This window comes from Dipodomys merriami, unplaced genomic scaffold (genome assembly GCF_024711535.1).
Source record: "Dipodomys merriami isolate MVZ:Mamm:240054 unplaced genomic scaffold, mDipMer1.0.p SCAF_14, whole genome shotgun sequence".
NCBI lineage: Eukaryota > Metazoa > Chordata > Mammalia > Rodentia > Heteromyidae > Dipodomys > Dipodomys merriami.
The window spans coordinates 40,377,850-40,438,797 of NW_027202715.1; the positions used below are offsets into that span (position 1 = coordinate 40,377,850).

At 50.2% G+C, this 60,948-nt stretch overlaps 2 protein-coding genes across 5 annotated transcripts; both read right to left on the bottom strand.

Moving 5' to 3' along the window:
• Nucleotides 1-11,418: 11,418 nt before the first annotated feature.
• LOC138826202 (pyridine nucleotide-disulfide oxidoreductase domain-containing protein 2-like) lies at nucleotides 11,419-34,239 on the bottom strand. 2 transcript variants are annotated; one of them, XM_070021373.1, is made up of 16 exons: nucleotides 34,075-34,239; nucleotides 31,233-31,252; nucleotides 28,362-28,455; nucleotides 28,191-28,264; nucleotides 24,177-24,332; nucleotides 22,242-22,395; nucleotides 21,008-21,069; nucleotides 20,807-20,904; nucleotides 18,346-18,487; nucleotides 17,897-18,031; nucleotides 16,591-16,663; nucleotides 16,189-16,345; nucleotides 15,066-15,220; nucleotides 14,275-14,381; nucleotides 12,209-12,329; nucleotides 11,419-11,584 (listed from the first exon to the last, which is right to left on the bottom strand). In XM_070021373.1, the coding sequence occupies exons 1-16, from the start codon at nucleotides 34,205-34,207 to the stop codon at nucleotides 11,514-11,516; spliced, it is 1,752 nt and encodes a 583-aa protein (XP_069877474.1). In that variant the 5' UTR covers nucleotides 34,208-34,239; the 3' UTR covers nucleotides 11,419-11,513. The 2 variants fall into 2 exon arrangements, with proteins under 2 accessions (XP_069877474.1, XP_069877473.1); XM_070021372.1 differs by lacking the exon at nucleotides 34,075-34,239 and adding an exon at nucleotides 32,197-33,091 and having other exon boundaries at nucleotides 16,591-16,678.
• Nucleotides 34,240-36,648: 2,409 nt separating this feature from the next.
• Nucleotides 36,649-60,202, bottom strand: LOC138826203 (BLOC-3 complex member HPS1-like). Of its 3 annotated transcripts, none has more exons than XM_070021376.1 (20): nucleotides 60,159-60,202; nucleotides 58,786-58,875; nucleotides 57,774-57,890; nucleotides 53,525-53,662; nucleotides 53,198-53,340; nucleotides 52,369-52,477; nucleotides 51,140-51,300; nucleotides 50,746-50,854; nucleotides 50,074-50,193; nucleotides 49,915-49,975; nucleotides 47,671-47,720; nucleotides 45,760-45,927; nucleotides 45,478-45,657; nucleotides 44,289-44,350; nucleotides 43,741-43,875; nucleotides 43,581-43,646; nucleotides 42,661-42,805; nucleotides 40,452-40,565; nucleotides 38,012-38,094; nucleotides 36,649-37,578 (listed from the first exon to the last, which is right to left on the bottom strand). In XM_070021376.1, exons 3-20 carry the CDS (start codon nucleotides 57,888-57,890, stop codon nucleotides 37,416-37,418), a joined length of 2,124 nt encoding a protein of 707 aa, XP_069877477.1. In that variant the 5' UTR covers nucleotides 58,786-58,875; nucleotides 60,159-60,202; the 3' UTR covers nucleotides 36,649-37,415. The 3 variants fall into 3 exon arrangements, with proteins under 3 accessions (XP_069877477.1, XP_069877475.1, XP_069877476.1); XM_070021374.1 differs by having other exon boundaries at nucleotides 50,728-50,854; XM_070021375.1 differs by lacking the exon at nucleotides 58,786-58,875 and having other exon boundaries at nucleotides 50,728-50,854; nucleotides 60,159-60,178.
• Between the last annotated feature and the right edge of the window lie 746 nt (nucleotides 60,203-60,948).

Below are 60,948 nucleotides of genomic sequence, written 5' to 3' on the forward strand. Positions count from 1 at the left end.
GGTAGAGCACTAACCTTGAGCAAAAAGAGTTCAGGGACAGTGCCCAGGCCCTGAGTTCAAGCTCCACAAAAATCAGCTTCCTGAAACATTTCTAGAGGGTCTGTTAAAGAAAGAATGAAGTAACAGATGGGTGGGAAACTTCCCCTAGATCCTACCTTTGTGTCATGTCCACGAAGGACATGCTTCACCTGGCTCCATTGTCTTAGAGTGAGGGAAAGAAAGAGAGCTGCTATTTATTTACATGTATTTTCAGTATGTCACAACTCAAATTAGGAGCTTTTTGCTTTTGAACTAATTTAATGTTGTCTTCACAAAACTGTGTGAAGTATTGCTGACCCTAATTTATAGGTTGGGTGGCTTGCCTGAAGTCCTAGGTTAGCTGTCCTAATCTGGCATATCTCACTGTGCTTGGCACCTCTATGATCTAGACGAACTCAGAACTCCACTCACCTGAGCAGAAAGATTGCATCCAAGCTGATAAAGAGACTGAGCCTTAAAAAGCAGCAACAGCTGGGTGCCAGTGACTCATGCCTGCTATCCTAGCAACTCAGGAGGCTGAGATTGGATCATCGTGGTTTGAAGCCTGTCTGTGCAGGAAAGTCCCTACACTCTTATCTCCAATTAACCACCAAAAAGCCAGAAGCGGAGCTGTGACTCAAATGATAGAACTCCAGTCTTGAACAAAAATGCTTAGGGAGGCACCAGGCCCTGAGTTCAAGCCCCAGGACTGGCACAGGTGCACAGGTGCGCACACACACGCATACACACATACACAGGCAGAAACAAACAAACAAGAGGTTGACAATTTAAAAATACAGTCAACACGCACTGATCCAAGAATGGAAGCTCCTCACAAATGTGTCCTTAGTATTATTGCCCCCTACTTACCCGAAATCCTGGGTGACCCAGTACCCGCTGTTGAAGCATAAAAGAGGGCACTGTCATAGGGAGCAGCTCCGCCTGTGTGCCATTTCCTCTTCCTAACTTGCAATGCCTGTTCCAACCCAAGGACCTTCCTATTTTTTCAGAAGAGTTGTCCTTAACAGCGGGTAGGTGACCACACTGCGGCATGACTCCGTTCAGCAGAGAGCTTTTTCTGTCTCTTGGCAGGGGACAGACAAAGCATTCCAGAAAGGGTTAGTGTGGGGACTGCCATGTATTTAACTGCTAATCCCACTTATGTGAAATTAATTTACTCCACTATTAGAACTCACCAGGCTTCCTGTCCTGCTCAGCTCCTATAATTCACACCTGACTGCTCCATTATGCTCCCGCTTCCTGGGCTAAAGGGGCAGCGGCTGGAAGCCGAGTCTTGGGGTGACTCACATTAGGAGGCTGATCTGTACGGAAGGCAGGTTTTCTCATTACAGACCGAGGAGGGTTATTATTAAAACAGTACTGGGTTTCTTTCCTCTTAATAATCCATTCCCGGGTATCCCTCCCTTTCCAAGCAGCTCTGTGTCCTATGAATAAACTTCTTCCCAACTCCAAATATGGGATGTCCTCATTTCCACAGTGTACAGATGAGCCTCCAGCTTCTGAAGTAGAAATGCAGCCCCTGAGTTCCATCTGTCCTAGCCCTGCATGAAGTGTATGTCACCTATACAGCCCCAGTGTGGCACTCGGGTTAGAGCAGTGTCAGGTGCTTTAGGGAACATTGCTAACAAGATCCTACAAACCTAACAAAAAGCAGGGGTTGCCAACTCCAGTTTCCCTAAGCTGGCCCCGGGCCAGGCTTTCTTACCTGCCTAGGCCAGAGGTGACCCAGACCCACTGTGTGGAGGCTGCTGGTGACAGGGCTCATTTATAATGATGAGCATTAGCCTGGCTGGCCTCTTGATGACAAACCTGCATTGAGCTCTTGGCTAGGGCACACAGTGGGCTGTGGTAACCTGAAGGTTGATTCAAGTCTCCTGGTGACATACTCCCATTCTTAGCCCAATCCTGCCTCTACACAGTGCATTGAGGGTTTCAGGAAAGAGCCTGCCTCCCAGCTTCTGTCAATACTTAAGAATAAAATTGTTTAGGGCCGGGAAGGTGGCTTAGTGGTAGAATGCTTGCCTTGCATGCATGAAGCTCTGGGTTTGATTCCTCAGTACTACATAAACAGAAAAAGCCAGAAGTGGTGCTGTGGCTCAAGTGGTAGAGTACTAGCCTTGAGCAAAAGAAGCTCAGGGACAGTGCCCAGGCCCTGAGTTCAAGCCCTAAAACTAGCCAAAAAAAATGAGATTGGTTAGACTCACTAAGAGCCAGACATCCTATACCATGTACCAAGTCCCCAACAAGTGGTGCGTTCAGCAGGCTGCACATTGGCTTCTTCAGCCAAGCTGGAGTCTCAGGAGTTGGGTCCTCTTGCTGCTTGCATCTCTTCACAAACCTTCATCCATCTACTGTGGATTTTCCATGGTCCCAGTTTCCTTCCTTTGTCACCCAATCCTGAAGGAGCTTGACTCCCTTCGTTGGCCTTTACATTCACCCAGTCTCATCTACCTCTTCACCCAGTCCTAAAGGAGCTTGAATCCCTTCCTGGGCCTTTACATTCATCCAGTGTCATCCACCTCTGAGTTGCCTCCAGCTCCATCCCTTCCACTGAAGAAGTACTTCCTGGTCCTGCCAGCTGATGGGCAGCTCCATCTAGTCCCAAGAATGTGCCCTGCAGAGTCACATGGCACTGAGGTGGTTCAAAATCCATATATATGTGTCCTTTGTCTTCCCCTCTAGACTGTGAATGTTCTGAGCCCGAGCCACCGCCTCACATGTATGGGCAGCCCTGCCTAAAAGGCAGTCAACAGTCATAGGATTTGGTGGCCACAAAACCAGTCATCTTCTATTTGGATCTGAAAGTAGCTTCTTGTTTAGAACATGAGTTTGGGTGCTATTAAAGTTTTCAGTTCAAATCTTGGCTTTGTCCATGCCCAGCTCTGTGAACAGGTGAATGGTTTAACTTCACTATTCTGCATTGCTAAAGGACCCCAGGTTATTGCAGATATAAGCAAGGGACACGCTTGATGGGTGCAGTTCCTGGTATAGAATCAGAGCTCTTGAAACAGCAGCCACTACCTGTTTCTGGTTCTATGGGGGCTGGTGCCTCTGATGCAGAGAGGGGACCAGTAGCCAGTGAATGGAGATACTGGTTCCGGGGAGGCAGTCCAGGGAGGGTGCTGAAATGAGTTTTTGTAAATCTAACATTGCGCCATCAGGTTAACTGCATCCTATACCTTCAAGCCTCCAGACACATTTGTCTTTCGCTGTTTGCCAGGTATTACAGGGCTTTGCCTGAGGGTAGTTGAAGAGTATCTGTGCTCCACTTGCAAAACCAGTGCTTGTCTCCTGACCTTGAGCGTAATGAACTTCCCCCAAGGAAGGTAGTTCCGATTACAGTTACAGAGCCGGGAGAGGCCTTCAAAGGCAGATTGATTTATTGGGCCAGAAAAACAGCACAACAGCTCACACGGATGTCTGCCTTTGGCACACTGCCCTGTCTGCCTCCTTCTCTCCTGCCCTGGTGTATTGATATGTGTGTGTGTGTGTGTGTGTGTGTAAGTTGTGTCACGGTCCTAGAACAGAAGCTCCTGGCTTGAGAAAGCCTCACATGGAAGGATGTTGGATGCCTTCGAAGGAAGAGGAATCTGTTCCTTTTTTTTGCTTGTGATGGTGTGGATTTCTTTCTCCAGCTCTCAGAAAGTTCAGAAGTTTCCAAGATGCCTACCAGCTCTGTCTGATCTCTTTGTTTCTGAGTGTAGTAACATGCCATTTTGCAAGGAAAGATGAGTTCGTTTTCGCTGTGTGCCTTGTATCAGGGAAAATGTTTTTATTAAAAAAAATTTTTTTTTTATTCGGAACCTGCCCAGGATACAATGTGGGGAGACTATGACTCAACCCAGGTGATCTGCCTGAGACCCTCAGCGGTGGTCAACCTGGTTTAACCCTCTGAAGGGACAGATGGCCAACCACTATGGAAGCAAGGTCCCCATCAAAGGATGATTATATATGGAATACATTGGAATTTGAAACATAATTTTCAGTTCATATCATCAGACATATCTTGTACCCATTGTGTACATAGCTGAATGGTCTTCTCCCTTGCTGTTTTGTTGTTTTTGTTTTTATCATCTGTCATTCAACACTTTATCTCCGGATTCCATGGTTCAAGATCCAAGCAGAGGTTAGCTGAACTCTGTTTAGAATCACACAAGCCTTGTCACCCAGGAGCTGGCCAGGCTGCATTCCCATCTGGAGGCTCTGCTGAGCAAGCAAGCACCCGTGCCCTGGGCTTACAAAGTCACTGGCAGCACCGATTATCTGAGCTGTAGGATTGAAAGGTACAATCGTCTGGGGGCTGAAATAGTTGTTTTCCACATGGGATTTCCTGTTGCAGACGCTTGCTTCTTCACAGAGAGCTAAGAAGAGCGGGGAAAAGAGGAGAGGAAAGGAGAGGAGAGGGGAAGAGAGGAGAGTGGAGGAGAGGAGAGGAGAAGAGAGGAGAGGAGAGGAGAGGAGAGGAGAGGAGAGGAGAGGAGAGGAGAGGAGAGGAGAGGGGAGGAGAGGGGAGGGGAGGGGAGGGGAGGGGAGGGGAGGGGAGGGGAGGGGAGGGGAGGGGAGGGGAGGGGAGGGGAGGGGAGGGGAGGGGAGGAGAGGAGAGGAGAGGAGAGGAGAGGAGAGGAGAGGAGAGGAGAGGAGAGGAGAGGAGAGGAGAAAAATAGGGGCAAAGACACAAAGAGAAATGAGAAAACTACACAAGAGGGCCGTGTGTGTGTGTGTGTGTGTGTGTGTGTGTGTGTGTGTGTGTGTGTGTGTGTGTGTGTGGAGAGAGAGAGAGAGAGAGAGAGAGAGAGAGAGAGAGAGAGAGAGAGAGAGAGAGAGAGAGAGAGAGAGAGAGATCACTGTAAGGTGAATGCTATCATCTTCTGTGCCATAGGCTTCACCTCTGTCATATTCTGTTGGTTAGAAGTAAATCACAGATCTCATTTATACCCAATACTTCTCTTCAATAATACCCATACTTCTTTCTCCTTCTTTTACTATTTCTGTTTTCCCTTCAGTGTCTTTGCTCAGATGTAAGGATTTGCTAGAAACTAAGATGTGGATAGTCAGGATGTACTGTGATCCAGATACTAAATTGTTCTTTTCAAAACCTTCTATTGAAGAATAATAAACATGTAGAAAGTGGCAACGTACCATACAGAAAGTTCAAGCAATTCCCGATCAAACGGGGGCTATCACTAGTCCCCAAGCTCTCTCCAGGCTCCATCCTAAGCCCCCTAAAACTGGTGAAGGGGAACTTCTCATAGATTAGATTTCCTTAGTCTATGTGTGTACATTTTATGAGGAATCTTACAATATATATTATTTTGTGCCTGGCTGCTTTGATTTAGTGTAATACTGTTGCACGTGGTTTTTAAGAGTTTGTCCACGAGTCACAGTTTACGTATCCATTCTACTGTAGATATGCATTGGGTAGCTTCCGGTTTGGAGGTATCACAAATAGTGTTATTATCTGCACCTTAGTACAGGATACCAAATTTAAAATGCTCGAAAACCTGACTTTTATTTGAGACAGGGTGTCATTGTCTCTCAGGCTATCTTAGAACTCAGGGTGGCCTATCTTACCCCAGGGTGGCCTGAAACCTGAGATCTTCCTACCTCAGGCTTCCGGGGATTGTATTTACAGAAGTGTACCATCGCACCTGCCTTGAGTGTTGATGCTCAAAAGTTTCAGATTTGGGGAGACTTGGGGGGGTTTCAGATTAGGAATACCCAACCAGTAAGATCTATGCAAACACTGAAAGTCTAAGAAACACTGAAATCTGAAATACTTTAGCTCCATGAATTGTCCCTATGGGATACTCAACCTGCGTGTGTCCTCTGATGGACACATAGACATTCTGTTGGTGACTTTCCTGTGAGCGGAATTGCTGGACTGTGTGGTCACATGGAATGCATCTGTTGGTGAGCTATGTGGACACATCAGCCTCACTTCCCGTCTGTAAGGAAGGCGCCATCATCCCCCTTATTCACAACAGTACTGGAACCACCTGCAATTCTCTGGAGGTTTGGAGGATCATTCAGAAAGAAAGGCCTGGGAAGGTGGCTCAGTGGTAGAGTGCTTGCCTTGCATGCCTGAGGCCCTGGGTTCGATTCCTCAGCACCACATTAGCAAAAAGAAAAAAGCCGGAAGCAGTGCTGTGGCTCAAGTGGTAGAGCGCTAGCCTTGAGCTGAAGAGCTGAGGGACAGCGCCCAGGCCCAGAGTTCAGGCCCCACGACTGGACCCCCCCCCCCCAAAAAAGAAAGAAAGGCCAATGTGTACCGAATATGGAGAAGAAATCTGGCTCAAATACCTTCTCCCATTGCAGCTTCCTTTGTTACTTTTGCTTTAGAAGGTATTGTGCATACTAAGCAAATATCCTTTGCTCAGTATCATTTAATTCATCTTCCAATTCTTTTATCAGTCAGAGGCCTATGTAATCAGCAACCAAGCTGCTGATCTGATAACTTGATTTTCAGAGCTGACAGAACTCAGATAAAGCCAGAGGAAGTCTGGGTGAGTCTACCTCTGTAGCCTCTTTCCAAGACCACAGGATTCCTGCTGGGCTGCAGCAGCACCAGCAGCCTGCCAGCTTCCCTTCCGAGCTGTGAGGAGAACCCCACATCTCCACCAAGGACCTCCAAGGCTGGCACTGTGTCTGAAATCTTCTGAAAAAATATATGCCAAGGAAGAGAGAAGTCACAAATCACTTGGAATAGGCCCGGGTAACCATTGTGAACAAAGTTTCCAAGCCCCATCTATTTTCTTTGGGGTTGCTTTTTAGATTCCATGAGGATAGTAAGGACTATTCCCCACACTGTCACCAAGTGGCCGGAAAACTTCAGGCTATTGCTAATACTGGGGTGTGCACTGTCTCTCCCCGTTTCTTCTCCATCTTTGTCTTTCTCACTGTCTCTCCTTGTTTCTGTTTCCATACATATATATATATATCTTAAGTATATATGAACATATGTCATTTATCTCTACCATCTCTCAATCACCAGCATTGTAATCATACTACATCTTGCTCTTTATTAACTTTTTTCCACGTGATCAAAAAAGGATTGTTGGTCTGGGAATGTGGCTTAGTGGTAGAGTGCTTGCCTTGCATGCATGAAGCCCTAGGTTTGATTCCTCAGTACCACATGAACAGAAAAAGGCAGAAGTGGCGCTATGGCTCAAGTGGTAGCATGCTAGCCTTGAGCTAAAGAAGCTCAGGGACAGTGCCCAGGACCTGAGTTCAAGCTCCAGGACTGGCAAAAAAAAAAAAAAAAGGATTGTCAAAAATGTAATTAAAAAATTGCCATTTGACATTCCATCACAGATAGCATATCATGATTAAGCAATTCTCTTTTTGGCAGATATTTAGGCTGCCTCCAATATTTTGGCATTGCAAATAACACTGCGTGACTATCTTTGCACTTAAATCCTTGGTGATATCATAATCCTTTTTGGGATCAGATGTGAAATAAACATCAAAACACAATGGATGTGCTGGCTGGTGATGCCAGCACAGAGTGTCTTTTTCAATCCTACTGGCGATTTTCTGTTATAAATAATTGTCTCCATTTTATAGGTAAAACATGATTATTTGGCCTCTAGTTGCATTCCTTATGCAGTTAATTTTTCCCACGCAGGTTTATTGTCCATGTGCATTTCTCCCTTAAAAAAAAAGTGTGTGTTCCTTTAAATTTTTTCCATGTTTCTTCTCCACCCCACCCCCGCTGCCCCACCAATGTGTCCCTGTGCTCAGCTGGTCTCCCCCCTGCATCCCACAGGGGTGATACAATGTCCCACAGAAGAACTCAAGAGTTGTCAGCTGCTTCACAAAGTCACAAGGCCCACAGCTGCTTAGCCACATCTGCTGTTCCTCCCACCAAGACAGCCAAATCCCTCCCCCAGCTGAAAAGCCTCACAGGTCTCTGGAGCCTCTGGTCACGATCCCCCAGGGCCTTCATGGCAGGAGGCTGCCGGGTGATGGCCAGCATAATGACTTACCCACGTGAGCTTCCGGCACGCTTGAGGCTCCCTCAGGACTGCTGCACGGAGACAGGTAACTATAAATCAGGTAACGACAGGGCCCTGACTTATCCTGGTAAAGAGTTTTATGCACTGGAGGCAGGCAGGGACCTGTTTTTATTCATAGCCAATGTGTGGAGTCATCACTTTAGTTAAGACTAACCACACGGCTCAGCGGGTTGGCATGAGCTGAGGCCTTCTAGGAGCCCTGCCCCCCCATAGTGCCGGGCCTCATCTTGTCTCCCCATCTGGACCAAATGCTATCTTTCACCGATGAGAAATCTCCGAACAGTGGGAAATTCTTCCTTGCAGTGCTCACTCCACTCCCTCTCCCTCACTTCCTCCAACTCCTGCCTGTTAGAAAACAGCTGCACCTTGTCATCCAAGATGGAGAAGACAGGCTTTGTGGAAGAAGGGGTAACCATCACAGAAGAGCTGTTAGGCCTTTGGCTGGTCCTAATTAGTAATCAAGGCCAAAGTCAAGCTCAAGGTTCCATAATAAATTCTGGCTCATCTTTATAGGAGAATATGAGGCAGCAATTAAAGATAATGTTTTCCAAAAAAGTTTATGACACTGAGGCGTTTATGACATGAAATAAAATGAAAGACAGATGTAAAGCCCCCATATAGAATATATCTCAACTGTTTGAAAGGCTAATTGGAAATATTATAAAATAGTAACCAGGGTTTATCTCGGCAGGTGAGATTAGGTATGTGTTTTATGTTTCTGGTTACATTAAAAAAGGTTCCTTGTTCATGATTTTTGTTCATTAGAAAAAAGAATCACTGATTTTGATTTTGATTTTGTTAGTAGTTGGGCTTGAGCTCACAGCCTGGGCACTATCCCTGAGCCAGTTTGTGCTCAAGGTTAGACTCTTATCACTTGAGTCACAGCGCCACTTCCAGTTTTTGAATGGTTAATTGGAGGTAAGAGTCTCATGAGGACTTTAATGCCTGCACTGGCTTTGAACTGGGATCCTCAGATCTCAGCCTCCTGAGTAGCTAAGATTACAGGAGTGAGCCACCAGGACCCAGCTCACTGATATTTTTAAAGGAGCAGGTCTGATGTGATTCTTCCTTGGCTCCTGGGGATTTCCAAAGTTCCAATTTGGTTAATTCACTCCTGCTCTCTTTTGTGTTAGAGGTGGTCTAGGGTGTGTGCTGGAATGTGAAGATGCTAGATATTAGTCAGATATAGACCCTAGCCAGCCTGCCTCCTTTCCTTTCTTTCCTCCTTTTCTCCTTCCTTCCTTCCTTCCTTCCTTCCTTCCTTCCTTCCTTCCTTCCTTCCTTCCTTCCTTCCTTACTTTTCCTCCCTTCTCCCCCCCTTCAACCTCCCCATGGCCTTTTTGCCTTCCCTCTCATTCTCTCCTTTGTTTTCCTTCTCTTCCTTTCTTTCCTTCCAATCATTTGTTCCCTTTGGCCCCTAGTAAGTCTTTAGAGAAAAGTAAATCCAAGCAAACCAGCAGTTGGGGCCCAAATTCAGTTTTCAACAAGCTTGAGACGCTGGTCGCACCTGTGCTGAAGGGGAAGGGTCACTGGAGAAGCTGGAGGGACCTGAAGCTCTCTGTGCCCTGTGCTGCCCCGCTGCTCCGGGGGTGCCGGACGCAGCACTGGGTGAGAAGCCTGTCTCTGCACAATGCCAGTGACAGGAGCATCTTTGCCATGAAATGAGCAGCGCTGAGATCTGGGTGCTTATTACCTTCCAGATGTGAGGCTAAAGCATGACCCAGAAGGTGATGCTACACTGAAGCTAGACTAATGCAGCTCTTTACCCAGGAGACTTCCAGGCTTCTCAACAGGAACCAGGAAGGTAGATACAGTGCCTCCCCATCCATGTGCCTGAGGAAAGAAAGGAGGAGATGCCCAGAGCAGCTTCTAGCTTGTCTGCCAGAGGAGTTGCTGCTGCTGACAGGGACCTTGGTCCTGACACTGGAGAAGGTGGCTGGGAAGAGGAAGGTGCGCTAGCAAGAGGACATTTCTCTTGACTCTTTTCAACTTAACTGGTTCTATAATGTCCCAGATTTATACTGAGAGGTTTTAGTGACATGGCAGGTTTAGCCCATGGGAAATAAGAGTCACAATGTTCTGGAACCTACTTTGTAGTTGAGGGACAAGGGCAGCATGTAACTATGGTCACAACTCTTGGGTTGACCCAATTGCTAATTTACTTTACCTGACTAGCCTGCTTTAGTTAGGCATGTTTGAAGTCACTTAAAGACATTTTCCCCTTTCTTTCTCTTTGACCACCTCCCTACCCTTAAATCATGTGAGGAAACTCAAGAAGGGCTTTACTGCCCCAAGTCAAGTCATGGTGCTCCAGTCCTCGTGTCACTGACCACGGGAGTGAAGGGACATTCAGGACAGCAAGGAATACAACTCAGAAGACTGACATCAGGACTAACACGAGAGAACAAGTGGCACCAAGGGATTAAAAATAATAATAAAACCTCATCCTCCCCCTGAGAAAGAACAGTGTGTTATCTTCACTTAAACCTATATTTCATTTTCTACCAAAATTTTGCTCTCACTATTTCTGAGTTGGCATTGAATTCAAGGGACTGAATTTCTGGTACACGCTTTCCTTGATTGCTGTTTCTTGGAGGTTTTCTATTGGCTGTTTGTTTGTTTTCTTTTTGAGCCTTCCTATGTAGCCCAGACTGGCCTTGTGAATGATCTTCCTGCCTCAGTCTCTCAACTATTGGGATTACAGGTGCGATCCCACAGTGCCTTTCGGAGCCAGAGGTTTTGATGTCTCAGGGTACCAAGCCTCATTCAGATCCATGCTTCTGTGGATGATGTGGTCCATTCTTACATGGATGAGAACGTTATTTGGACCTGGGCAGGATAGTCCTCCAATCAGCTGAAGTAGGGCCCAAGAGGAAGAGAGGAGGATGCATGGACCTTTCATTGGTCAAATGGCCTGTTTCAAACTGATAGAACACTGAGAAGCTTGATGAGTTCATCTGGCCACCTGTTTTGACACAGTTGTGTTTAAAAAAAAATGCAAGCCAATGATCTGTATGAAGCAATGCCTTTTCTTTCTCTTGCCCGTCCTGGGGCTTGAACTCAGGACTTTGCATTCCTATTTGGCTTTTGTGCTCAATGCTGATTCTCTACCACTTGAGCCACACCTCCATTCCAGCTTTTTGCTGGAGATGAGTCTCTTCTTAGATCTGTCTGCCTAGGCTGGCTCTGAACCTCGACTCTCAAATCTCAGCCTCCCGAGTATCTGAGATGATAGGCACGAGCCACGCAAGTGTCCGACAAAACATTGCTTTTAATAAAACAAACCCAGTTTGTTCGGGAGGCCTGGGGCACAGGGTAACTGGCACGCTGCTTTGACACGGGCTCAGCTTATAGATGGCTTCCTCATACAGCATTCTTGGGAGCAGAGGTTTCTGGGTCGTGGCCCAGTTCGGGGTCTTTGAAGTTCTGGGATGAGTTCTTCTCCTTGTTGGCCCAGCATCACATGTTCTTGAGGTCCTCAAAGACCACATGGGCTGCATTGCGTCCGGCGGCGCCCATAACACCGCCTCCTAGAACCAAAGCTCTGCTCAGAACACCAGTCAGGGAGAGGCAGAGGTGGGGCTGGGGCAAATGCCCAGCAGACTGGGGCTCCCTGAAGGCTTCTGTCCATGGAGGGTAGGAGGGGGAGGGAGAAGGAAGGAGGGCAGGCTATGGTCCATAGTCGGCTGTAGGCCCAGTCTGTGAGCCCACCTACCAGATAAGGAAGCCCTCTGCAGGCAAAGCAGAAATGCAAGAATAGGGCTGTAAGGAAGACAGGAGGCCCACAGCTCAGACAGGGCACCTCCGGCACAAGGTGGCCTTGGTGAGGTCAGTTCGATCTGAAGTTGACTTAGGGAGGAATTTTAAAGTTGAAAACTTTATTGGTCCTTTCTGTCTCCAGAAGGTGGAACACCGAGGGACATAATTCTCACACACACACAACCCCAAATTAGAATTGGGAGAGAGGGCTGCAGGGCAGGGCAGGGTGGTGCCTTAGGCTGAGGCTGTGCAGCCTGGCAGGGGCACACTGAGGATTCTGATCCTGGGGATGCCACACCCTGCCTCTCTGCCCCTCCTCCTTGTCTGTCCACAGATCTCTGATCTCCCAAGAGCCCTCACTGCCCACAGAAAAGGTGGAATCAGATGCCACTCACCAGGATGGGCCCCACTTCCGCAGAGGTACAGGCCTGGGAGAGGGCAGCGGTAGCCAGAGTGCAGGGGTACAGGGCGGGCAAAGTAGAGCTGGTCTAGAGACATGGCACAGTGGAATATGTTCTGTAGAGGCAGGGCCGCAGTAGTTAGCACAGGAGTACTGATTGCCATCCTTACTGCCCTGCCTGGATTTCTCACCTATCTGGCTCTCTATGGAAGGCCTTTCTTCCCAGGTATTTCCCTGGATTCTCCAAACTCAGAAAGGGAAGGGGAAGAGCAAGAACAGAGTCATGTCCTCGTGTGTGTGTGTGGGGGGGGGGGGGGTGGTCTGAATTTTCCCAAGGCATTTTTTCTGGAAGAAACAAGGGTGGGAGCCTCTTTGGAGAGCAGGGGACTGAGTGGGGGAGCAAAGGGGGCACTGTGTGGGTTTGATGAAGACCCCGAATCCCGCACAGTCTGTCTGATGACCCGGAGAGCTTGTCTCGCTCTGGCTGCTGGCACATGCTTCTGCCAGAACATATCTTTTGTTAGGTTTCCCACCTGAGCCTTCCTCTGGGGCCCAAGCACCAGGGGAGTCCCGCTCCGTGGCAGGAGGCCACGGCATGGCAAGGGCCGAGTGCAGTTCTGCTCTGTTGGCCTGGGCGAGACCAGCTCTGGGCTGAGGAGGGAGGCAGAGGGGGGCGGAAAGCCCAGGCTGTGGGGGAGCCCTGGACAAGGAGAGCAGCGTCTGTGGGGTATCGTCCTGCAGCCCCTCACTGACCCCAAACAGAGCCAGCCCTTCCTCAAATCTGTTTTTCTCCCACCTTCCTGCCTCTGTGACAAGGCCACCTTCCTGTCCCCGGCCCTAGAGATGGAGCCTTCACAGCCTCTGTACCCAGCGAGCGCATGCATGCGGTCACCAAAACTTCTCGCCCCACCAGCCCCATGTGCCATCAATACCGCCGATTCCTTTCTAGCTGGTCTTCCTCCACTCTGTATTCAGATCAGCCCTGCCCAGTAAAACAAGATGACCTCCACCGCTTGTGTGATTTTAGATTTACTAGTAAAAGCAGGCTAGGTGTGGTGGTTCATGCCTGTCAAACCAGCAACTTGCCAGCAAGAGGCTCAGAGCTCAAGGTCAGCCTTGAGCTGGTGGGGAGGAAGTTTACAAAATCCCATCTCAACTCATAAAGAGCTGCATGAGGTGGTGTGCGCCTGTTATCCCAGGGAGGTGGGAAGCATGAATACAAGGATTGAGGTCCTGGCAAAACAAAAAGGTAAAAGTTCTGAGAGGGAGAAGGGGGAGGGAAGGCACCAGAGGCTCACCCCTATAATCCTAGCTACTCAGGAATCTGAGAGTTGAGGATTGTGGTTTGAAGCCAGCATGGGCAGGAAACTCCATAAGGCTCTTATCTCTAACAACAACAACAACAACAACAAGCTGGAAATGGAGCTGTGGCTCAAGTACTAGAGCACCAGCTTTGAGTGAAGAGACAAAGGGACAATACCCAGGTCCTGCGTGTAAGCTCTAATACCAGCACCAACAAAAGGGCTAGGGGCAAAGTTCAAATAGTAGAGTAACTGCCTAGCAAACTCAAGGCTCTGAGTTCAAATTCTAGTATCACACAAAAAGTAAACATGAACTGGTGAAATTAATGTTCATATTATTTAGCCTACTGGATCTAAGAATACGATCCTTGTGGCAAGAAATCAACCTAAAATCATCAGTTCCAGCTTGCTTCTTGCTGTCTCCCAGTTGGAGTGCACTGTGCACCTGCGGCGGTCTCATTCTGGCCCAGCTGCCATGCTGGGCTCAGCAGCAGTCACAGCTGCTGGTTGCCAGACTGGACTTCAGTGTGCTGTGTTTGATAAAATGAGAACCTGGGAACGGGCTTCCTTCAAGATCGAGCCCCCACTCTGGGAGAGGCCGATGGGGATATAGAGGCCGAAGGACCCCAGGCCTACTTACTTTCTCTGGAGTTGTCTGTGTCTCTGTCCCTTGTCAACTATCACCACCATTAGCCACCAGAGAAAGTGTGTGTGGGGGGGGGCAGGGATGGGGTGAGGAGGACCCCAGGCCTGTACTCACCCCTCCAGGAAGCCCAAAGATCCTCTCCAGGTCGGGTGGTGTGAGGATGTCTCTGCCCACCACAGAGGCCTTGAAGCCTGGGGCGTAGTCCTCAATGCAGTCAAACACTGGAGAGTTCCAAGCCGGGGAAGGAGATGCCGTTAGGAAGGGGAAGGCGCATGATGGCGGTATGACTTGCAAATTTACTAAAACTCCTTTAAAACTCACTAAATTGTATCCTATGCAAATTATGCCTCAATAAGTAAAACATCAAAACAAACAAACAATCCATAGGCAAATAAACAACTCAGCAGAAAAGTACTGTGGGTGTTTGGCCAGCCCAGTCTTAAGCATTTGTTCTTGCTTCCTTATGAATGTGTGTGTGTGTGTGTGTGTGTGTGTGTGTGTGTGTGTGTGTGTGTGTGTGTGTGTCTATTGCTTCCATCCCCTCCCCCACTATTTTGCTCAAGCAGAGCCCTCTGTTCTCCAGTCAACTCCTATTCATCCTTTAAAACCCAACTCAAACGCCCCATCTTCTGAAAGCCTTCCTGTCTCTCTGACTTAAGGCTCCCTCCTTTAGCTCTATAATACATGTGCTTCTCTGATGATTGGTTTCTTAAATCTCCCTCACTAGACCATAAGCAGCAAGAGGGCAGGAGCTGTGACATTTTTTTGGCTTTTTTTTTTAGCCCAGTGTCTGACCCTAGAACAGAATTTCACTATGATGATGTGAGATTCTCCTGGGGACTTCTCTTCCCTCAGGTCCCAAGGCCAGGAGCAGTCCTGGGGACTGGATAGGGTGGCGTTTTTACCTCTGTCTGCATAGGCATTTCTCTCCTGCTCATCCCAGACTCTGCCTCCTGCCAATGTGTAGGGTGTGAACTGGGTGAAGAGGGAGATGACATGGCAGCCGGGTGGAGCCAGGGTGGGGTCCAGCGAGGACGGGATGCAGAGCTCGATCATAGGCCTGTGGTATGAGGAAGAGCCAAGGTCAGGCTGGGGGCTGCTCTGGAGTGACTGGAGACCAATGAAGACCCTGGGATGATGCCATTGCTGGGCCACTGAGGCCAAGGGGGCCTTCACCTGAGGGGCTTAGTGCCTGCAGGACCATCTGCCTCCTTTCCCCCCACCCCAGCAGCTGCGCCTGCACCCGCTCCAGGACTCTGCTCTGATCCAGCCTGTCCTTGCCTTCCTGTCTCCCCCATTCTCTACCCAGGGTCTGGCCAGCCGATGGGCCTCTGTGAAGAGGCTAGCCGCAGGGGCTCAGGGTTCATCCAAGTGTGTCCCTCTGGGCCCTGGTGCTGTCTTGTGAGTGGGCCAAACAACACCAAGCTGAGGGCCTGTCTCTGAGGACCTTTGTTCACTGTGGGTCCGGGTGCCTCACTTATCATTAGCTTTGTGTCTGTGTCACACTGCAGGCCCTTCAGCCCATGCCTAGTGTGCAGTCTTGCCAGACAGGTTTTGGCGAAAGTCTGGTGGCTGATGGAGGGATGGAAAGGCGTGGGCCCCACCGTGCCCCACCTGCTCTGGGAAGATGGAGTCACAGTGGTGCAGGGGGAGGCTTTGCACGAAGAGGCTCATGAACATGGGGCAGGGGCTCAGGGAGCATGCACCCTCTGTCAGGTGGCTGACTCAAAGAACGATCTCCCCCTCTCCAGAATGTCCTCTGTGCAGCGCTGTTCCTCTACTGACCCGTGACACTCCCTGCCATGTCTCCCTCTTCCTCCCTGCCAGCCCTGGGCCATGGATCTCTTGCCTGGGATACACTTCCTGTCCTTGGAAAGTAAGTGTGGTTTTAGGGAGATCCACCCTTGGCGTTGTGAGGGTTTAACACTAGGCAGAAGAGGCCAGTCCTCTCACGTGTCTGGACAGCCACCACAGGTCTCTGCATCGAGACACACAGGCCAGGGCCCATCTCCCTTCCGGCTCACCCACCTGCGGGAGGGCAGGCCACCCACAGCCTCTTCGAAGGCCTGATGGAGGAGCAGCGTGTTTTCACAGTTCAGGTGGATGGAACACTGGTGATGGGGCAGCGGCTGGTTCTTGGGAGCACTGGGGGCTGCCAGGAAGTTGGGCAGCCTGTCTACAGCCACTGAGGGACCCAAGGGGAGGGTCAGGCCCCTGTTCTCCAGGGTCTTCCCTCAACAATCATCACCCTGCTCCTTTAGATGGTGGTTTGGGAGTCTGCAGGCATGAAAATGTGTTTCTCCTTTCAATCGGGGAGGGTCGGGGTAAGTAGGGCAGAGCTGGAAGTCAGAGGATGAAGGATTGAAGTGGGTAGGTTAAGAGAGACTGGGAAATTTCCTGCTCAGATAACGTCAATCACAGACTACATACCATTGATCTTGGTGACAGGAGACTGTGTATCCAGCTGGGAGATTCTCTCCCGGAAAGACTCTGGAAGCCAGTCCTGAGGGAGAAGGTGCTGTGAAAGGCCTAGAGTCATCAGGACCTGAATTACTTGCTCAGGCTGGTGGTCTTTCAGCCTCTGCCTCTGGAAATGCTCTTCAGAGCTCAGTCTGATCTGCCTTCCTGGCTACTCCCATTCTAAGCTAGCCATTCCATCCTCTGAGTTTTGCAGAGATCCTACCTATAGGAGCTCATAGTCCAAGGCCAGGGCGAGGGCCAGAGCCAGAAGTTCACATACCTCTCTCTTTTCTCTTCTGGTCTATAAACTCCCGAGAGTCTTGCGATCCCAGAATTGCCTTAATAGGACACGTTGAACAGATGTTTGTTGAGGAATTTTTGGAAGTGGAAATATTCAGAAAAAAACTAGTGCTCTGTCCCCAAAGAATAAATCCCCAAGTGGCTGGAGCTTCATTACCTTAGTGTTGGAGGACAGGAAGTTGGGGGCAATTGCAGCAATTGCTCTATATCTCAGCCTTTCCGGGGTGCATACCCCTTTCCATGCACCTGTAAAGTGCCCTCACCTCTGACCCCTGGGCTCCATGTGGGATTTGCTTTGACAAAAGTTAGCAAATAAGATGCAAACGGATCAAACTATATGATGATTGAGCTTTCTGGCTTTTTCCCTTTGCCAGAAGCACAGGCCTGGACCACTGTGCTGGAAAAAGGTCTGGCTACCCTGGTCTTTCTAGCAGAAACTGTCCTGCACCAACCATAGACGGCCAACTTTCACACATACAAATGAGTCCAGCCAAGACAAGCGGAGCCCACAGGCTGCACCATGGTGATGGTAGGTGAAATGAAAGCCCAGAGCAATCAAATTCAGACAAGATGAGCAGTTCTCCTGGTCTGCTAGCTGATTTCTTATCTGCCTGAAAGTACTGTGGTTCTTTTGTAGCACAAATACAGCAGTAGGCTATTGACACAGGCAGTAGAATTAAGAGTTGATGGAAAGGGAGAATTCTGGATAATGGGAAATTTTCTAGTAATGACTCTAGGCAGACAGAAACCAGACTCAGTTCTAGCAAGGGTTCAGCCAAGTTTGGACAGCAATGATCTAGATGGCCTTACTTCTCTGGACCTCCATGATTCTCTTCTATTTGCATCCTACCTCCTTCTCCAAACAAGGAGATGCAGTATTTGCATCTCCAACGCTCATGTAGCCTGAGTTCCCCTGATTCCCCCATTAACCAAGCCCTGTCTGAGAAGACATCTTACCTCCGCACTCCCTGCTTACCTGTGGTGTCAGCTTCAGGAAGGTGACCTGTGGTGACGCACAGGACAGCACCACTCTGCTCTTGATCTCCAGACCATCCTCCAGCAGGACTCCTTCAACACGGCCCTCGTGGTTCACCTGCACCTTAGCCACCGGCTGGAGCCACCAGCGAGATCCACCCAAGGGGAAAGTTGGGGTTAGATCTTTTCCACAACTCTGGGCACGCAGGTTTCCTCATCCAAAATCTACCATCCAAACTCAGCCGCTTCTCAGGAAAGCTTTGTCCCAGCCCCTACATGGGCAGCCTCAGCCCAAACATGGCTCGGTGCCTGACAACTGCTCGGCCTCCAGCAGGTAGCACAAGGGTCATCTTTGGATTCTGAGCCTGGCCTTGTCCATCAATAGAATGAGGACCCTTCCAAATGTAAGACCCCATTCTAGCCTGGGCTAGAGGTGGAAAGGGCTCTCACCTTGTCAGTGAAGATACTTGCTCCATGCGCAGTGGCCGAGCTGGCAATAGCATCAGAGACAGCACCCATGCCTCCTTGGACATAGCCCCAGGCGCCCCGCGTCCCTTCCAGACCCCCCATCACATGATGCAACAGCACATACCTGAGGACAGAGCACAGCATCGCAGGCTGCAGGTGAGAGTCTGTTCCCTGAGTCTTAGTTACAAATACCCCTTTCTGTCTTGCACCCTTGGCCTCTCCATGAGGTCTTTAAATGAGCTTCTACGAAGAGCTTAATTATCAGCATGGAGGAGGTGCCCACTCCTGGGGTTCCACCTTCTCCTGAGCTCCAGCAGGTTTCTAGCTATGAGCACACATCTCTGCTTGGATGCTTTTTTGGGGGGTGCGGGGACAGGCAGGCATCTGAAACCTTTCCCCATCATTCAAGCTGTTTCTCCTTCAGTCTTCTCCATCCTCATGAACGATGCCTTCAGTTTCCTGTCAACACTGAAGTGTTACCCTTGACCCGGACTGGTCTCTTAGCTATCTACATCCAGTCCAGTGCTGCCTTGTATGGAGCACTCAGAGCACTGCCTCAGCCCCTCCCCCTCTCCTCTCTTCCTCACACTGCAGCAGGAGCCCCCTCTGTACTTGCTCCCCTGCCCATGAACTCGGAGCCTGAATCTCAGAACCCAATGAGCTCCTGAGACGTCACTGGCTCATTGCTGCTCTTAGGGTAGTGGCCAGTCTCCTTGAGTGGCCTCTGACCCTGCCTGAGGTCAGCCTTGTCCCCTGCCCCCCTCATACTTTCCCCTGGAAAAACCAGGCGTTTTTCCACTCACTAAATGGAACACTCGCCTGTTCAAGTCCAGCTTTTGTGCCTAGCTGCCAGCCTGGAGTCCCTTCTTCCCACGTCTTTCATTCATCAAGTTCTTCCTCTTACCTCAGATCAAGCATCTCTTCTTCTGAGGAATTCTTGCTTTTTTTTTTTTAACCTCAGCATAAGTTTCCCAGTTGGACCTGACGTCATGACATTTAGGCCCTTCTTTAGCACTGCTTGCTTGAGTCTCTCCTGTTCTGGTTAGGATTTCTAGTCCATTCACTACCACATCCCAACATCCAGGATAGGCAAGTGCTCCATTCATCATTATTAGAAGAATGTAAAAGAGGCTGTGGTAGAATGCTTGCCTTGCATGCATGAGGCCCTGGGTTCGATTCCTCAGTACCACGTAAGCAGTAAAAGCTGGAAATGGCACTGTCGCTCAAGTGGTAGAGCACTATAGCCTTGAACTGAAGAGCTGAGGGACAGAGCCAAGGCCCAGAGTTCAGGCCCCACAAATGACCCCCCAAAAAGTGTGAAAGCTTGGTGCCAGGAGCTCATACCTGTAATCCTAGCTACTCAGGAGGCTGAGATACAAGGACTGTGGTTCAAAGCCAGTGCAGGCAGGAAAGTCCGTGAGACTCTCACTTCCGATAAACTACTCAGAAAAGCCAGAAGTGGCCCTGTGGCTCAAGTGGTAAAGCACTAGCCTTGAGCACAAAGAGGCTCAGGGACAGTGCTTAGGCCCTGAGTTCAAGCCCCAGGACACACACACATGCACACACACACACACACACACACACACACACACACACACACACACACACACACGAATGTAAAAAACAAATTGCTTAAAGGCACAGTTGATAAATCAAGTGTCCAAAGACCCCCAAGGGGACAGAGGCTCCAGCTGGAGGGATGCAGCTTGACTATTTGATGAGAGTTTGGCCAAGGTGCCAACCACTGCTTCAGCCTCTGGGGAATTCAGGGCTCTCTCAATGGGTGCCCAGCAGCTACTTCTGGAGAGAGCTTCCCCTCCCTTCCAAGACAAGGCACATGGATAGCAACTTCCAGTGCACGGAAAATGGCTCCACATTGGACAAACCCTCTCTCCCTCCTGATACACACATGCCCTTCCATTTCTACAAGGGGCTCTCTAAGTCCTACCTCATCACAGGATTTACTGTGTCTGTGGCTCCTCTCTGGGCCGTAAGCACACAGCTGGCTCACAGACATGGCAGCTTCCTGTCTGTAGGAGGCTTTGTGTGAATGTGTCCTGGAGCCTGAGGACAGGGGAAAGAGAAAGGGGACCTATGCCTTTGCAGGAGCTGGGGAGGGAGAGGAAGGAAGGAAGGACACAGGGAGATGAGAGGGAGAGAAAGGACACTGATGGCAGGGAGTTTTGTTCCTAGTGAAGCACAGAGGAGAGTAGCCAAAAAGGAAGATGGTGGGGGTGGGGTGGACAACTTGGACTAGAAGTCAGCTCTGCCATTTACTAGCTGTGTGACTTGGGGCAAGATAATTCCCTTCTCTGAACCCCACTTCAGATGTGGCTCTGCTAGGTGAACTGGTGCCTGGCATGCTGGGTAAGCTCAGTGAATGGCAGTGTTGGGGACCTGCCCTTTTCTGCTCTAGCTGCTCCTCCAGAGTGCCCTCACTCACCCACTCCCTGGAGTGCAGGGGCTTGTCATGGCTCCAATTACAGCATCTGTTGCCAGAGTAGCTTTTAGAGGCTCAGACTCAAACCACTGATCCAGCACCTGGAGAGTAAAGCCGCAGGAGAAGGGCTCAGGAGCCTGGGTGGCAGGAGGAATCCCAGGAATCCATGGGTGCAGGCTTGGCAGTGCTCTTGGCAATGCTTACCTTAGTAATTGGGGCTGTGAGGACCTGGTAATACTGGGGAAGCTGGGCTCCCAAAGTACGGCCTGAAAGAGAACCCCAAACATCAACCAAATTAGACTCTGCTTCCCAGGAATGAATGAGAGGGAGGCAGGCTAGCATGGCAAGTGCACGCTACAGTTTCCGTCTCTTCCTAGGTGTTGGGCCCATTTTCAACAGCTCTGAGCCTGGTTCTTTGTAAAACTGTAGTAGTATTTAATACTCTCAAGGACAATTGTGAGGATTCAGTGGAATACGTAAAGCATTTGCAAGTTTATGGGCACTGATTTTCCTGTAGTGGAGCTGCCCCCATTGATTTCTTCCAGCCACCATATATACATGAGACCAGATCAGATCAGCTGAGCCAGCTAGGGTCAGCTGAACCACACAGACACATGGGAAATAAGTATTTATTTTCAGATGCCATTGGAGTCTCATGGGTTTTGTTTCCTTGTGAACAGAGCTACCTGATTTGGTATTTTTCTAGATGCTAAATTGGTCTGTCCATCCTGCAAGGCAGTAGAAAACAATAGCATGCTTGGCGAGGCTTCCTTTCTCACACTCATGCAGACATCACCAATTAATTGCAGAACTTTTCCTAACTGAGCTCAATCTAGTATCCTTCTTGTAAGGAAGTAGCGCTTCAGATTCCTTGGTCCTGATATCTTGTTCTAGGTGTGGCCATAGGGATGAGCTCCATGAAGTTATTTCCACATATGGAAACCCTAACAGCACCTTACTTCAGCCTTGTACAATGAGCCTCATTTCTACCCTGGGCTTTTCTGGCACCATCATGAATTGCTCACAGATGCATGGCCCAGAAGTACAGGAGTTAATATCCCATGAGGCATCCCTTGACCAGTGGGGGAATGGCCTGATAGCTGGACATTTCCTTCCCTTCTCCCAGGAGTGGGCCTCAAGTTCATTACTCAGGTTTCTCTGGGGGTCTAGGCAGGGTCTGGTGTCTTATCACCTACAAACAGTGGTCAGTGTGGTCATATTCTCTAGAATTGGCTCTCCTTCTGTCCAGTTTCTCTATTAGGACCCAGGGATCAGCCTTCTAAGTAAACTACTTGTGCACAAGCCTTAGTGTTGGGTTCTGTTTTTATTGCAGACCAGGAATCCTGCATGGATGACAGCCTATTAACTGACCATAATTGGCAGCCACATTGGAGCCTGGCTAAGGTCTAGGCCACCTCTTTCTACACTTGGGACTCACCTGCCTTCACCAGGGGCTTGAGGGTGGACAGCAGCTTGAGCCTTTGCAGGAGGGAGCCGTGCTGGAAGGCAGCGATGTCCAACGGGGCTGCATCCAGCAGGGGGTCAATGGCTAACACCAAGCGGCTCATGAACTCCTCGTACCTGGGAAAGGCCTAGAACAGAGCTCTAGGTAAAGGCTCTACCACTAAGAATCCCACAAAGACCCTCTCCCTACACCACGCCCTCATACTGCCCTCTCTGGCTGCACCCCACAGGGAAGCTCTCAGGCCTCGCTTCTAGGTATGATTCAGCTTGTTTGTGCTGAGTTTTCTTCATCGGTAACAGAGGCAGCCTGGAGAGGGCAGAGAGGCCTGGGCCACAAGACAGCCACCATGGATGAGGGGGCCAATGTCAGGCAACATCAGCCCCAAGACACTGGCAAGCGTCTGAGATTGCAGGTTGTGTGGTAGAGGCACGCAGAAGTTTCCCTCTGCATTCAGCTGTATGTGACTGGTAGATGGTAGCTCTCGTTTCCAGCCCCAGCAAGTCTGATGTCACCTGCAGCCTCTCACCTGCCAGGGATCACAGCACAGCTGTTTCCCACAGCCAATTTCCAACACCTGCCTTTTACAGGTCAGGCCGGCGGGGGGGGGGGGGGGGGGCAGTCCCTTACTAGGGGCTCTCACTTGATTCTCAGCACAGAGGTTTTAATTAGGGCTCAACTACACTCATGAATACACTCAGGAAATTACCAGAAGCATTTCCTCGAGTTCTGTGTTGAAGAACATTCATGAAGTTTCAGTAAGAATAAAGTTCAACAGCTTTCTCTAGAGCAGGTCTGTAAAAATAACACCTTGCCAAGACCAAATAAGAAATCGGGCTCCTTCATCTCCACAGTGGGAAACAAGCCTGGTTCCTGCTTGTGGAGTCACTAGCAGGCAAGGTCACCACTAATGTCCTATAGGCTCAGGGTCCTGGCCTTGTGCTGACTCCCATCTGATGCGTGTAAAATGGGCAGGATCTGAAGGAGGGTGGAGATAGTTGTTCCTAGCTCAGTGAACAAAACAATCATGTGAGAAGGACTTGGAAGATCCTCAGCCCTGGGATAGTTCTGTTCATCAGCCAGGCTCGGAAAGCTCTGGATGAAGAATCAGAGCCAGGAACCATGGTACATGAGTGCCACATGTCTGTTCTCTAGGTTTTGCCTAATATTAAACATAACACAAAACAGCATGCATTGACTCCACAAACCTAGGTTTTCCTTGCAAAAATGCATCCTCTTGGCTGAGATTCAATGCTATATCTTCAGTGCATGTCCAGGTTAGGTACAAAAACATGGCCTTTGCGAGAACTCTCCATATCTGTAGCACCTAGCACACCAGATCCACTACTTCACTTGTGACTTATCTGGACAAAGCTACCCAGCAGATTCCTCAGCTACAATCCTACACAGCGCACCTTCTCCATCCAGTGTGTGTCCTTTCTTTCACAGGGCTGCCCAGTACCACAGACACTTTCTTGCCTTAGGTGCCAGGGGATTGATGCCAAATTGAAGGAATGAATATTTTCTTGCCCTAAATTCCTGCTCCTGTTCATTCAAGCCTCACTTATTTCTCATCTGCCCCTTTATCCTCCTTTGGAACTGTCAGACATCAAGAGAGCTAGAAGGTGAACATAGTGTGAATATGTATGAAGGGTTCCATTTTGAAATTCAGTTATGGACACCCGCATACACACAAGCCCCAGGGGCTCCAGTGTCCACTGCTCTTAATCTCTGTCTACCCTTTTTCCTTGAAGTGTCTTAGATCAGAGGTTTGGACAGACTGAAACCCTCCAGGACATTGTGTCCTAGGTCCTAGGGCAGTTCATCTCTTTTCAAGGCTCATTTCCTTTCAAGAGCCTCTCCAGGCTGGTAAGGCACAACAAAGGATACATCTGTGGTTGCTTTCCCTACCTGGGCATCCTTCCATGAGAACTGGGTGATTTGCTTCTGGTTTTCTGCCATGTCTGTGCCCAGTAGAAGGGACCTGGGCACCTTGCCTCCTCTGCCTTCTTCTAGCATGGGGGTGAAGGCGTAGGGGTCTCGGAGATGAAGCTTCAGTCCATATTTCTGCATAACACAAGTTTTAGGACCTCTCAATTGTAGTCTCTTCCATTGTATTTATGTGACCCATTTGGTGGCCTGTGTGTCGGTTTCCAAACTATGTGGTCTTAGTTCCTGTTTTGTGTATGTGTGTTGCTACTGGGGCTTGAACTCTCGGTCTTGTGTTTTCACATGGCCTTTTCACTCTTAGTTGGTCCTCTACCATTTGAGTCACACCTCCATTTCTGTTTTTTTGCTAGTTAACTGGAGAAGAGAGTATACTGGACTAGAGCATCCTAGGATGCTCTATGGTTCCTAGTCTTTTAAATATGTCTATAACAAATATGTTTATAATAAAAGTCTTGCCCAGGCACTCAATAATTGGCCATAGTGTATCATCCCATGCCACACCATACCATACCAAACCGTGCTACACCATACTGATTATCTTGCGCCAGAAACAATACTAGGGACTACAGTTATTATTTCACAACATTCCTGCACGCATCTTTATCCTCTTTGTACAAATGCCACAACAGAGGCCCAGAAAAGCTAAATAACTTGTCCCAGGTCACTATAAGAGGTAAATCTAGGTTTCAAAGCCACATCTCTGTGACCCCCCAGCAGAGAGCCCTGGCTCTCAGCATGAATCTATAACTGCCTCACTTCAGAAATAAATAATTAAACTTTAGAAAGACACAATAAAGAACAGTGAAAATCCATATCTATAAAATAGCTGAATTATTTATATCAAAAAATGTTATTTACTTTGCAGACTCATTTACTCCAGGGCCAAGTTAAATGGGAGTTCCCTTGATATATTTAGAATACAATTTGATTTATGGGTGTTTGGGCAGCACACAGCCCTTCTATGAACACATCTACTTCTCCAAAGGAGACGCAGGCCTAACCAAAGGGGCCTGCGCCACTGACACTTGTCAGCGTGGAGTGCTTGCTCTCTAGTGACTTCTTTCTCCATCTGTGGTCTGGTTTCTCACTTCCCTGAGGTCTCTGCTCAAATATCCATCACCAGCCAGGTCACCCCTGACCACACTATCACTCCCTGTCCCTCCCACTATATTATTTTTTCCCCCAATGTACTAATCACCACATGGCTAACTGTATCTTAAGTTTCTTTCTTTGCCTCATCCCAGTGGAATGAAAGTTCTGTGAGGTCAAGGGTGTGGCCTGCTCTGCTCACTATTGTAGATCCCGTACCACCATTAGGCATTCTATTGACTGGTTCAATGAATGCCACCATGCAGGCAAGGTTCTGGCCCCAGAGGGCAGAACCTTGTGAGAAGCAGTGTTAGCAGATTGCCCGGAAGCTGAAACAAGACCTTTGCAACAATGATAGCTGGAGTTGCTCCCACCAGAGACGTTGCAGCTAGGCGGGACCACTGGGACATTGAGCATTCTGCAAAAGGTTCCACGCAAGGGCAGGGGCTTGGGCTGGGAGACCTTGGGCTCTAACATTGAGATGGAAAAATAGGATTCTAACTCATGGGCACTTCCAGCTTGATTCCTTTGGTTGTAATGAACTTCAACCCCAGGGGCATCTTTAATTCTTCTCTTTCCCTCACCCTTGGACATTCTTCCATGGTCAGTTCCTGTCAGCGCCACCTGCAGGAGTTGTCCACTTTTCTTCATGCCCACTGCTGTCAACAACCTAGGCTTCCATCTTTGGACTCACTGCAGAAGCTGCTGCATGGGTCAACCTGCAGCTATTCCTGCTTCCACCACCACCCACATGAGCCGATCGCTTTTGTTTTGGTAGTCATGGGGCTTGAACTCAGGGCTTGGGTGTTGTCCCTGAGCATTTGCACTCAAAGCTAGTGCTCTACTACTTTGGGCCACAGCTCCACCACCAGCTTTCTGGTGGTTAATTGGAGATAAGAGTATCATAGGCTTTCCTGCCCAGGCTGGCTCTGAACTGTGATCCTCAGATCTCAGCCTCCTGAATAGCTAGGATTACAGTGCCTGGGGAGCTGATCTTTTATGAACCTGTGAATCTCAAATTCTACTTCCTGCTGGCTTTCCACTGTAGTTGGATAAAATGCAGGCTCTAGGCTATTCCTCCTCAGCTGTGGTTCCTTTGCCCATCACCTGTCACCTCTGGCCATACTGATGTAACTTCTGTCTACACCTGTCCACATCCACTTCCCTCTGCCTGGAATGCTCTCTGTTCAGATGGCCATATGGCTGGAGACTTCTTGGCATCGTCCCCCATGTCACCTCTATAAGGAAGGCTTCCTGGTCACCAGGCTAAGCTGAGACCTTCAGCTTTTCCTTGTCATATTGCCCGACTTTTTTTTCTTCCTGCCATTACTTCTACCAGAAGCTCTCTTCCTGCTTCCTGTGTTCACTGTTGCAGCCCCAGGAATCTTGTCCAGAGCCTGGCACAGAGCAGATGCACATTGACCCATTGAGCAAGTAGGTAAGGGGCTGAGAGGATCTCAGATTGTTTCAAGTATAACTAATTGAATGTGAATAATGGCTGTGGTGGATTCTGACTTTCTCTTATAAATGGCACTGTTGTCATTCTTGCTGTGGTAATTAGGTGTCATCAGAAAAGGGGGAGTGTTAAATAACCAGGAGATTATCTAATCTATGAGGTTTGTTCAAAGCCTGTGTTTCTCTAAAAAACAAAACAAATAAAAACAAAAGCTGCCTAGCCATCGCAGGTGGGGGAAGGACCAGGTGTGGCTGAGCGGCTGGGGACACGTGGGAATGAATGACTCTGGCTCTCACAGTTACAGCTGGGGCCTCTTTTTTCAGAACGGTGGAGAATGCTGTGAAATGCTGTCCTGGGTCCTACCATTCCCACAGAATAAGACCTCTGAGCAGAAACCTGGGCAATCTTCAGGTCTGGGAACCTCCAACTTAGGGAGATTTCCCCGGTCAAGCAGGAGCAGCAGGGACATGGCAGGAAGCTGAGAGAGGCAGGCAGGCAAGGACAGGAATTCTCTCTACTCCCCTCCCCGGCCCAAGTATCTGCTGCCATAAACGGGTACTTTATTTATTGCCTGTAGGTGTGGTATGGTGTGGATTGGAGAACTTATTAGAGCAGAAAAGAGCAATGAAGAGTGCTGTGTATGTCATTCATCTCTGACTTTGAACTCAGAGAAAAGCTGGTGGAGTCCTGCACACAGCTACCTATATAGGTGGCACATCTTTTACAGGGACCTTTCTCCTGGGGGTGGGTGACAGAGGCACCGGCAGTTAGGAGTTAAATCAGGAGGTGGTAAGGGAAGGTGTGGGTCAGGGCTGAGGTGTGCAAAGCAGCAGGCAGAGGGGAGTGGACTGAGAAGAGAATAAGAGGCAGGCAGAGGGTTCTCAGGAGCCTTTCAAACAGCTCAGGTGCCAGGAGAGGTGAAAGTCTGCTTGGGCTGCCAAGAATGGCAGCAGGCTCAGAATTTGAATGAGGGCAGATTCAGCTTGTGCCTAAGGCAGCTGTTCAAACTCAGGAACTCAAAGTTACAGAAAAAGGGGAATAGGAAGCGTGAGGTCAGAGGCTGGCCCAAGCAAAAGCAAGAGACCCTATCTGAAAACAAACAAACAAACAATGAAACTAAAAGCACAAGGACTAGGAGTGTGGCTTTAGGGGTGGAGCCTTCCTAGCAAGTGCAAGGCACTGAGTTGGAGCCCTACTACAGCCCCTCTCCCTTCCTCACCACAAAACCCAACAAAACCTCTGACTTGTATGTGAGCTAGTCCAGTGTTTAAGATCTGAGTGCATCTGTGGAATGCAGAAGAGCTGTGTGATCTTCATGAACCCAGGGACTGAAGAGAGACCTTGAGAAGGGAAAGGAGGGGATTGCCTTGACACGGGAAGGGAGCCCTCACCCCAAGTCAGGACCCCAGTCCTGGGGGAGGCCATTCTACCTTCAGCTCCAGGTCCGTGTAAATCTGTGGACGCAGCAAGCTAAGGAGGTAGGATGCTCGGGAGAACTTAAAGCCTGGAACCAGATCAACAGAAGCAGTCAGGAGGGGTCCCCATCCTGCCCATCCTCCTCCACTGCCCTCCCACCCCCCACCCCCACAGTGGAGGCTTACCTGGGATGATCTCTTCAGTGACAGCAGCACCGCCAATCACGTGGCGCTTCTCCAACACCACCGTGTTCACTCCCAGTCTCTGCAGGTATGCAGCCTGGGGGGACACAGGACCTCTCCCTCTATCCCTGAGGACTGACCTGCCACCTTAAAGCCCTCACTGCACAGGGCTCCTGAGTACAGATGGCTTCTAAGATCTGTCCTGCCGGCTCCTGTTCCCCATGTCCCACCTGAAGATGGCTTGCCCCTGGTGCCCCAGGACCTCTGCTTGAACCTCCTCCTCCCCCTCCCCCATTCCCCATCCTGATGTCACTCTTCTCCATGGAGAAGCAGCATCCATGAGGCGCTTTGGGGGAAGGGGGGGAGGGCTGAATTTGACAACACAGAGCCAGGCCCTGTTTAACGCCTCATTTTCTTTCCACTGGCGTGGGATTGATGGGGCTCCATTTCCTCATGAGCAAAAATGGGCCCTAGGCTGCCAGGACCTACGTAATCTCATCGAAAGGGTTTCCTGAGCAGGTCCCAGGCAGGAATGCAGAACGGTCTCTGACTCATGGGACAAGTGCTTAAACGAATGAACCTGTGGCTATAGCCGAACTTCATTCAGGGGAATGAAGGACAGGTGCACGGCTATTTGTTTTCTCCAGCACAAGAAATATTTGTTGACTTGAGCTAGTTGTGAACCTGCAGCTCTCCTAGGCTCGTTTCCCTAACACTATTGATACTGACATCAACATGGCATCGGGGATGGTAAAACTCTGAAGTCACTTTAGAAAAAAGTGTACTTGCTGACTACACTGGGTGCATTTTATTTAATCTACCACACTATCCTTGAGGTAGGTGGGTAGGAAATCTTTGTTTACAGATGGAAAAACGGAGGCTCAATGTACTCAATGAGAGTAACAATTGGCTTTAGGCTTCGAGAGCTGCTAAATAGAGGTGCAGGGAAATAAACCCAGACAGTCCGAGCCCATGATCTATTCCCCTAACCTATCCCACTAAGAACCACCAAAAAGGGCAGCCCCCTGACACGTAAAAGCTCCCCTGGCCCTCAGAGGTAAGCCCTGTTGGTTTCCTATGAGTTATAAATGAATTCACAGAGCAACAACCTCCAGCAAAGTTGTTCTGACCATAAGATGAGACAAAGTCTAGTGCACAGGTTTGTCTAAGCACTAATGAAAGCTCGGTCTATATGCCATCAGCCAAATACCAAACACTTCGTCTCTAGACCTGAGACTGACTGTTGCTATGCAACTCCTAGTCTGCACTCCTACAGATCAAATGCATTGGGATTTTTAGGTTGTCTCACTTTTGGGCAGTGTCTGACCTAAAGTAAAGCCCTATTTTCTCAGGCACTTCCCCCAGTTCCTCCAAAGCAACATTCATATCCTGTATTTGGTTCTTTCTAGCACCTTCTTAGTTTATACCCACAGTTCTTCATTCTTACTAGCTATAATAAGTAACAAACTCAACTTGAATAACCTTAGATGCACTACTGGTGGTCTTTGCCTGAAGGTCATTAATGGCCTTCCCTGGGCTCGAAATTCTAATAGTAAGGCCACATGCATGTCAAACTTATTTTCAGATTTTTGCAGCACATTATCTGTTACCTCTGTATTTACTGTAACTCAGAGAGGGTGAGTGGTACACCTTAACCTTCACAGATAGAAAATGGAGAGCTGGGACATGAACTAGTGTTTACTTTATTAACATGACACTGGTGTGTTTAAATTACTAATTGATTGACAAAAGGCCCTCTGTAGAATGGTCAGTAAAACCCATGTGTCCAAACTGGGGCAACTGATTCTTAGCTACTCAGGAGTCTGAGACCCACAGATTGTGCTTTGAAGCCAGCCCACGCAGGAAAGTCTGGAACTCTTTTTTGTTGTTGTTGTTGGTCGTGGGACCTGAATTCCGGGCCTGGGCACTGTTCCTCAGCTCTTCCGCTCAAGGTTAGCACTCTACCACTTGAGCTACAGTGGCACTTCTGGCTTTTTTCTGCTTATGTGGTACTGAGGAATAGAACCCAGGACTTCATACATGCAAGCACTCTACCATTAAGCCACCTTCCCAGCCTCAAGTCTGTGACTCTTATCTCCAATTAACCACCAAAAAGCTGGAAATAGAGGTGTGGTTCAGTGGTAGAGTGCCAGCTTTGAGGGAAAAAACTAAGGAATATTGCTCAAGTGTTAAACAACAAAATAATGAGTTAGATGAGCTGTTGTCCCTTGGCACTCCATTTTTTTCCCCTAAGTTCCCTGTGTTGCTTCTCTAGAAGTGCCACTTCAAGATGCTCCATGTTTGTCATAGATTCTTGGAGATACAGAGACTAGAGCTAAGAAGCACAGCCTGAAGAAGGCTTTGGGCTGAAAGAGCTTGGGAACTAGAAGTCAGCTGTACTGGGAACAGAGGGGCTAGCCTGTCCACTAGGTGGGGCTCCTTGCAATTGCCAGAGCATACTTTGGACAAGTGGCAGCCATGTGCTCCAGTGGTCCATCAGTGACCTGAACATCACTAGGGTGTGCAGGGCTCTCTACACAGCACTTTTCCTAAGCTGGAGACTCTGACCGATCCCTAGACTCTAACCTGCTGCCTCTTGGCCAGCACCGTGCTTCTGCTTCTCAGCGGCTTGTTTCTGAAAGTTCTGGACTCTCACAGGCCAGGAGAGGGCCATGTGCGTGAGGGAAAAGACAGGGAAGGGAGATGTTCTCCCTACCTGGTGACAGGTGTGCATCAACACCATGACCCTAGTCAGCACGGAGAGCACAGTGGGCTGCCTTTTCCTTCATTCCTCGAGCTTCCTCACAGCTGCTAAGAGCTACAGGCCCAGGGGCTTGGGGTGGGGGTGAGATCACAGGGGCCACAGGTACTCACAGCCACCAGCCCGTTGTGTCCTGCAATGAGACGGGGGAGGAGAGTATCACAGATCAGCCAATAGACACACATTCTTTGAGGACTAAACCTCATGTCCCCAACCCCAGAAATATCATGGGTTATCACATTCCCAGGTGACTAAGGGAATGTCCTAGTTTATGTGGCATTAAACATCAGTGGGATAAGGGCCATTCTGGTGAGTGCTGGAGAGAGATGGGGAGTTAGTGTCATGCTTGGCTTGTTTGGTCCAACTGTGGTTACCACAGAGGGGTGTCGCAGCCAACCATCAGTTTTCCAACAAATGAATGATGAACAGCTCACGATCAAGTAATTAAATGGGTCTAGCTCCGACGTGTGCCAGGGTATTGAGGTGTTCTTCAGGGGTGAGCTAGAAGGGCCTATTTATATCTATCTTACCATTTTTTTCTTTCTCCGCATCCTAGGAGGGCTGCTCTTGGGCTAGGAGTCCTGAATCAGACCTTTGGGTCCTATGTCTCCCACCAAACCCATGGGGAGTGAGTGTAAGAAACTCAGAGTCACAGGGAAGTTGTGTGAATGCTGATTTCCAGACCCCTCCCCAGACAGTGTGTCTGGCTGGTTGAGGGACTCCTGCTAGAATCAGATTTCTCCCAAGCCTGGGAGAGGGCTCTGCTCTCACCAGAAGCAGATTCACTACAGTGTTGGCTGCTGGGAACATCATAGCTGGAGCCCTCTTTTCACAATCCTGAGCCCAGGTTTGGTATGGAGGTGTTTGCATCTTCACAACCACTCCAGTCAGTCTACAGATCCTCAGGTGGCTGTTAGGTGGGGGCGTGATTCTAGGGACTCTGGCGTAACTTGTACCTCAGAAGGTGCTGCCCACGTCTTCCCTCAGGCCTGTGTGCCTCTGAACTGGGCTGTGGGTGGTGTTTGGTAATGGGAGAAAGCACGACAGGGTAAAGCTCACACTGAGACATCCTCACACCTGTGGGCAACTCATCAAGGCGGCTGGTGACCCAGAACCAGGTGTCTGTGGCCAAGAGAGGAAGGAGACCGGGGCTTCTCTGAGGCTGAGGCCTGGATGCTTCTATGTTCCAAGCCAGAGCAGGGTACTTAGAGCTGCTTCCCATTGCCTCTGGGGTTTTTGAGCCAGCTGTCAAAGGTAGCCATTGTTAACAAGTATATTCTATGACCTCCTTAGTAAATAAATCATTTAAAAAAACAAAGGTAATCACTAGTCACAGATCATCATATTCTAATGACTACATGTGCCGGTTAGCAATTGTGGTCACCTGCTTCTAGGTACTTTTATAGCGGGCACAGTAATGAGATGCTAATCAAGTTCTTCACCCCAGTGTCATCTGTCAGCTCTTGCAGACTCCATCCAACAACCCCACCCATAGAAGAAGACCATGGGGGGGCCAGCATACCGGAAACCTCACAGTTGACCTCCCGTTCTGTTCGTTATAAGGCTTAAGAAAGTGCCAGGGACATGCTAAGAACACAGATTAATGAAACAGCCCCCGAAGGCCACAGCTGCGAATACACAGCTCCAAAAGAAAAAAAGAGAGAGAGAATATTCTTCTACTATCAGAAAAATACTACCTCACTGAGCAGTTTATTCTTGTTATTGAAGAAGGAATGAAGTTGGGATATAAGTCTCCGTTGCTTATTTGTTTACTTCTGTCCTACTCTCTGAAGTGATGGGAATATCTAGTCTCCTCCCACCCCTCACCCCTGCTTTTTTTTTTTTTTTGGTCATGGGTGCTGTCCCTGTGCTCAAGGTGAGCACTCCACCGCTTGAGCCACAGCGCCACTTCCAGTTTTTTAGTGGTTTATTGGAGATAAGAGTCTCACGGACTTTCCTGCCCAGGCTGGCTTTGAACCTCCATCCTCAGATCTCAGCCTCCTGAGTAGCTAGGATTACAGGTGTGAGCCATCAGCAGCACCCGGCTTCCCCCCTCCCTTTTTTCTTTTTTATTGGATCTCTGCCCATGTGTGAACAGCCTAGTTATACAGTTTAGCAAAACCTGAAGAAAGAGTTGCATAAGAATCACCTGGCAGCATGGGATTTATATTAAGTACAGTGTTAAATGAAATTGTGTGCTGCACATTTCAGCACTGACAAAAAGTCTGTGTGTGTGTGTGTGTGTGTGTGTGTGCGCGTGTGTTTCCAAGAGAGGGGACTGAGATGCTCACCAGTTCTTAGAACACACAAAAGTGAAGCCCTTGTGGCATCTGAAGCTACCTCAGCATCATTTTTTTTCTCTCGGGCCTATCACTGTGTATGAGTGCAGTGGAAAATGCAGCATTCCAGCCCTCTGAGCTGGACAGAAGGTATCACCTTGCAGGCTTGGGTGCTGAGCTTGGGGAGGGAGGATCTGAAAAACGTCCCTCCCAAGACCCCTGCTGCAGACCCCACTGTCTGAGAGAAGGCAGTGTGTGTGTGGGGGGGGGGGTCTGGTCAGAACTTAGGGCATACGGTGGCTGGATTTCATTGATCCGCTATCCCAGGATTTCCTTTCCAATCCTTACATACCATGTGCTTTCCAAGAACTCGATGAGCATTGACTCATTGTGTAAGAGGAACAAGGGGAATTTCCTGGCTTACCTAGCCACAGGTTCAGAAAAGGCAAGAATTTGCCCTAGACTACACACACAGCAAGCCGACCCCAGAGCCAGCACCAGGGGGAGCCTGACTTAACCAGAAGGCCTCACTCAGCACAGCCCCTACTCTCGCCAAACTCCAGGCCACATTGGGCCCTGAGCAGAGGATGCAGTGGGGTTCTTTAAGGGGCCCTTCTGGGCCTCTGGGCTGGGCTGGCTCCCCCCCACCCCCCCTGCCCTGGCTCACCCACATTACCTGCTCCTACCACCACTGCATCATATTCCTGCTTCAGGTGTCGCCCAGCTTTAGAGTGAACTCGTCTCCAAGCAGAGCAGGACAAGGCGCCCAAGGCTCTCCTGAGGCCTGTGCCAGGGCCACTGGCAGCCATCTCAGCCACAGGAACTTGCTTGCAGTCAGCTCTTCCAACTGCAGGGCGGGGAGGGGGCGGGGAGAGGCCCGGAGTGGGAGGAGCTGCTGCTCTGCCTCCCTTTGGCCTTGAGCTGTGACTAGCCCCAGCCCTGGCGGGGGCGGGGAGCGGGGAGGAAGTACAGGAGGGGAATGGATGAGAGGGACAAGGCTATCTGAGCTGGGCTCTGCGCCACCTCCTGAACTCAGATTGATAGTTCACCACGGCCGGGAGCCAATCATTAAGCCCAGGCTGAGAGGGAATCCTGCCCCAGGAGAGGAACAGCCCAGACTCTGCCTGGCCTGCAGGACAGTCTGACAGTCCAAGCCAGCCATTGCTCCTTACCCCCAGAGGCTCACACAGCCAAGGTCTAAGCCTCCAGTCAACCTTCAGTACAGCCCTTTAGCCACCTCCATGTTCTCTTCCCAGAGAATGTTTGCCAGGCTGGGCACAAGTTCCTGGTCTCTCATTCTGAGGGTTCATCCATTTCTTCTGTACCTTTCCTACTTTCCAATTATCTTCAAAGGTGACTAAGTCACCTCAACCTTAGTTTCCTTACTGTCATACCTTTCCAGGCAAAGCCCCTGTGCTCCTGCTCTCTCCCCTAACGCTGTTCTCACATGGCCCTGCCCAGGCCCTGCTAGTATCACAGGAGCCTGCTGCTAAAAAATGCAAACAAATGCAGAGCCAATGGTTCTGAGGGAGGAGGATCCCTCTACTCTCAATATTGTTGGTCATCTAGGCAAGGCCCCCCCAGTGAATGTCTCTGCTCCAACCTGATTCAGGTTATTCAACCCAGTGTTGTCATCTGTCACAGCCCTCAGGCTTCAAGAACTCCATCTGCCCATCGAAACTGTTAAAAAAATATTCACATCTGCACTCAACACAGGCAGACTTCTTTCTTGTCGTTGATCCCTAAGCAATGCAGAATGCTAGCTGTTTATGTGGTATGTACCTATTAGTTAATATAAGTAACTTACAGATGCTTTGATGAACAGGACAGGGTGCATGCAGGTTACAAGCAAATGCTATACCTTTATTTAAGGGACTTGAATGTAAGATTTGGGGATCTATCGAGGGTCCTGGATCCCAGATAACTAGGGATGATTAGATAGAAGTGTCAGAGAACTGTTAACTAGACATTCCCACCATGCAGCCACTAAGAATTAAGGGAAAAAACTTTTTTTTAAAGCGAGTGTCTTAAACAGTGGTAGGCTGATGGGCTAGGTGCTCGTTCCCTTGTGCTCTCTGAATTTTCCACACCTGGTATTTTTCTTTTTCTTTTCCACCCATAAAATCATGATATTGGGTTGAGTTTTCTGGTACATTCACTGCCAGTTACTTAAAGAGTTGAGTTGGGAAAGATAGAGGTTCAAGGCCTATTTGGAGAAAAAGTTATTAGCAAGACTCCATCTCAACCAATGAGCTGGGCATGGTGGCACAGGAGGCACGGGTAGGAGGATGGAGGTCTGAGGCCTGCTTGGGTGAAAATGCAAGACCCTATCAAAAGTAACTAAAGCAAATCAGGGCTGTGGGGGGTGGGGGACGTGGGTCTGTCTTATGTGGCAGATTGCCTGGCCTCACAAGCACAGGGCCACAGAGGAGGAATTCAGATCTGGTCGTCTCCAGAGGCGGATTCTGCTACCACCTTCTGAGGTGCCCTGAGCACCTGCTTTCTGCACAGCTGGCCCTTGTGCAGGAAGGCCAGTCTTCTTCAAGTGAGTTCCAGCCCAAGACAGACACAGCCAGCCCGACTCCCACACACATGCTGGATGGAACAGGCCCTCCTTTCTGTGGTGGATGTGCATTCTCATGTTGCTGTTTCCCTCTACCCCAGCACTATTGCTTGGCCCAAGAGAAGCAGACTGTGTTTGGGCACTCTGGTAGTCTTTTGTCCTTGGGCCTATATTGGGGTAGGATCTGCACCCCTTGGAAGTGGTCTTAATCCAAGGCACACTGGATGCCTGCCAAGCTGTGTGTGTGTGTGTGTGTGTGTGTGTGTGTCTATTGTAGGGCCAGAACTCAGCTGTGTGTGTGTGTGTGTGTGTGTCTATTGTAGGGCCAGAACTCTGGGCGCTATACCTTAGTTCTTCAGCTCCAGGCTACCACTCTACCACTTGAGCCACGGCACCACTTCCGGCTTTTTCTGCTTATGTGGTGCTGAGGAATCGAACCCAGGGCCTCATGCATGCAAGGCAAGCACTCTACCACTGAGCCACCTTCCCAGTCCCTGCCAAGCTTTTAAATACATTACAACCCAAGTTCTATACTGACAAAATAACTGGATCTCTGAGCCAGGGCGGGGAGCTCAGAAGTCACAGCTCTAAGACAGAAGTGAGCAGGCTGCCCAGGAAGGACGCTGGACCTAGGGAGATCCTCTCAATGCCAACAGGGTCCAGAAGCACTGACACATTGGGCTTGGGTGATGATCATAACCAGTATTTATTGAGCACTTACTATGTGTTTGGGAATCCTGACCACTCTGAGAGGTAGGTGTAATCAGCTTAAATATGGACAGTGAAGCTGGGTAGCTCATACCTGTAATCCTAGCTACTCAGGAGTCTGAGATCTGAGGATTGTAGTTCAAAGTCAGCCTGAGCAGGAAAGTCTGTGAGATGCTTATCTCCAATAAACCACCAGGAAACTGGAAGTGGCGCTGTGGCTCAAGTGGTAGAGTGCTAGCCTTGAGCTGAAGAGCTGAGGGACAGCGCCCAGGCCCAGAGTTCAAGCTCCACGACTGACCTATATATATATATATATATATATGGACAGTGAGAAATGCCCAGAGCTGCAGAAGGGAATGGCAGTGCTGGAATGCAAACCAGCTAGTGAGCACCTTTCATGTCAGGAAGGAAATAGCTTCTACTCTGAACAGCAGGAAGAGAGTGTCTTCAGACAGCCGGAGCACTGGGGGCTTCCTCCCATCTCCTGGGGGTGAAGAGAGGCAGAGAAGCCTCTGCCATCTGTGCCCTTGCAGCTGCTGCTGTTTTAAGGAGACCAGTGGAATCCCACAGGCTCCCACTATCTCCAAGGGGAAGGCTATGGGGGCTTGCTTGTTACCCTATGTACACAGGGGTCCAGGTATACTCTGAGAAACCCTGGGGCTGCCCCAGGACCTTGGTACATCCTCAGGAGGCCACTAGAGACAGTAGGAGACATTTGTAAGCGGGGTAGCTGGAGGTGCCCTGGCCTAGGGCGGGGGCGCATGGGAGGCCTCCCCCAGGCGCCGGGCTAGCTGGCCGGCTTGCTGCACCAGCAGTTCGGTGGGAATGACGGACAGGTGCAGGGCCAGCAGCTCGTAGCACCTGACGGCTTCAGCGGGGCGGCTCTTGCTGTAGTAGCGCAGGAGCTTCCTGGGAAGACGGGAGACAGGACTCAGAGGCAAGGTCATGGCGCTTCTCTAAGGGGAGGGGCCTCTCCGCCATGCAGGCCTCTAAAGGCCCACACAGCGGGCCTCCCACTACCCTCAGGGCTGCAGCGACGTCTCCCGTGCCTGGTGGACCACAGCTCCTCGCTCCGGGCTCTGAATCCTCACACAGTGGTGCTCTAGCTAAGAGATGCCAGTTCTGGCCCAGCAGACTGCAATTCCCATGCTGCCCAGGGTGTACCAACAGCAGGACTGGCGCGTTGACCCCCTTGGAGCACAGGGCTGGCCTGTGAGGGGCTTGTAGCCAAGAGGGGTTCCTACCCAGGTTTCGAGCTTCTCAGGGAACCTCCCCATAAAGACAGAGGCCCTTGCCACTGATATCTGGGGTGCATGGGGCTCCGGGGCTGACTCAGCATCACCTGTAGTAGTCACCTCCCAGCACGCCGATGGGAACGGAGTCATCTGAGAGGACAGGCACTTCAATCATCTGCAGTCTGTGGCCCTGAGGGGGGGGGAGGCGAGGAGGAGAGTTGAGGACAGGAAGACAATGGGGCTTAAGGGAGATGCACAAGTGGTCCTACTAGGTGCTCAGTGGCAGGGAAATTTTTTACCTTGCTTCACCATCTGGGAAGTAGGAACAACTATCACCTTATGAATATGGGTGAGAACATTCTCTCCGATGAGCATCTGTGAGGTGTGAGTGTGCACTAGACCCACAGGGGCACTCACTGCCACTACCAAGTGTGCCTGGGCTGCTGAGGAGCTCGGGTGGGCAGGGAAGGGTAGCATGGGGTGGAATGGGGCGTCAGGGAGAGTCTTAGGCAGGAAAGCATTCCCAGAGGGCCCAGGCCGATGCTTTGGAAGAGATGGGAATTGATGGATGGGGTAGGGGATGGTGGGTGGGGGGTGGTGTTAGAATTAAGACCCACTGGATGTGTAGGGCACCAGGCACAGAGCTGATGCTCTCGCCCATTGCCCAGCTGGAACCCTGAGGCCCGCTCCACAGGAGGGAGGCAGACGGGGGGCGGGGGGGAGAAGCGACCATCTACATCCACATTCACATGGGCCACGAGCTGTGGTCAGCTCACATCCAGGTCTCCAGTCCTGCTGCCTGGAGTCATCCAAGCACACGAATCCTTGGCTCTCCCTAGATGCTCAGGTAAAGTTCAAAGCAATTTCCAGTATTTCTGAAGGCACAGAGTGAAGATGAGAGCCTGCAGCTCAGTAGCGCTGGGCCTAGGTTCTGGCCCCTCATGTGAAATCTCCGTGGCCTGAGCCCTGGGGTCTGACCATCGCAATTCCACCTGCAAAATGTGGTCAGCAAAACCCACCCCATGGGCTGGGAAGATGGCTCGTGGTAGAGTGCTTGCCTTGTATGCATGAGGCCCTGGGTTTGATTCCTCAGCACCACATAAGCAGAAATAAAAAAAAAAAAAAAAACCCACCCCAACCACTGCAGAGTGAGGGATGAATGCGGTCACTGCAGTGACAGGCCCACCAAGCATACTGCACTATGGGAGCGGTGGGTTGTTGGCCTCTCTGAGCAGAGATCAGGGCAGGACTTGGGGAGGGGACAGGAGCAGGAGAACAAGGGAGGAAGGGGCTGCAGGAAATGCTCCTTACATTATTAGGACATCATTAGGATACACAGAGGGAGAGGTAAAGCAAGGAGAGGTATGTGTGGGGGTGGTTGGAGGAAAGCCGGGAGGGGGGGAGGAGAAGCACACACCACAGACAGTGTATTCCCCTGACCTGGGCTACATGGCAGTTATGGGGGGGGGAGAGAGAGAGAGAGAGAGAGAGAGAGAGAGAGAGAGAGAGAGAGAGAGAGAGGGAGAGGGAGAGGGAGAGGGAAAGAGAGAGAGGGAGGGGGAGAGGGAGAGGGAGAGAGGGAGAGAGAGAGGGAGAGAAAGGGAGGGAGAGGGAGAGAGGGAGGGGGAGGGAGAGGGAGAGGGAGGGAGAACGAGAGGGAGAGGGAGAGAGAGGGAGGGAGAGGGAGAGGGAGAGACAGGGAGAGAGAGAGGGAGAGAGAGAGAGAGAGAGAGAGAGAGAGAGAGAGAGAGAGAGAGAGAGAGGGAGAGAGAGGGAGAGAGAGAGAGGGAGGGAGAGAGGGAGAGGGAGAGAGGGAGAGGGAGAGAGGGAGAGGGAGAGAGGGAGAGGGAGAGAGGGAGAGGGAGAGAGGGAGAGAGAGGGAGAGGGAGAGAGAGGGAGAGAGAGAGAGGGAGAGGGAGAGAGAGGGAGGGGGAGGGAGAGGGAGGGAGAGGGAGAGACAGGAGAGAGACAGGGAGAGAGAGAGGGAGAGAGAGAGGGAGAGAGGGAGAGAGAGGAGGGAGAGAGAGAGAGAGAGAGAGAGAGAGAGAGAGAGAGAGAGAGAGAGAGAGAGAGAGAGAGAGAGAGAGAGAGAGAGAGAATGGGCCAAAGGGCAAGAGACAGGAGTCCTCCTGGCAGCTGCCCTGTGTAGGGCAGGCTGGTTAACTGCTTTGGACCTTGGTTCTTCTGCCCAGACAGACAGCATGAATGACTGTGTGAACCGCTTTGTCCAGGTGGGTAATGATGCTGCAGATGAAGACCACCTGAGAGCCCATCCCAGAGCAGGCCATGTGCCTGCCCTTTTCTATCTACCTGGACCCTGTGTGAAGAGCAATGTGAGTTAGGCAGGGGGTGGAAGGATTATAGAGCAAAGTTACTGGTGGTATGAAAATGTGACTGTGGTTCTGGGTTCCAGTACTGAGCTTACTAGGACAAGAAGAGATGATAGACAGACTGAACACAGCATAGGATGACAAAAAGGAATCCAAGGTCAAGGTTACAGGAGTGGAAGGCGCTCAGGACAGTCCTGGCCTGGTCATGCACACCCACCGTGTCATTCTCAAACCACAGGAAGTAGGAGCAGCGGAAGTCCCCATCCTGGAAGAGCAGGGTGGTACAGCCCTTCTGCAGGTACCTGCGTGCCATCCGGACTAGAGCCCAGACCTGGGAAGAGGAGAGGGGAAACCTTGCCATGGGGCCTTTCTCGGCTGTGGGAAGAAGGGAGCAATGCACTGGGTTTTGGAGCTCCCAGAGGCCAGGGCCTTTCTCCTTAGATTAGGCCACTGCCCAGGCTCAGAGCAGGGCCCCAGAAGCGAACTATTAGCAGGTAGATGGATGAGTGAGAAATAAAACACAAGTAAGAATGCATTACATAACTACATACACGCTATACATTAGTACTCATTCAGACTGGAAAATAGCTCTTGCCAGGCTCCTGACCAAGGTGTGGCCACCTGGACACCCAGGTAGGTCCCTCTTCTCTAGGGCCCCCACTCATTCAGGTCTGGGAGGTGACGACATAATTCTACCTGAGGACCTGGCACCCTGAACCTGGCAAATCATCTGTTCCAGTGGGCAAGTCCAAACACGAGCTCATCACGAGGCGTCTGGCAACCGTGAACCAGGCGACCACCTGCCTTTCTCAGGTTGTCCTGTTCTGGGGATGTTTCCTACCTAAGCACAGGCTGTCACCAGGCTGCCTGAGAGATGCCTAAGGAAAAGTGGCCGGTCCTCATGGCTTTCCCACTCCCTCCTGGGGCTGTGAAAGGCCCCAGGAGTGTGGGTGCTCTTACTAAAAGCCATAGTAGAAGGGGGGCAAGATTTACTCCATAGCCGATTACAATGGAGTACCAAATTAAGTCTGCAAAGAGATACATGGGCCGGCTGCACTTTCCAGGAAAGCAACTTGACAACACTCATCAATAACCTTAATAACATTCCTCCCATTGGACTCAGTACTTCCATTTCTGGGAATCTATATCGAGGAAAGCATCAGCGATCAGGACTCAGATGTATGCACCAAATGTGTGAACTGAGAAACTGTTTATAACAGCGAATGCCCGGAGACAATCTGAAAGTTCAAATAGCGGGAAATGGTTATGTGAATGATGCTGCATTCACATGATGGACTATTATGGAGCTGTTAAAAATCACGCGTATGAAGAATAGCACAGGGGTAATGCATCGCTGCGCGTCACCCATCAGTTGATGAGATGGCAAATCCATCCATTTTACCACGGGAAATGTAAGGTGGCAAGCGTGAGTACATGCACCCCTCCCCACTCATGCAAATACAGAGTGAGGTCAACTGCAGCCAGCTGCATAGAAAACAATGAAGAACAGCATGCCAGAGCCCCAGCTGTCCACAGACATGCCCGGGAGGAAGATGCGGAGAGGAGGATGTGCGCTATGCATTCTATGTGCTACCCGCTGTGTGTAAAGGAGTGAGCCATTCATACCTTCCAGCTCACGTACTCTTTACAATAACCCTATGAGGTAAACAGTGCTATGATCTCCCTTTATGGAAGAAGAAATGGACACTTAGCCCAAGTCTAAGGCCACACAGCTAGTGACAGTGAAGCCGGGTCACCCAGCTCATTTTGTCCCTTAGGATAACTTTAACTAGACCAAAAAAAAAAAAGTTCTAGATGATTAGAAAGTGCCAGAGGTGTATCCTTCCCCCCCTCCCGCCCCCGCTCCCCAAAAGTATAGATTTGTCATGAATAAGTGTCAATTAGATTACGGGAATAAAAGAACTGGAAAATGCTTTCTTAGTTGAAATTAATTAGTTTAAATTTCGTTGGGGCTGAGTGTGTAGCTCATGGTACAGCACTTATCTGGCATGTGCAACACTCTGACTTTCCTCCCCAAGCATGGCAAGAAATAGAAATGAAAAGAAAAAATACAATTCTGAAGCCCAACTTGATTGGCCTCACAGGTCTTTCCCTTGTTGAGCACTCATTTATCCCAGGCACGGGCTATGTCCTCCTCTGCCCTGTGAATGCTGTCACAGAAGAGGGCTGTTTCCCCCCATCCTCTCCTACCACCCTGTCTCCCAGCCCTGGGTCCCTCAGGTCTGGAAGCCAAGCCACTGTTCCTTAGGCCCCTGTGATGATGTAATGGTGTAGATGCTGCTGAGACCAGTATGGTGAGGCCCAGGGAGGAGTCAGAGCCTCATGGAGCTCAGAGTCCTACTTTTCTTGGGTGGGGATTAGTAAAGCAGTCAGTGGAGGGTACTTAGGGCCAGAGGAGAGATTACCTTGTCCTTGACGAAGGCAGCCAGCGGTCCCTTGCCCAACTCTGATGAAGTCTTCTCACTGCTGCTGAGGGACGGAGCCACCATCTGCCCAGTTGTGCGGTCCACGTAGATGAAATGCACCAGGCCTGGGAAGTCCTCCAGGTAGGTGAGGGCTGGAGTTAAGGGGCTTACAGCGCCAGGTACTGGGAAGGGCTGCTCCTTCTGTACATCTACCACAGACACCTCTGGGCCCCTTTGGAGGATGAACTTGGATACACACACGAGAGGGTCCCTGCCCTCACTTGCTCTTGTACATCGTCCGTCACTGCTGTTCATGGGAGAGGTGGGAAGGCTGCCACATGAATGGGGAATGCCCACTGAAGGGCAGTGGCTGGTGAGAGACCCTCTGGCCTCCTTCTCACCCACCTCAGTCTCAGGAGACTGAGGGCTGAAACTTAGGAGGTTTAAACATAGGAAGAGTTCATCGACGTTTCCTGGTGTGTGTGTGGAAAATCACTATTCAATTAAACTAGTGTTCCAAAGCCTAAGGGCCAAACAGATCTTGGAAATGGTTCTCTACACAGGGAAATACATTTATGGCAGGCCTTCTCAGAGCCTTTACCTGCCACTGTGTACTAAGAGGATGTGAGGAGGCTGACGTAGAACTCTTTAAAAAACCAGACCACAGGAAGTGGGTTCTGGCAGACATCACTGCCATAAAGGATGTGTAAGCTTCTAACATTGGGACAGTAGGGACTGCTAAAATTCCATCCCTGGGGTGGTCTTACTGGTGGGGTGGTCTTACTGGACAGACTTACTCCATTGTTCTTCAGGATTCTTTTAGTAAGGATGAGAGAATACACGGTGACCTTTCCCCAGGAACTGTGTTCCTGGAGCTCGGAGGCTTTCTTGTGCTGTCTGGGCTAGGCACACTAGGATATGACACCATGGTGATGTTCCTTCTGCTCTTCACCAACAGGAAGTCTTTCCAGTCCAGCAGCCTCTCCCTGCCAAGGGAAGCCGGGGTACAGGGGCTGCTGTGAGTGCACCCTGTGCCAACCAACATCCCCTCCGTCAGCCGGGGTGCATGCGTGCACTCACCGCATGATCCTCTGGAGCTGGTCCTGCAGGTGCGGGGACAGGTGTGGGCCTCCCCTGCTGGGGGCCGTGGCCAGGAAGCTGAGACGGTAGAATGCACAGAGCTGCCGCTTTAGCTTCCCACATACCTGGAGCAGCCTGGGCATGGGGAGATGAGAGTTTTGCCTCAGGCATGGCAGAGCACGTGGCTCGTGTGGCCTTGCTGATCAAATACAATACACCTCCTCACAGGCCAGCAGGCAGCTGCCTCTTTTTTTTTTTTTTTTTTACCCTGTGGTACTCCATATCTCGTGACATCTTGTCTGTCAGTTTGCTAATTTATATGAAAATGTGTATGCTGGAAGTGACATCCGGTTCTGCAGCCATGGTTGAACATAGGCCTTTGGATCTCTGGGGTTGGGTCCTTGGCCTCTGAGGCTCCACTTCCAGCCTCCCAGGAGCTGCCTGTCAGTGCAATCCCCACGCATCTGCTTCTTCCTGTGCCTTCTCTTCCCTGGGCCTGGAGGGATCTGGTCTAAGTGACTCCCCATCCCTAAGGGCCCACCACTTACTCCCAGGATGATCCCGGTTCACTTTTGGAGAAGGCCTTGGTCTTAAACTCCAGCCAGGTGTTCTGCAAAGAGGAGGGATGGCAGGTCAGTTTCCAGACTGTGTTCTGCAGTGAGGTCCAGGGGAGACCCCCTTCCCTAGGCGGGGCCTTGGGAAGACAGCAGATTCCAGACACACCTGCCCTGTGCAGCCACAGCTGGCTTCAACAGCATTTCCCTCTTCCCCTCACATATAAACATTTCCGTGAGCTCAGTGTGGGGCTCCCAGCCTCTGTGGGTGCATATCCATACACTAATGCCACCAGAGTGACCAGGAGAGTCCCTCCCGGGGATGGCAGTGGGGGTGGCCTTGCAGGGGACTGGGTGGCTCTCCTTGAAGGGTGAGACTTGGCATTCTAACGGGAGCACCGCTGCGATGCCTGAGGCATTGTGAGATGCTGCTCTGCTTGCTGACTGCCAAAATGCATCAGCATCTTACTCTTCCCTCCTGCAATCCTTCTGATCTTTTCACATCAACATACATTCCAGCCAGGGATGAATCCCAGCTTCTCCAACAGCCCCAGGCCCAACCAGCTGCAGAGCAGCTCCCAGTGACCCTTTCTCCTGAGCCTCCCCAGCTCTGAGCTAGGTGGTGCTGGGGCGCAGAGATCACCTGATCACTGCTATTCATGTGCTGTCCCCATGGCTGTGCTCCACAGTTCAGGAGTGGACTGGGGGGGGAGGGAGAGAGAGAGAGAGAGAGAGAGAGAGAGAGAGAGAGAGAGAGAGAGTGTGCAGTGTGTGTGTGTGTGTGTGTGTGCGCGCGCACGCGCACGCGCTAACTCTGTGCCCAGGTGATTAGCCACCCTGCAGGGGGAATGCCCTGTGATGGGCAAGTCACTCCTCTCTTTTTTAAGTCATTGCATCCAGACTCCGGTTCTACCATTCATGGGGTGGCTGATCTTGGCTATGCCATGACGTTATCGAAACCCCAGTTTCCTCATTTGACACATGTGGATTCTAATTCCTGTTAGAACTTACATAAAAAGGTCCTGAAAACATACAGTGAAGCGATTTGGTTTTTGTGATTGTTTCCTAATGGGGAAAGCAAAGATCAGAGAACTGAGGGGGAGCAGGAATAGATGGCAGCCCTGCCACCCCAGCCCTGCCTCTTCTCCTCAGACTCTGGGCACAGATGGGATCCAGGGCCTACCTGAATCTCCTGTCCCCCTCGATTCCTGACAAACTTGTCCATCCTCTGGCGTAGGTCTCCCACAAGGGGCTGGGAGCGGAGGGCACTCCTGGCCTCCTGGCCCTCCTTCAGCTTCTTCTCCAGCAAAGAGAAGCCATCTAGCAGCTGGTACAGGACCAGAGCAAGTGGAGTGCTGGGACTCTACAGGAAAGAGCAAAGGCCCCGGTGGAATGGGGCAGCCAGTGAGAAGATGTGTAGGTCCTAAGGTCCCCAGGGCAGTGCAGGGGTGGGGGGTGTCTGTACCTTGGTCAGAAGCACCATGTTAATGCCTGGCCACAGAGGAAGGCAGTACATGGTGTGGGGTACCAAGGGGCAATAGTTCTCCTTTACGTTGGCATCCAAGAAGATCCTCCTATGGCTGGAAGATGCTGGGGAGTGAGGAACCAGGGCCTGGGTGGATTCTTCAGCTATCTGCAGAAGGAGAAGAGCTATGAGGAAGGAGGGAGGGAGGAAGGGAGGGAGGGAGGGAAGAAGAGTGAGAACAAGGAAGGGAAGAAGGGAAGAAAGAAGGGAAGAGCAATTTGGTCTCTCCTTCAGCTTAGATCTATCCATGGCTGTCTTGGTTCCCTTGTTATTTATGAATTATAAGTCACAGAAATGTTGGGGGTTTGAGAAGGTGGCTCAGTGGTACAGTGCTTGCCTTGCATGCATGAGGCCCTGGGTTCAATTCCTCAGCACCACATAAGCAGAAAAAGCTGGAAGTGAGATTGAGGCTCAAGTGGTAGAGTGCTAGCCTTGAGCTGAAGAGCTGAGGAACAGCGCCCAGGCCCAGAGTTCAGGCCCCACGACCAAAAAAAAAAAAAAAGAAACAGAAATGTTTAGCTCCAAGAAATCCAGGTTCTTAGGTCTCTATCTATTGGCACTGCCCTAGTAGCCACTGTCCTCTGTCTGTCTGTCAGCTTCTACTGGGTTTTTCTACCCAGAATCAGGACTGGATGCCACGCAGGGAGGTGGGAAGGGGCATGGGAGTGGGCTGGGTGGTCAAGGAGCAACCCAGAAAGCAGGAAGTCAGACACAAGAGAAGAGTCTTGGAAGGGCTTCTGCTCTGCCTTCAGTTAAGAGGAGGGCAGTCAACATTTAATATGTTCCTTGGGTGACCCACACTTGGGCGTGTCCTGCCAGCCTTTCAACCTGAGGACACAGACAAAAAAATGACTCAGTAGCCAAGAAAGACTCCAGCCTTAGGCAGGGGTTCCGAGTACAGAAGTCCTTAGTGGGAAAACTAGAGAATGAAGAGAATCGTTGAGATGCGTACAAACATTTCTTGATAAGGATGTCACACCAGTGTATATAACACAGCACAAAACTGGAAACAAGGCACAGCTTGCTTGTTCTGGGGCTCTGCTAAGTAAACAGCAGCATATGCAAGGGCCGGACTCGCCAACAATCCGTAAAACCCACAATGCTGCAGAGTACATTAAGTCAAAAAGTAGAATGGAAGACAGCAGGATCTAAATGCGATCCAAGGAAGCAACACATTTACACATATATGCAGCAAGTTTATGTAAAAACATAGGAATAAGACTAGAAGGAAACACCCTAAAATGGTAATCCCATTCTGGGGATGAGACTGGGGGTGATTTTTTTTGAAATATAGAATATTGGAGTCTTTATTATACAGTTAGCAGGCTGCAGCCAGCCAGTTGTTACAAAGGCCTGGAGCCCCTGGGGGGTGACTTTTATTCCCTTTTCTATACTTGGCTTTTGTTATGTTTCATTTTTCTGTAATGAATGTTTATATTTAGATTTTTTTTTGGGGTCCGGTTGTGGGGCCTGAACTCTGGGCCTGGGCGCTGTCCCTCAGCTCTTCAGTTCAAGGCTAGCACTCTACCACTTGAGCCACAGTGCCACTTCTGGCTTTTTTCGTTTTGCTTATGTGGTGCTGAGGAATCGAACCCAGGGCCTCATGTATGCAAGGCAAGCGCTCTACCAAAACTTAGATTGGACTTTCATTCCCAAGGAACAGAAGGATGGTGAGAACTGGTCACAGTGAGGCCAGCCCGTGAGGGTCACCTCATTCCTCTCCCTGCCCCCACCTGGGCTGAGCAGCCCTGCCAGGACAGCCGCAGGGCTGGCTCTGTTAAGTCTGACAGGAACCCACAGAGTCCCCAGCATCTCAGATGAGGGGTGACCAGGCATACCCAGGGGACTCACCTGAGATACATCAACGGGTGAGGTGTTGCCATCCAGCCAGACAGTACTATCTGCAGGTCACAGGTGAGAATCTATCATCAATACTGCGAGGGTGTGCATAATGGTCAGACAGCATGTTAGAGGAGCTGGGGCCTAGGAGCTCGACCCAGGCATGGCTCATCTCCATGCACCAGGCAGGGACAAAGGCATTTTACTATGGCTGCAGCCGCTAGAAGGCCAGGCAGCCCAAGTGTTCCAGCACCTGGCCAGCACCAGGGTGGGGCAACCTAGGAAAAGAGAGGCTTCCTGCAGAGCAGAGCCAGCTGCTAGGAACTGAGCTCCCAGGCATGCATGTGGCGTGCCCCCCCTCCCCCTTCTTTCTCTTCCCTCCCCTCTGTGTGTGTGTGTGTGTGTGTGTGTGTGTGTGTGTGTGTGTGTGTGTGTGTGTGTGTGTGTGTGTGTGTAGTTAATTGGAGATAAGAGTCTCACGAACTTTCTTGCCTAGGCTGACTTTGAACTATGATATTCAGATCTCAGCCTACTAAGATGAGAAATGGTTTCCATTCATCATTTTTTATTTCACCTTTTACAGGTGTGGGCCCCCAGTGCATGGCAACCCACTACATTGTATTTTAAAAGTTCTGCTTCTTTTTACCATCAGATTTCTGGTTATCTATCTTTGGCATCCTGGACTTATCACACCTACCATTATAGATTTGAAATATTACATGTTTGCAATGATATTGTTCTCTTTTATATTTCTTTGCAAATAACCCTCATTTGTAATCACGCTTTTCTGGGTGCAGTGGGTTCAGTTTCTAGGTTTTATATACCTGATTTACAAATGGATGAGTACCACTCAGGCCATTTGTAAGTTGTGAGTTCTGTGTGCACTAGAACATTATTTATAGCTATAGCAATGAAAAACTAAACACCTTGAGAGAAGGGCCGGGGGGGGGGCCGGCAGTGGGGGGGGGTGGTGATGAAGGAGGGAGGCGGGCAGAAGGAACCTCTGAGGGAGGTTACCTTGCAGGGAGCTCAGATGCTCTGAGAATGATTCTGAACCCTCACCCAAAAAAGAGGCACAATTTTAGAGGCTCCTGTCCATACATGGAAAGTTAAGACTATCTAATCCAGAGTGTGCAACTTCGGCTGCCATTTAAAATCATTTGGAGCTGGGTGCCAGTGGCTCACGCCTATAATCCTAGCTACTCAGGAGGCTGAGATCTAAGGATCATGGTTTAAAGCCAGCCAGTGTAGGAAAGTCCATGAGACACTTATAGCCAAAAACCACTAGAAAACTAGAAGTGGCGCTGTTGCTCAAATGGTAGAGTGCTCGCCTTGAGCTGAAGAGCTGAGGGAAGCAGCCAGGCCCAGAGTTCAAGCCCCATGACCGACAAATAACCCCTATTGTCACTGTATTTGATGTTGGTGCCCTGCATCTTATATATACACTTCTCTAATTTGAGGAGGGGAAGGGAAAAAACAAAATGCTTAAATAAGGATACAGGTTGACCCATTGTAACAATGAGATGTACAAAATACTATGTTGAAAATGAACTTTACAACTTCAAGGGTGGGGGTGGGGGGGGAGTTGTAGAGATGGGAGGGAAGGGATGGTAGGGGAAAAACAAAGGAGGAGGTAACGATGCTACATAGGAAACATACTCATTACCTTGCTCATGTAACTATAACCCCTCTGTACAGCATTTTTACAATAAAAAACGTACAAAAATAAATACAATAAAATAAATCATTTGAGAAACTTTCTAAGGTAAATTCTGAAGAATTCTGCCCCCCACTCAAGGCCCAGTCCAATGGAGTCGCAATCTATGAACAGAATCAACCTCAATGATTTTGAGTATTTATACTGTTTACCCACATAACTTTGGAAAAACAGGTATATGCTACAAAGAATATATTTTCATATGGACTTGAAATCAAATGACTATTTCTTAAGTTCATTTAATGACTCAATTATTAGTTATAACAAAAGAAAGCTGAGGGTGAGAATATACACGTAGATACACTTTTTAATCAAATCGACTTGCCATGCAAGGCACTGGGGATTGCTCGAGTGGTCTTGGCACTCTGAATTCGAGCAGGAGGTGGCAGGGCAGGGCAGGGCCTCAGCCAGCATCCTGCTCTCTAGGAATCTGAGTATAAATAGCTGGTGCCCTTACAAGGCCTGGGCCCAGTGAACTGCACTACTTCAGAGTCCCCGACTGCCCCCACATGGCAACCATCCTTCTTCCCTTGTCTTACCTGAGCTCCGTTCACTGGGAGAAGGAGCCGGTGTGAAGTATTCCTCGGGGATGTCCGGGTCCTGGATGGAAAGAGAGCGGCTCAGATTCCAACCACAGGGTCAAGGGCAAGGTGAGTGCTGGCCCTTCCTTCTCTTGCCCCGGATGGGCCAGGCCATACCGTCTCTGCAGAGCTCTCTGCCATGGGGTGGGAGGGGCCCGTGGGGCCCGTGCTGTCCACGCTCCAGGCCCGCTGCACCGGGATGCTCTGGCTGCTCCGAGGCCTCTGCTGTGCGAAAGGCTGTGATGGGGCAGGGCAGAGGCTCATCAGTGCAAGTCCGACCGGCCTGGGCCTGTGTCCTGCCTCCCAGCACTTCAGAGAGAAGCCTTTCTAATGTGAAACTCTGGGACTGAGGAGCCCCGGCTTTCCAGGGGTGCTTCATTTCTAGGTACTGAACTACTGAACTTCTAGAAAACCCAATATCCTAGTATCCAAGCCACGAAGACTACCACTGATGATGAGCAGAACGTCCATGCACCTCATGCTGCCACACCCCGGCACTGTTGTGTTCAATCTCCTTCATCCCTGGTGATGCCCCTCTAGAGACCACCTGGGGACAGGGGCTCAGAGAGTGGCAAGCAGGCCTGGGCCCTGATCACACAGCGGCTTCCAGGACTAACTCTACAAATCTGAATGTTTTCTTTAATGTCCCAGAATCTGTGCCTTCCAGAACTTTCCATCCATCTGAAGTAATAAGAAAACACCCCAACTATGACCCGGAGGGTATTCATCACTCTCCAGGCAGGTTTCAGAGCCACTTCCCTGACCGCCCACCTCCCACAGGTCTGAGACCTGGGTGCCGTCCTCCTCTTCGTCCACTGTGCTTGGGCTGGGGTGGAGGTCCTGCACCAGGAGGATGAGGGCCAGAAGGTCAGCAGGGCGCAGGGTGCTGGCACCATGGCTACAGAGACACAGGCAGGCAGCTTGTTGGCATGTAACTTAATTTGTCCTGGAGACAGGCAAGGTTTACGTAACATTTAACCTGTTGATTTTTGAACATACAACTTGGTTGAGAATAAGGAAAAATTTACAAATGGGAGGTTCAAAGGACCGCGAAGAACATGAAAGGAGGTGCTCTTCTCCCACACCTGTGGAGAAGGGCTCACATAGCAGTAATGGTGGCGTGAGCTGGACGGAGGCATGGAGGAGTCTGGGCCGGACGGCGCCACACCTGCCCTGGGCTCACCTGGAGTAGAAGGCCAGCAGCTTGGTGTGGACTAGCAGGAAGGCGTGCTGAGCCTCCTCGCTGCCCTGCGCAGGCTTCGAGTTGACAGCCTGGATGACGTGTCGCTCCAGTGCCTCTATGCACAGTTCACAAAGCTGGGGATGAATCAGCCGCTCCACAGCCTGGGCAGGGGTGGTCAAGGGAGGAAGCCATGTCACCTCTACCGTCCTGCTTCTAGGCCCGGGGCTCCCTCACCCAGCCCATCTGGAGCTCACACTAGACACCAAGTATTAGAGAGCAGGGAGACTAAGATAGCCTGGTTCCAGTCTGCCTGAGACTTCCAGAATGGTCCCCAGGCTCTAGTGGATGAGGCAGGCAATACACAAAGCAACTGAGAGTCAGGGTCAACGGTGAGGTGTGCTGAGCTGGAAAGACACGGATGTGTCTAGAGAGAAATAGGAGAGGGTGTCCAAAGAAATGTCCTTGAGGAGGTGACTAACACTAATACCTGAGGAGATGAAAAGCCTTCCAGAGAAAGAGAAGGAGAACACAGCAAGCCAAGGAAAGAAGTGCAAAGCCCCTGTGGTGTGGAGACAGTATGGAACAGTGCTGTGTGCCTGAAATAGAAGGCAAGTCCTATCAGTGATTTAAAATTTTGTAGTTAAAAAAAAAAGAAACAGGTGACATCGAGCTTTATATTTTGTTTTACCCAACCTATCAACTATAGTACCAATACATCATTAATTGGAGCAATATTACTTGGATATTCCTATATCGTTTGGTGCCAGGTCATCCAAGTTTTGTGTGTATTCCATGCGCAGCAGACCTGGATTGGGACTAGACACTCTCAAGTGTTCAAAACCCATACGTGGCTGATGACTAACGTATTGGATGGAGATCACTGGAGAGAATTCCTGAGATGGAAAGAAGGCCTAGATCACCGAGGTACAGTGAGGACAAGAGACAGGAACAGAACATTAGGACCTGGTGGGCTTGGGGAGAGGGCTGGGTTTCATCTGAACTGCATTCTGTAACTATTCCTCTTGTACAAGAAGTCTTTTCTGATCCCCCAGGAAGAGCTGACTGCTTCATCCTTTGTGCCATCATGGATTTTGACAGGGAAACAAATCTGGCAGCCAGGGTGCTTTATTGTACTTTTAGTAGCCATGTATGGCGAATTTCCTGTTGAGGGCAGAGAATGTGTCCTTCTACATCCAGGCCTGCTGTTTCCTCCCGCACCCCATCGTCACCTCCACCGCGAAGCTCTGCTCCTGCTCCCTCAGGTGGTTGTAGGTCCTCAGCAGGTTCTGGAAGCGTGCCCACACCTGCACACGTTGCTCTAGGTCAGGGGGCCGCAGTCTGGGGACAGATCCCAGGAAAGTAAAGGACTGTGAGAAAGCTAGCCAGCCCTAACTCCAACCCCACGGGCCCCACCCAGATCAGTATCAGAGACCTAACTAGAAGTACAGAGGCCATGTTTCCAGTGGGGCCCTGGTTGCTGGGTGGTATGGCAGGGGCATGGATCCAGGGCTCAGGCACATGAGCAGATGACTTCATTCCTTCATCTCTTACACACAGACATACGGAAGCCCCCTGGGAGCCAGGAAGGTGCCTGTTTCCTGTGCCTCTCACGTCCCTCACAAATCCCTGAAAACAATCTGTGCATCTCCTGCGCAGAGGTGCAGCCCCCTTAAACACTGAGAGTAACCCTGGCTATGTGTCTGGGCATCCACGGCCCGAAGCTTGGGTGCTGGGATTATTACCACTGGGGCTACAATGATGTGTGAAACAATGTCTGCTCACTTCTAAACTCAAAAGACCCAGGATTTCAAATCACGGCTTTGGAGGATCAAGTGGTCTAACCTTGCTCTTCTGAGTCCACATTTCGACCACCCCCTTTCCCAGGGCCCTTCCCACCTCTGGGTGTGCTTTGAAGACTGCTCTCATTCACTGAGTTCTTTACTGCAGGCCCAGAGGTGGGCTTGAGGGACCCCGTGGGGGCAGTTTCAAAAAGGATGGACACATCCCTCCCAGAGGCTGCTCAGCAGAAGACAGAGGGGGCCAGCTGAGAGGACTCACTCCTTTCGGATGAGCTGGCTGTCCATAGTAACCAGCCCGAAGTGCACCTCGAACAGGTACTTGAGCACACACAGTTTCCGTCGAAGGTCTGCCTCATTCTCCATGTGGTCCCCATTGACGGCGATGAACAGGCACTCTCCAAACTATGGGCATGGCCACAAGGTGTTAGCCAGCCGTAGAGAGACTCCCATCACCCACCCTGATCTTGGAAGACAAATGAGGAAGGGCCAGGGTCCCAGGGATTCTGAGGAGATACAAGGGGAAAGGGTGTGGCCTTCTTGGAGAGCAGGGGGAAGAGGAACAGGGTGGGGCTACACACACACTCACCAGGTGAAGGACATACAGGTGATCATCATTTTCTGTGGAGAAGCAGGTGTATGTGTCTGAGAGTTTCTCCAGCATTGTCATGGAGGAGATGATGATGGGAGCCAGGAGAGTGCTCAGCTGGTCCTCCAGCGCAGGGAGCTGCAAGCCAGGGAGAAAGCAGCACTGCTCAGTGTGCCAGACTCAGGCTAAGGAACTAACAGGACCCAGGACCCTGCCTGGGAGGGGAAAACTGCCCCTACACCTTGGGTAGTTGCTAGGAAGATGGGAAAGGGGTACGCTGGGTAACTATGTAGTCCAGGCTCTGAATGTGGAAGGCAAAGTTGAGGAATTAGGCACGTTTCTACCGTGGAATGCCTGGGGCCTGCCATCAAGAACCCACCATCTCTAAGGAAGTCTGCCATGTAGACCAAGGTCCATGCTGTTTGTTGGCATGGACTTCTTTGAGGAGAATTTATCCTAAGAAATAAGAAAAATGATCAGAGACGGAAACAAAGCTGTGTGCATAAAGATGTTCACTACAGCATAATGTATGGTTAGAGATAATTAGAAAAAAATGCAAATTCCAACATGATCAAGGCAGTTAAATAACAGCACATCTGAATGATGGAAGCATCTATGTATAAAATCTATATGCCTACTTTCAATGATGCAGAAAATTCTCTTGACACAATATTTTTTAACAAATGTATGTGGAATAAAGTATTGAAAAAAAATTTAAAGACACCGTTTAAATGATTACTTATAATGATGATTTTTCCTCTATTTTTTGTTTTTTGGTTTCTGTACTTCTCCTATTTTCCATAGCAAGCATGCATTTACTTTGATAAGCTTTTCTGCCTCTATTCTCACTACACTCCCAAAGAAGGAACAAAATAAGTAAAGCAGAAACAACAGAAACTGGACGAATGTGCTGAGAATCCGTGAATAGACATGGGAGGAAGCCACAGACAACTGCGGCTCAACACTCAATGCAGGAGAGAAAAGAAAGAAGGGAACAGCTGGTCTTCTCCGACTGCTTTCAGGAGATTCAGATGGCTAGTGGAGAAGCCAAGTCCTTACCCCAGGCTGTTCAAATCCACAAGGAGCTGAGTAAACCCTTGCCTCAAAAAGAGCCAGGTGCCAGTCATCAGGAAGGCACAGCGCTATGATTCTGAGCCCGACAGCACATGTCTGCTTGCTAACGGTCTTGGTGCTCAGGAAACTGGAGGTGTATCCAGCTCTCACAGTGGTTCCATCCTGTTATTCTCACTCCAGCTCGGATGACTCCTTTACCAGCCACATTTGGGCTACTCTCATCTAGTCATGCCCCAACCCCCACAGCCCATCCAACATCTTCAAGCCAGGCACCACGGCCTGAACTCGGGGCACATGCTTACCATCCTGTTTACTGTGCATTGTCCCTGTTTAGTCCTGAAGTTCCATGGGCACAGAAACCATACTGATTTGTCACAGGGGCCCACATAATAGGTTCTCTGGTAGTATTTGTTGAATGACTACCCTCTTAGGCAAAAACCAATAATTGTACAATTACTCACCTATAATTTCCTTGAACTGTCACGATTCATGCAAACAGAAAAGGCACTTAAAAAAAATCTAGATCTAGCAACTCATCTTAAAAAGTAGCAGCTTTTTCTACAGGTAGAGTGAGAATTTTCTTTTGGTGGGAATTATAAGGTGCTACCATATCTTTGAAGAGCTTTGCGACTTTTTCTCTATTTTTAGGTATAAACATAATGTTCCCTATAACAAAGTGATAGCTAGCAAGAAGCACTCTATACATCCAGTATTAGGGAAATGGCTAACTGATGATATATTTATTCACCTACTTAAATATAATGATGCTATTAAGAATTATGCTTTTGAGAATGTTTAACACAGTGGAAGAATGATTTTGACATAATGGGAAGTGAGAAAAAAAAAACACCAGGAAGTAAAACTGTAAAAAAAGCAGTCCAAAGCAAGTATGTTAAGAAATTCATAATAGCTTTGGGTAGCGGAATTAGAGGTCACTTATAAAGTATTTCTCTGTATTTCCAAATTCCCACAAGTAACTTATGTTATTTACATGATCAGAAAAAAGTGAGTGTGGCATACTTAAAAATAAAACTTTAAAACCTTTTTTCCTTTTTATCCTATTTATCCAGGCTTTTAATAATAAGGAAGAAAGGCCTGCCAAGTTGTCATCCTCCTTCTCCTCTTCATCCTCTCTTCCTCCTCCTTCCTCCTCCTACTTTCTCCTTCCTCTTTCCCCCTTCCTTCTTTTGTCTTCTCCTTCTTTTGGTGGTACTGGAGTCTTGAACTCAAGGACATGTGCTTGCTGTATAAGGGGTCTATCATTTCAGCTATACTCCTAGAATTTTTGATTTTTTTTGGATAGGTTTTTGTGCTTTTTTTTTTTTTCCATGCCAGTAGTTCTAGAACTGAAATACCACAAAAAGGTTGTTTAAAAATTAGAGACATTGCTGGGTACTGATTGCTCATGCCTGTAATCCTGGCTACACAGGAGGCTGAGAGGTGAGGATGGTAGTTCAAAGTTAGCCTGGGCAGAAAAGTTTAAGAAACTCATTTCTCCAACTGACCAGCAAAAGGCCAGAAGTGAAGGTGTGTCTCAAATAGTAAAGAGCCAGCTTTGAGTGAAAAAGTTAAGCAAGTGTATGAGGTCCCGAGTTCAAGTTCCAGTACTAGTACCATTTCCCATCTCCCCCTCCCCCCCTCCCCCACCCCTGCTCCCCACCCCCACCAGACAAAAAAAGAGACATTGACTGCTAAAATTTTTTTAAAGCCTTCAAGACAGGCTTCATTTTAACTTAAATATAAAATCACTGGAATTTCTACACTTTTTGGAATCTTGTTCTCTCCTAAGATTGACAAGAGTTGCCAATGAGGCTATGCTGAGTCAAACTGCTACAGAGAAATGGGTTGGGTAGCTGGAAGTTAGAGGCATAGCACAATCTCACAACACAGCAGGAAGGGCACTGACGCAGACAGTCTGTGCTGCCCCCTAAGAACAAACAACAAAAACCCCACCAAAATGTTCTTAGCCCTATTTATTATTTCAAATCACCCAACTCTCCATATGAAATATATATGTATATATGTGTGTGTATATATATATATATACATATATATATATATATATATATATATATAGAGAGAGAGAGAGAGAGAGAGAGAGAGAGACAACTTTAACCCAAAATTAACCTAGTGGGGAAAAAAAGAAACTCAAATGAATTCCACCTTTAAACTGCAGAATGGAAATTACGTAAGTAAAAATGCCGAGTACATCTGAGTGATATTAAAAATAGCAAACTTGATATTCACATACAAAATAAATTAACCTCAATCCACACTCAAAGTTCATCATCTTCAAAGTTTAACATGAATCACAGCCATAATCCCAAACTCAAAACTAAGTTAGGCATGGTGACACACATCTTTACTCCCAGCACTTGGGAGTCAGAGACAGAAGGATTGGTGTTTGTGGCCAACCTGGGCAAACAAAGTTCTCGAGACGCCACTTCAACCAATGACTGGGCATGCTGGTGCACACTTGTTATCCCAGCTATGGGGGGAGCACAATGGCTAGGCCTGGTGCCATGCACCTGACATCTCCAGTGACATGGGGAAGCATAAGTAGGAGGATCACAACCTAGGCCAGCCCAGGCATAAAGTGAGACCCTAGTTCAATAATAATCAATACAAGTTGGTGGCTCACACCTGTAATCCTAGCTACTCAGGAGGCTGAGATCTGAGGATTGCAGTTCAAAACCAGCCCAGGCAGGAAAGTCCATGAGACATCTTATCTCCAATAAACCACCAGAAAACTGGAAGTGGTGCTGTGGCTCAAGTGGAAGAGCACTCACCTTTAGCTGAAGAGCTGAGGGATGGCACCCCAGCCCAGAGTTCAAGCCCTATGACTGACAAAAAAAAAGTGGGTGTTGGAGGCATAGCTCAAGTGGCAGAGTGCCTGCCTTGAGCTCAATCCCTAAGAGCATTAAAGAATTTAAAAGTAATAATTGAATGCATTAAGCTTATGCTAAGCTTTTAGGCAGAGGACCCAAGTTTCTCAGATTTTCTAAGTTCTTTTTAGTCTCTTCCACCACTACGTTTCTTTTACCTTCTTGCACCCTTGGTGGTGGTCACTGCACCTCAAACATGAAAAGATCATATGTGCAGGGTACTGGATGAGCACAGGCTCTGCCAAGCCCTCCAGCTCATCCAGGATGGAGGCAGACATCTCCCAACTTACCTCCTCTTCCTCATTCTCTGTGTGCCCAAACTTCAGCCGGAGACTCTCTTCAAACTCCTCATCTGTCCAATAGAAGAGGACCTCTGCACCCTCTGTGGCCACCAAGACACATTTCATCTGCCAAGGAGAAGCAAGGTCAAGGGCCTTCCCAGCCCCTCCACATATGAGCTCAGCCTGAGTACTGAAGAGGACCCTCACCCCAACACATAACCACCAAGCCCTTGCTGCATGCCAGGCACCACCACAAGGACCTTCGTGTGCTATTTCCCTGCACCTTAATGGAAGTTCAACTTTAGTGACTTCCAGTGAATGGGGCAGCTCCCAGACAGCTGCTTGTGACAGACGCATGGGCTTCAAATCCTCCTCCCCTCCCATGGACTTCATTGTGCCTCACCGAGATGACCGGGCTGTACAAGTGCAAAAGGGGAAATTAGGAGGCGTGGCCCTAACTTTCACATGGGAAGTCTCCAGTTTCCCAGGAGGCTCACAATATCGTAAGGTCCTGGACCCTTCACTCTCCAGGATCCACTAGTAATCCTGCTCAGTGATCCTCACTGTGTTCTTCTCAAAGCTCCAGTGGGCTTATAAACTTGAACCCATTGTCCTTTAGTGTTTAGAGGCTACCATGGAGAGGCTAATAGCATATCAAGCAATGAAGAAGCATAGCCACTCCTCAGGCTTGTTAGCTGGGAGAGACTGCCAGAGCACAGGGTGTGCAGAAGAGATGGGAGGGGAGAAGCTCTGGAGGACTTGTAGGTGAGTGGGACAAAATTGGGAGAAATAGTCTTTGGACAGAGGTTGTGGTTGAGAGGAAGGGAGCCTTGATAGCCACCTTGATGGAGAGGATGAAGGAGACACCAGGCAAAGGTAATGCATAGCTGGGGATGAGGTGGGTGTGGGAGGACAGAGTATGACGGGCCTAGAAGGGCTCAGGCCCCTATCCTGTCTGCCATTAACAGCCCTAGAGTGGATGCCCCCTACTGCCCTCTCTGCCCCAGAGAGGACCATCTACCTTGGCAAGAAGCACAGAAGAGCTTCCAGGGAGCGAGACTCGGTGACCAGCTCAGGGAACAGCCGCATAACATCCTCAGATCTGCAAATGCTTTAGACAGAGAGCATGAGTGTGAGGACCAGCAGAGGCTCTGATCCCAATGCTGCCAGTTAGTTCCCAACAAGCTTGGGGAGGAGGGAAGGTTGTGAAAGGTCGCAGGTCTTCCTTCAGCCCCCATGAGGGAGACCAGGAACAGACCAGAGGGCCTCCGGTGCACATACATTAGCTCCCCCTTTCTCCACTTCCTCTGAAGGGCTCACTTCACTGCAGATGGCTTAGAGAAGGTGGAGCAGGCTGGGGGAGGCTGTGAGGGGTGACAAGGGGGAGCTTGTACACCACATCCCATCCCAGGCTGGTGCCACACAGTCTCAGTGAGAAGAGAAGGGGTAGGTCTCCTGGGAGGATGCCAGGAATGACAATCAATGAAGAGATAAGGTTTTGGGGTCACTTAAACTTTTCAGACTCAAACTCCCACTGGGAGAGGAGGGAACAATGCCAGCTCTACCTCCCTGAGGGGTTTCAGGGAGAATCATGGAAGCAGCCAGCCAGATTGCTACCTAAGCTTAGCCATCGCCTTTGGGGGGTTGTAGAGGTGTGTGGGGGGGCATCATTATGCATATTTCCAGCTTCCCTTCTCCATATAACAGGAATATTCAGACTTTGATAGACGGCAGGGACGATCTAAAGGTTCACAGGAAGCCTGACACTGAAAGCAAGAGGCGGAAGAGAAGGGAAGCAAAGGGAACGGGGATTCTTAGGGGGCTGGGGTCTCTCGCGGCTGGACTCAGGCTGGGCCCAGCCTGGGGCGGGCGGGGAGGCCGCCAGGCCGCCCTCCTTCCCGGACGCCCAGCGGGCCTCGGGCACTTCGGAAGTTCAGCCTGTGCCCCCCAGAGGCTGGGGCGACCTCCCCTGGGACATTTCCGGGTTCTCCCCGAGGTCCTGCAGTGGGAGGGGGGCCCTCCGAGGAGGACACTGGCGGGCACGGGGAGCCCTAGGCCGGGCCGACCCAGGGGAGCCCCCATCGCCCCCTTTTCACGGCCTGGACCCCGTCCCCCACACACACCGGCAAAGGGACACCCCCTCGGGGCCTTGCCGCCTCGCCCATCGGGGGAACGCCTCGTCGAGGCCCCCCAAGCCCCATAGCAGTGTCACCCCAAACATCCACGTCCCCCGAAACCTGCAGGGCGACCCACGGAAGGCCTCCTGGCTTAGGACAACCGCCCACCCCCTGGGGAGGGGGTGAGGCTGAGCCCCCCCCCCTTCCCGGCAGGACCGAACCCCGCGGAAAGGGGGGTGACCAGAGCGGCGCTCGCACGGCCGCGAGACCCACGTACCAGCTCGCGGCTCCCGCGGCGGGGCGCTTCCGGGTGGGACCACGTGACCGCGCACGTGACCGCGAGCCCGCTCCGCGGGTTCGAGCCCCGCCCCCCGCCTGGCGTGGCCGGCTGCGGGCTGCAGCTCCGGCCCCCAGCACCCCGGGCCCGCGGCGCTGCAGGTCTCCCGGGGCATTGCCACCTTCTCCCGGGGACCTACGAGGCCCGCGGAGGACCGGTGCACCTGCGGCGCCCCGCGATTCCCCGGCGGGGCACGGAGGCCGCCCCCATCCGGCACCTCGGAAATCAAGGCCCGTCCCCACCCCAGGAAGAAGAACTCAGTCGCTGAGTTCGAACCCAGGCTTCCTGGCCCCTCGGCCTGGCCCTTGCCCGTTTTTGGTTTCCCCAGTTACCCCTGGTTTGGGGGTGCTGCGGTCCCTCCCCCCCTAGAGAGGACCAGCCTGGCCTGACCTCTGCCCCCAAGCGGGCCAAGGGTGGCATTTCCTGACACGGATCACATGGGGGGGGGGTGCCACTTAAACATCCTGTGAATTGGTATGGGCTGCTCGGGGCGGGTGGGTGATGTGGACTTGGGGAGGGGGAGTAGATCTCCATCCAGGCTACCCTTGGGTGCCTTCGCGCGCCCTGCCCTGCAGCAAAAGAAGATGCTGGAATTTGGTGGGAGAGCGCCCAGTAAGAGTTCTTTGGGAAAATCCAGAGGCCAAGGATCAAGTATTTCACCCCAGCTGGGGGTGGAACTATGGAAGGGAGCCTCACTTCACCCCCACCACCCGGTTTACCTCGCCCTCCC

What these genes read in the sequence shown, in the direction of transcription:
- LOC138826202 (XM_070021372.1), bottom strand. Translation starts at nt 32,341, where the DNA reads ATGGGAAGCAGCTCTAAGTACCCTGCTCTGGCTTGGAACATAGAAGCA. An exon ending in GACACAACGGGCTGGTGGCT is followed by an intron (nt 28,456 to 31,232) that starts GTGAGTACCTGT and finishes GTGTCCCCCCAG; the next exon opens with GCTGCATACCTGCAGAGACT. An exon ending in CAAGCCCCTGGTGAAGGCAG is followed by an intron (nt 21,070 to 22,241) that starts GTGAGTCCCAAG and finishes GTTCTCTTTCAG; the next exon opens with GCCGTACTTTGGGAGCCCAG.
- LOC138826203 (XM_070021374.1), bottom strand. Translation starts at nt 57,890, where the DNA reads ATGAAATGTGTCTTGGTGGCCACAGAGGGTGCAGAGGTCCTCTTCTAT. An exon ending in ACCTGTATGTCCTTCACCTG is followed by an intron (nt 53,341 to 53,524) that starts GTGAGTGTGTGT and finishes CCATGCCCATAG; the next exon opens with TTTGGAGAGTGCCTGTTCAT. An exon ending in AGGTCTCAGACCTGTGGGAG is followed by an intron (nt 50,194 to 50,727) that starts GTGGGCGGTCAG and finishes GCCCCATCACAG; the next exon opens with CCTTTCGCACAGCAGAGGCC.